Source organism: Coffea arabica, chromosome 7c (genome assembly GCF_036785885.1).
Source record: "Coffea arabica cultivar ET-39 chromosome 7c, Coffea Arabica ET-39 HiFi, whole genome shotgun sequence".
In the NCBI taxonomy this organism is placed as follows: domain Eukaryota; kingdom Viridiplantae; phylum Streptophyta; class Magnoliopsida; order Gentianales; family Rubiaceae; genus Coffea; species Coffea arabica.
Genome location: NC_092322.1, coordinates 16,924,523 through 16,995,580, shown reverse-complemented (window position 1 = coordinate 16,995,580; position 71,058 = coordinate 16,924,523). Strand labels below are relative to the sequence as shown.

Here is a 71,058-nt window from a genome sequence, read left to right as displayed (position 1 = left end):
AACTCTATTGTTCTCCATATTTTAGCAGAAGCAATCTCAGGGCAGGCAACATCAGGTCAGTGTGAAAGTTGATGATACAAGTAGCACAAACTTTAGCACTCATTATGGGCTACATGAATTTAGATTCATGATATTTGGACTGACATATGCCTCAGCAGCACTTCAGTGTTATGAATAAGACATCTAAAGATCAATTGAGAAGGTTTACTGTGGCATTTTATGATGATATATTAGGGTACAGTTGCTCTCTTGAAGTTCATAAGAAGCATATTGAAGAGGTATTAAGTAGTATGAGGCAGCACCAGCTGTGTGCAAAGAGAAGAAAGTGCCCAAACTTAGGTGAATATCTCAGCACATACATAATCTCTAAAATAGGAATTAAAATTGAAATTGATTCCAAAAAGATTGAAAACAGGTTGCATTGGCCTAGACATGAAAAGATACTTCGAGTTTTCAAAATTATACTTACCTCCTTTAGTTTGAGGTTATCATAACACACAGTTAATTTAATTCAGCACTTAAACTTAATTGGTTTAAGACGTTTATGAGTTCGGCTGTGTCTGATAACAAAAAATAGAATATCTTAATTAATTAAGTGGTTATGAATTATTTAGGCAAAACATACTCAAAACAATAAGTGATACGCTGTTCCTTTTTCACTCAATGCAGAATACTGTCAAATGTTAAAATTTCAATACTTTAACAATTTAGTGACTTAACAGATTCAAATTTCAAATTTCAGATTGCATCCTTAATTACTTCAATAATCCCATGTAGAAATGACTTTTATGGAGTAGTTACACACCACAAGAAGGCAAATGTAAGCATAATGACCAAGTCCTCACACCATTAATCTCCCTAAGGTTGCCTGCGCAGTCTCTTAACTATTGCATTTTGTGTGTTCAATTACACTTCTTTGAGGTGCAATTGAAAATTGACTGGAGCATTCATTTTCTGCAAAAATTCCATTGTTGAATGGTAGCCAAGTAAAACTTTATGTATTTATAAAGTATAAAATTTGAGATAATTGAAGAGTAACTAATGTCTACATTCAATTGATATCTCCAACTAGGCACCAAAGAGAAAAAAGGAGAATAAAGAAATTTACTTGTTTCCAGAGAAAGCCGAAAAGAAAATAATCTCACGAGAAATTTTCTTTGGACAAAGAGATGCCAGAAATGGAGAGACATACTTTTCTTCTTTAATGTGACAAGTAAAATACCCTTTCTGACTTTCTCTTCTCCCTGGTGAAATTTCTTCGACTATTGCAAACTCAATTAATCAGGGAAGATTACCTGTTTCATTGACCAGATCAAACCAAATTATTCAGTTCGTTCAACGTGCAATATATGCATTTTGATTTAGGTCTTTTAGATTTGTACTCAAGTATCACAACATAACCAATAGGGTGAAAAGAATATCACGCAAGAAACATGAAATTAGCAGCAGAAATTACATGGAAAATGCAATTCCCATCATTCAACTACTAGGTTGGTCAAAATGAAACCAGCCAAGTACTCGGTCCATATTGTAGCAACAACCAGCTTATTCCCCTTTCATTCCTTTTATAAGGCCTAAAATTCAACTCACCTCCATCAAATACCAACATTCAACACTAATTTACCAAAAAGTTTCGGTTCCTGGTATAGTTTACCTCAACACAAATGGCTTCAGGCTCACTGGCAATCTTGTTTTTCTGCACTCTTTCTCCCCTTTTAGTCCTATCCTCTGCTCAAACATGTTCAAGCTTCAGTTTCACATCTAAGAGAAGCTACACGTCTTGCATTGACCTTCCATACCTGGAAGCTCATCTCCACTGGAATTACACCCCATCAACAGGAAAGATTTCATTAGCATACAGGGCTAAACAAAGTTCACAGGGGTGGATTGCATGGGCAATTAACCCTTCTAGGGCAGGCATGGTTGGATCACAAGCACTTGTCGCTTTCCGCAACACAAATGGCAGCATGACAGCTTATCCGACATCAATAACCAGTTACAGTCCTTCACTGCTGCCAGGCAGCCTCAACTTCCAGGTTTCAAACATCTCCGCAGAATATTTAGATAATGAGATGACCATATTTGCGGTTTTGGGGCCACTAGAAGATGCAACTACTGTGTATCATGTCTGGCAAGCTGGAAGTACAGTTCTAAACAACATTCCTCAGGGCCATCCATTATCACCCCCAAATCTCCAATCAACTGGGACACTTAGTTTTCTATCGAAAAAGTAGGATTAAGCTGTGTCATGATGTATGACTGCCGTCAAATAGAGGTTGCAAGTATCAAAGTAGTTACCCCTTTGAAGTTGTATTAATTTAAAGTCATAACTATCTGTATCACAGTTCATGCAATTACTCTATATCTAGCCATGATTGATCTGCAGTGAATGAATAAAACCTTCATTGTCAAAAATAGTCTATCATACATATGCAATATTGCATTTTTTTTCTACCATAGCAACATTTTCAACCCCCCCCCCCCCCCCCCCCCAAAAAAAACCCAAAAAATAGGGAATGCAAAGAAAAAGGAAAAAGAACTCATGAAAACCTGAGAGTTGTTCTGGAGCCACTTCAAACAACATGATCCTATAACTCAGTTGTAATGGGATAACTAATCCTCAGGCACACTAGCGCAGAGGGGAATAGAAGAGTTTTTTCTATTACAATAAGAATCACAACAGAAAGAGGTGCTGGAAGGCTACAAATGTGTAATCATATTACCAGTTAACTGATGAAGCTCCTCACACTTTGACTCTGTTATTGGTAGCTCCAAGGTTACCTGTAAATTATAACAAGAAGGCCAGAACATGATATATAAAATAAAGGAAAGATAAATTTCAACTCAGCTCTCTCTCTCTCTCTCTCTCTCCCTCCCTCCCCCCCCCCCCAACACACAAAAGCACAGTGGTTCTGCCAAATCATCTAATAAAGTCTAAAGTTATCCAAGGAACACAAAAGTTATTTTGAATAATTGACTTCAGACAGTCTCTACTGCATCAATATTAAGCCTGCCAGTTTATGATGCAAGCAATTACATTTGAGTACAGAAGGGTCATATACAAAGGCATTATGGTAAGGGCAAATGAGCAATTGCTTATGCAGCACTAAGTTGTATTATGCTTCACTTACGCATTAAAGTCTACCCTGTTCACCAAGGTGCAATTTTGAATCTGGGAGTGTTATAACTAGGTCACAATTTTGGATAATGCATTAAAGTCTAGCCTGTTCTCTAAGTTGCATTTTTGAATGGACACATAACAGCTATGAACAAAGGATAAACAGTCTTGCCAGAAAAATTCAATCTGACTCACCTCTTGGAAGATTTCACTATGAGAAGTCTTCTCAAAGCCCTGCATGAAAATCACAGTACTTGGTCAACTTTCTAATTAGCAAACTAGATGTCTAAGAAAAATTAAATTGTATGTATATGGTAAATAAGCCTTTTACACTGTAAAGGGAGGGAGAAAGAAAAGCATTGCAGGCAGGAAAGCTTCCTCATTTCAACCTGAAGTTTAAACTGATGATTTCTATTTCTTTGCATTTAACATTACCAAAATAATAGTTTGCCATTAAGTGGATGTTACACTAGTATATGCTGTAATTGTTTTGGTAACTTGTTATTGTTTTCCTTTCAGGGAAAGAAAGCTAATGGATTCTGCCCCCTCTTCTTTTGCTCTGAGTAAAGGATTCACCCCTCTTTGGCACACAGGATATACCTTCTAGATAAGGAAAGGCAAACCCGTGTCTTGGCCCTGCGTCCTTGGGCACATCCACTTTAAACTTTAGATTGCATAAAGCCCCTAGCTTTATATGCACATAGATGTACCTTGTGGGACACAAAATTTTTTTTTGGGGGGGGGGGGGGGGGGGAAGAGAGAGAGAGAGAGAGACCAGTTTCTGGAATAGACTTATAGAAGCTCTATTTGATTCCCCAATTTTAGCACGAAATAAATGGATGCCGAAATTCTCAACTGCAAATGCCATCATCATGAGAACTGATTCTTTCCCAAGCCCTTTGCCACGACTGCCTTTTGCAAGACACGAAAAAGAGAGACAACGCATTGTGTTAACAAGACTTGATATGGCAAAGAATTATGCACACAAGAATGACAATATCATAGGCCTTGCCACTTTACCCTGTCATGCTGTTAGTGGGAATTCACTCCTGGTGATGCAAGTAGGATGCTCAAAGAAATTGCCAAGTGAAAACTTTATGTTCACAAACAGAGATGCAGATATCATTTCAGAAGACTAAATAAAACTTTATAAAGATTAGGAAGAAAGAGCATTCTAAGAACGTTGCCCTCTCAGCTTAAAGCACGAATGGGAAAGATAAATTATTAGCTAATGGCAAACGAGATACATAAGAGAACAACAAAATTGACCAGCACAAGACACAAATAACAATAAGAAGCTTCACAGATTATGAGTCATTACAAACTGCAAAGCTCCTCACCCTCAGTGTGATGTTTACCTTCCAGCATTAAAGTTTGATAAAGAAAGGTGATTTAAAAAAAATAAAAAGAAAATCTTTTCATTCCAGAAATAAACAAATCCATGTAAGAATCCGACAGATTGGAATGATTTAATTCCTAAATGCAAGGAGCAAATAAATATTGCAAGTTTCTATATTAGGTTCTGCAATGCCATCACTGAGCAGGGCCAGAGCCAAAGCAGCTTATTTCATCTTGAGGTCGTGAATAAGCCCGATAAAACAAACTGAGCCAATCTGTTAAGTCTGTTTACAAGGGTAGAAAGATAGATGAAATACCATAGAGAGTTCTCACAATTGTGCAATTAATCACCATGATCTGGTGTTCCACAACCATTACAACCGTGAGTACAAAAGTCTCCAAAAACCTTTCTTCTCTTTCAGAAATCAGAAGTTGTCAATCCCTGAGTATTGTCCAGAAAACCATTACCTTGGATTATATTAATGTTAGAAGAATATCAGTATTCTTGTAGATAATAAATGAGTAAGGGTATTCTTGTAAATAGTTGGTTAGGTTTGTACTCCTATAAATACTAGTTAGTCACTCATAATATGGTGACTAGATATTTTCCTCCCAAGATACCTGTTAACATGGTATCAAAACTAAAGTCCTAGAGTTAGGGTTAAACATCTAGCAAAAGACTGTTCACGCGCACTGTTCATCGCGGCACTGTTCACAGAGTACTGTTCACGCGTACTGTTTACGGCATACTGTTCATGCTGTTACTGTTCACGCGTATTGTTCATGCCGTCCTGTTCACGCCGTTACTGTTCACGCGGCACTGTTCGTCTCGAGTTTTGACCCTTTTTTGGGTTTGAAGTGCTATTCACTATAACTGAAAGTTTATCAAAAAATATTGTGACGTCCACTAATATTATGCCAATGGTGATGCCTCAAATCACAAATTGGAAGTTGAATGACACCAATTATCAACAGTGGTCAAAAGCTGTTAAGATTTATCTCACAGGCTTAGGAAAGCAACGTTATCTCACAGATGATTCTCCTACGAAGGACAACAAGAAACTAACGTGGATTCAAGAGGATGCCCAAATTCTTGGAGCAATATGGAATTCTATGGAGCCACGAATTGCTTACATGTGTTCTCATTGTGAGACAACAAGAGAAGTTTGGGATTATGTCCGGTTATTATATTGCAGTAATCTCTCACGGATGTATGATATTTCTTTGGAGTATTTTCAGTTGCAACAACATGACAAGACAGTAACTGAATACTTTGCTGATCTTAAGCGAGTCTCAAAAGAATTAAATGCTGTAATGCCTCTCTCAAGTGATATTACGGTTATGCAGAGGCAAAGAGAACAAATGCTTGTGCTCAAATTCTTGGCTGGTCTCAAGCCAGAATTTGAACCAATCAAATCTCAAATTCTAGCAGGTGAACAATTACCATCCTTTGCAGAGGCGTATGCTCGGGTCTTACGTTCTGCATCTAAGGACAATGCACAGGGTGACGGTGCTCTAATTAATGACAAATCTGCTTTAATTGCTAACAACAATCGGATAGAGCAACTTAATTTTGGACGTGGCTCTCGTGGAGGAAGAAGTAGAGGAGGTCGTGGGGGTCGTGAAGGTCGAGACACCCGTGAGTGCAATCATTGTGGTTTAAAGAATCACACTCGTGATACTTGTTGGGATTTAAACGGAAAACTACCTCGGTTTGTTAATACAGTTACCACTGACCAAGCTGAATCAAATTCTTTAGCACAAGGGTCCCAGAAGACTTTTACCATATCTGAGGAAGATTATGTCAAATTTCTGCAGTACCAAACTGCAAATCATGCATCTCTTCCCTCTACTTCTTTAGAACAAAAAGGTAATGCTATGGCTTGTCTCTCCACATCATCTAATTTTGACTCATGGATCATTGATTCCGGAGCTACTGATCATATGTCAGGTACCTCTAGAAATTTTTCTAATTTTCAAGAGTCTACTTCCTTCCCTCATGTTACTTTAGCTGATGGATCTACAACTAAAGTTAAAAGACTAGGCACTGTAGAAATTAACTCATCTCTTCCGCTGCCTTCTGTTCTTTACGTTCCCAGTTTGCCTTTTAATCTAATGTCCGTTAGTAAGTTTACTAAATCTCTACAGTGTTCAGTTATTTTTTCTCCTAATTTTGTTGTCATTTAGGATTTGAAGACAAAGAGGACGATTGGTGGAGGACATGAGCATAATGATCTTTATTTTCTCAACTCTAATGGTCCGATTGCGACCCTGCTACTGTTTCTCCTCTTGAAATTCACTGTCGTTTGGGTCATCCGTCTCTACAAAATTTGAAGAAGTTGGTCCCTACCTTGAGTCAGTTGTCTTCATTAGAATGTGAGTCTTGTCAATTAGGAAAGCATCATCGTGTTTCTTTTGACCCTAGGGTCAATAAACGGGTTTCAGAACCCTTTTTGTTAGTTTATTCTGATGTTTGGGGTCCTAGTCGAGTCACTTCAAAGTTAGGTTTTAAATATTTTGTAATTTTTGTTGATGATTTTTCCAGAGTTACATGGTTTTATTTAATGAAAGATCGTTCAGAACTATATTCCATTTTTTGTGCATTTATTACAGAAATAAAGAATCAATTTGGTGTGCCTGTACGTATACTTCGCAGTGATAATGCGAAAGAATATTTTTTCACTCCTTTTGATACCTTTATGACTAAGTCCGGGATTCTTCATCAGTCCTCTTGTCCTCACACTCCACAACAGAATGGAGTTACTGAAAGAAAAATTGGACATTTAATCGCAGTTGCTCGGACACTTTTGTTGCACATGAATGTGCCCAAACAATTTTGGAGTAATGCAGTTTTAACTGCATGTTATTTAATTAATCGCATGCCATTCAATATTCTTGCAGGCCAACTACCTCACTCCATTCTTTTTCCTCATGACCCTATATTTAAATTATCTCCTCGTATTTTTGGGTGTGTGTGTTTTGTTCATCAGCTTGCTCCCGGGGTGGATAAATTAGATTCTCGTGCCATTAAGTATATTTTCTTAGGATACGCATGAGCGCAAAAGGGGTATAGATGTTACAGTCCAGTTTTAAATCGTTTTTTCACTTGTGCTGATGTTACTTTCTTTGAATCCACTTCGTATTTTATGAAGCAAGGTATGTCTTGTGAGTTGGACCAGTGTTCCTCTTTTCCTTCTCCTGTTTTACCAGTCTCTTCATCTTTATTACCTGAGTTATCGAGTTCACCAGATTCCACCACTCGATTATCTCGCCCTAATCTTCAAGTTTATTCTCGTCGTTCCATGGTTGAGAAAGCTCCTGATATGCTACGCACTTCACCAATTAACTCTCAATCTTCAGATCCAGGTGTGACGCCCTCCTGTGAGTCAGATCTTCCTATTGCTTTACGTAAAGTTAAAAGACATTGTACTTCTCATCCTATTTCTAATTTTGTCTCTTATTCTCATCTCTCTCTGTCATATTCTTCTTTTGTTGCATCTCTTGATTCGGTATCCATTCCTAAGTCTATTACCCATGCTCTCAATAATCCTGGTTGGAGGTTAGCTATGCAGGAAGAGATGCTTGCTTTGGAGAAAAATGGTACTTGGAATCTTGTTCCTCTTCCTTCTGGTAAGCCAGTTGTTGGTTGTCAATGGGTGTACACTATAAAAGTACAACTTAATGGTTCTATTGATAGATTGAAGGCTCGTCTGGCAGCTAAAGGATTTGCTCAGGTGTATGGAATCGACTACTTCGAAACATTTTCTCCTGTTGCAAAGATTACCTCTGTTCGTCTTTTTATCTCTTTGGCAGCAACTTATAATTGGTCATTGCATTAGTCGGATGTGAAAAATACATTTCTGCATGGAGATTTGGAAGAAGAGATATATATGGAACAACCTCCTGAATTTGTTGTTCAGGGGGAGAATCCGCGGTTGGTTTGTCGTTTAAAAAAATCCTTATATGGATTGAAACAATCTCCGAGGGCTTGGTTTGGCCGATTTAGTAGTGTTGTCATGGAGTTCGGTCTGACAAGATGTGGAGTAGATCACTCTGTATTTTATCAGCATTCTAATACTGATAAAATTTTATTAGTTGTTTATGTGGATGATATTGTGATTACAGGTTATGATATTGTGGGGATCCAGAAACTTAAATCCAATCTGCAGGCAAATTTTCAGATAAAGGATTTAGGCCATCTACAGTATTTTCTGGGTATTGAGATAGTTCGGTCTAAATATGAAATTTATTTATGTCAAAGAAAATATGTACTCGATATGTTGAGTGAAGTTGAGATGTTAGGTTGCCGACCTGTAGATACTCCTATGGATCCCAATGTGAAATTAGCACGAGATCAAGGTGCATTACTTGATGATCCTAAGCAATATCGAAGACTTATGGATAAATTAAATTATCTCACTGTAACGAGACCTGACATTTCGTTTGCAGTAAGTGTTGTGAGTCAATTTCTTGATACCCCTCGTACTAGTCATTGGGATGCTGTTATACGGATTCTCAAGTAACTTAAGAGTGCTCCTGGAAAAGGGTTGCTGTATCAAAATCATGGACACACTGATATTGAAGGATATAGTGATGCAGATTAGGCTGGTTCTGCCTCAGATCGAAGATCGACCACAGGATATTGTGTGTTTGTTGGTGGTAATTTAGTGTTGTGAAAGAGTAAGAAGCAAACAGTTGTCTCCAGATTAAGTGCAGAATCTAAATACCGCGCTATGACTCACACTGTTTGTGAGTTGGTTTGGTTGAAGAGTATGTTACTTGAAATTGATTTTGAGCATAAACAGCCTATGAATTTAGTATGTGATAATCAGGCTGCTGTCCATATTGCGTCTAATCCAGTGTTTCATGAAAGGACAAAACATATTGAAGTTGATTGTCACTTCATTCGAGAGAAATTGTTTGACGGAGTCATCAAGACATCTCATGTACCGTCTGTAGATCAATTGGCTGATTTGTTTACCAAGAGTTTAGGGGGTTCTAGGGTGAAATGCATTTGTAACAAGATGGGTGCTTATGATATATATGCTCCAACTTGAAGGGGAGTGTTAGAAGAATATCAGTATTCTTGTAGATAATAAATTAGTAAGGGTATTCTTGTAAATAGTTGGTTAGGTTTGTACTCCTATAAATACTAGTTAGTCACTCATAATATGGTGACTAGATGTTTCCCTCCCAAGACACCTGTTAACAATTACTTAAACCAACAGCTACATTTCTGGGGTTTTTAAGTTGTTCATCTTAAGCAAATAGATTTTGGATAAAATTTAAAGAAGGATTACTGACTCAAACATAATGACAAGAAGTCACAGACTTACCAACTTATGCAAACTGGAGTTGTTAATTACTTTGAACCAAAATTTGAAGTTTTCCTTAAATAAATTTGACATCTATCTTGACCTGCAGCAAGTACAGTGCTAAACTATTGCACCTCTTGTTAAGTTAAGTTGACATGGAATGTTAAAAAAAAAAAGGTTAATGTGGAATCCGAAGATTACGGAGCAATGTCAACAACTGATGCAGAGTCATCTGATGGGAAATCCTTGAAGATTCAATTTATGTGCAATAGAAATACAACTCACTATTTTGGTTTGATTCTTGATTCATAAGTTTCCCCGATTCCCAGTTGGTAAATTGGTTTACCTCATATTCAAGTGAGACAGACAACTCCTTTGAGGAAATCAACACGGACAGAAAACTTCAACGCTAGTTCTTACTTGTTCAAAGTGTTTCATGAATATTGAATAGGCATATGAGAAGAAAAAAGTGAAAGACAAAGACTTGTAAAATTTTCAGTTTTTAAAAAAGATCATAGTAGGTTTAAGTAGATGGCAGACGAAACCCTACAAAGTCATTACTGCCTAGACAGTAATGTATAAAAGGGTGATTTGGTAAGTAAAAATCTGCAGTAATAATACACAAAAATAGCGTCAGAAAGTTGGTTCCTACAGAAGGAGGCCAGTCAGATATTATCAACCGATATGGAGGAGATATCAGTGCCACTGTACAGCCCATCTTGTTTGGACTAAGCCTTGTAATCTTCTTCCACAAGAGTAACAACAAAAGCAGTGTTCCCAGTATGGAAAATAATTTCTAGTTTTAAAAAGATTTCATAGCAGTCATGTTGACGATAGGAGCATGGACCAGACTCTGATTGGCCTTTTAGGACCAAAATTCAACTTGCTCCTGTGGGTTGGTAAAAGTATTTTATATGTTTTCTTGACATTAGTTCTATATCCTTAACATCAAACATCACTTTGGATGGAACAGAATAGAGGAGGAGGATTCATCTGAGGTTGAGATGATTAAGCTCTAGTTTCTAGAGGATATTATGTCCAAATTTGGGGTATGAAAGCATTAAAGCTCTCTTGTCTTAGTTCACTGATGAGTTTGAGGTGTTGGTATTGATTCATCCCCTGTCTAACCACAAAGATGTAAAGACACAGTACAATCTTAATAATTTAATCACATTAAGTTAGACAATGGCATACTAGAATGATTCATTTAGTTACCATAAACAATCTGCACATCCATTGTGAAAGAATTATTAGTTGAGTAAAATGTATTAAGAAGAATATGTGCATCAAAAGGTTATCAAATTAAAAAACACAGAATCCCTCCCAAATTTCCAATAGAGACAACTTGGCCACTGTAATTGCCAAACGATAAGCTCTAGAGTTGGACAAAAACTAGCCATTTCTGGCGTGTAACATACTACTAAATAAGTCAAATCAGTCAGAGTTTGCCCATGCACATGTAATTTATTAGTTGTAAAAATTGCACTGTAAAGGACATTTTGGAGGACACAAAGATGAGAATTCCGACTTCCCCCCAACCCCCCCCCCCCTTCCCAAGTTACTAGCTTATGTTATTACTCAAGGCATGATATTAATCAAAATTAAGACCTCCGTTTATTACAAGATTAAGTTTATGCTACAAAAAACCTCAAAGACTGGAAATTTTCATTATAAACTTTGAGAACAACATTAGAATTTACAGAAATTTTAATCTCTTTTATAAAAATTAAAAACATGTCCATGTCTTTGGCAGTGCATAAAAAGAGTAAAGAGAAATGCTGCAAACTTCCCATAATGGTGACAATTAACCCATAGATTAGTGGCCAACACACTGCTTTGTCCAACTTGATAAACACTCTCTCACATGTATGGTAACAAGAAGAGGATTTGGAACATCTAAGGTGCAAAAATGACAATTTAGCTTGTAAAATAGAATTTGCAGAACATGAAAGATAAGGAACCTTTTTGTCTCAGCTATCATTATCTCAATCTCAGCCATTTCAGCATCATCCAAGTCATTCATGTATATGTTGACATCACCAACCATGGCTGAAGAAAAAAAAAAGCATTACATCAAAGATTTAAAAAAAAAAAAGAAAAAGAAAAGGCATTCCCATAAACGAGAAGAAAACAGATCTTCAAGGATTTCTCCCCAACTCTTCTAGAATTTTCCTACAAACAAACTAAAACTAGAACAACTCAAAGCTACTTGCCCATTATGCATATGTCAAACATTTATACTAAATTGTCATCCAGTGCCAAAAATTGCTTTTTACTCTCCAAGAAGAAGTTAGCAAGCAAAGACATAAGTCTGCAAGTGTCTTTCAAATCCAACATCAAAAGGCAATTCAGAAGATTCTCAATACCATCCAAAGTATAGCCTTTATGCATATTTTCTTGAACAGCAGGAAATGCCAACAATCTTCCAAACAACAAAATGGCCAGTGATGGATTCAAAATGGTATCAATTGGGGCAATTGCGACCACAAACTCTCATGGCATTTTCCCCAACTAGTTAAAGAATACTTTTTAGACATTCCTAGCTCCTTTTTTTCTTCCCCCAAACTATCCTAGCTTAGATTTTCTTATACAGAATAGTCATGCTCATATAACAAGTGATTCTCCCCTTTCTAACACAAATAAGTTTATCAGCCAAAAAGCCCTGAAACAAATTCAAATACTAACAATCAAATAGCCAACCTTCAACATGGGGATCTCCATGAACAAACTCTCCAACAACCAATTCCTTGTCCAGGACTATAAAAGTTTGTTCTGCAAATTCCAAAGTCCCATTTTTTTCAAAGCCAGAATAAAACTTTACCATTCCAAAAAAAAAAAGAAAAAAAAAGAACCCAAAAAAGTTAAAAAGATAGGAAGAAAGAAAGAAGTACTGAAGGGATCCTGGGTCCAAGACAGCTGCATATCATATTCTTCATCAAGAGTGAGGGGCTCAGAAGCTGTGGCTTCAAGAAGGGCTGGGTCTTGCATCCATTCATGGTACTTTTCTACGTGCTCTTTCATGTATGGTACTAAGATTACCTTCTTCCCTTCAAGGCTCACCTTCATTTTCACACAGCAAACACCCTCTGCTGTCTTCTCTGAAACCCAGAGGATCTTGATGTTTTACAGAGGAGGAGGAGGAGCAGGCTCTGAAAACGCTGCCGTTTCTATCCTTTTTGTCGCCATAAAATTTTGAGAAAAATTCGGTTTTGGTCCCCAAATTTTCCCCACAGTTTGGGCCAAAGCAAATCTGATCCCTAATGTTTCCATATTAAAGCACAGGACAATTGACTGATTTTTTTCAATTTTTATTAGGATGGAATCATGTGACCCTTGTCAGCAGAAATTGTGGTCTTGCATTTTCTTTTAGAGGAGAATGGAGATAGAAACAAAGTTGGGATCGAGATTAACTTTGGGATGCCCAAATGTATATCTTTGTATTTTTAATAATTTCCCTTTTTTAAGTTACACATGTGTGATTATCCAAGTGATTTTAATCCTTAGCATCCTAATTTATTTGTTTTAATTTTAGGCAAAGGTCACATGACTCCATGCTAATAAAAATTGAAAAAATTGATCACTTGTCCTAAATGTATTTCAAATTTCAAAGATTAAGGACTAGATTTGCTTTAACCCAAATTTTAGGGACTAAGATCTCTCCTATCGCAAACTTTAGGGACCAAAAGTATGTATTTTCCTTTAATTTTTGGAAAAAAAGTGCTATAATGGTCCTTATGCTTAATTACAGTAAAGTCCTATTTGATTAGGGTCAATTACACTTTGGCCCACTAAAAGATTATTTTATCGATATTTTGTCCCCACTCTAAGTCTAGCTACTTTTTTTTTTCTGGAATTTCTATACACCTCACCATTAAATATACGACATAAAATCTAAATTTAAATTTGAAATCCAAAATTTATATATATGTCCTGCATTCAACCGTAATAGTATATACACTATCAGTATATACTTTCTTTTTTTTGGTTAAAAAGTCTAACTTCCATTTACAAGGGTCGTATAAAGAGAGATTTGCATCCAAAAGTTTGTCTGAATTGATCTATATTCAACCCGGTCCATTTGAATGTCCAATTTATCGAAAGCTTGCAGGGGTGGTGGAATGCTACTCAAGAGAAGTATATGCAAATATATTAGTATTCTAGGATGAGTTTACATTATTCATATGCAAAAATCTGGTTAAGATACCATACAAGAACCACAAAGCAGATGATCTGGGTTACATAAGGTTAGGATCCCCTCCATTGGATGTCTCTCCATTAATCTCTTTATTTATTTATATCTAAATTACTATAATTTTTTTAAATCATCCGATTGTATCATTACTTTTCTTTTGATCTCTAGATTAACATGTTAAAAAACAATATTCAATTGAGAATATTTTGGCATTCAATTTATATGAAACATTTGAACTATAAAAAATAGACCAAAATTGTGGTAAATTTTGTAATGATTAATCGGACAGCAAACTCAATCAAATTCATACCAAATTTTATGTATAATTAATACTAGTAATGAAATATATTATGAATGATGTTGATTTCTAAAAATAATTTTCAAATTAATTTTATTAGAGCATAATGGAGAGAAATTCTCTCTAATGCAATGGAAAGGAGTTTCGTCCCGCTATAATTCAAGTAAGGAAAAAGGTTTAGTCCTTGGATGCTAGTGAATAAAAGGTATACGCGTGGAGATGGATAAGAGATTATTTAAAATATTATTTGCAATAATTATTGTAGCATTTTTTTGTGATGTGATGAATGTGAGATAAAAAAATAATTGAAAAGATACAAAGATGCGTTAGAAATTATGTTTGTGATGCAAGCAAATAATTTTCTTCTTATTTAACTTAAAGAGGGATTTATTTATATAATATAGCTAATTATTACTTAAATTGTGAAAGTGTCTTTTTACGCGAGAATCGACATTTTTAAATGAAAATCATCGGCTACTCAACACTTCACATACTCAAGTTGTCTTGCGTACTCTTAATTCAAATATCATTTTACGCGAAAGTCGATATTTGTAGATGAAAACTCACAGTTACTAAGTACAAGAATCATTGGAGTAGAACAGCTCTTATTCTATTTTTGTCTTTTTCTTTTTTTTTTCTTTTTTTCAAAGCAAAGATAATAACATTCCCTCAAAAGAATAAACATGAGAAGAGTATTGCAATTATTGGCTATATTTATTACTTAACTTATAAAATCAAATAACGAGAAGAAATTTCATTAAATATGCAAAAAAATAGGCATAATTTTCTCCACTTTACAAGATATACTTTCCTACAAATGCACAAATTATAATCACATAATAGTTATTTCCAAATTAAATGAGAAAAGAAGTTTCCAAATCACATATATTTATCTCAAATGTAGACGGAATATGAACTACTAATGATATGAAACTTGTTATCTCTTTGGATAAAATTGAAAAAAAAAAATTGAAACTTTTTGGGGTAAATTCACAAATTTGGACAAGATTTTAAAAAAAAATTTGAATTTAAACACAAGTCCAATATTTGCAACCAATAAGTCAATCACATACAATGTATATAATTTCAATTTTTCCCCCCACACTTAACATGCACATCGTCCTCAATGTGTAAAAAGAAAAATTAAGATAAATAAAAGTAATACTCCCCTATTGTTATGATTGAAGTGCCCGAAGATGAAGTTTCAAGATCCGTTGTTTGTGTATCTCCAACGCTACATAATTTCCATTGAATAACCATTAGTGATATAAATCTAAAAATGGAAAATGAGAAACAAAGGTGATAACAAAGGCTTAATAAACAAAACGACGATCCGTAATTTCAAGCCTTTGTTTTGGTGATGTACCTATATAAAATACACAATAAGCAACTCACAGTACAAGAAAATAAATGAGGAAAAGAAGAAGGATAAAAATAAACCATGTCTTGTGTTCTTAGCATACGGACAAGAAGGAAAACGTGACTTGTGTAAAACGTGGCTTGATGGAGCGTTTTGAAAAAATGGCTTGATGGAGCGTTTTCAAGCCGCGTTTTCTGTCCAAAAATTGCAGAATTGAAAACGTGGCCCTTGTAAAATGTGGCTCAATGGAGCGTTTTCAAGTCATCCACGTTTTTTGCTGCAAATTTTTGCAGAAATGCCAACTTTAAAAAATTATACATGTTATCCCAATTATTCAAAATGTATCATAGATCATTATTTAACCAAAATTATCAATGCACGCACATGTAAAATGATCAAAATATGTATTTTACTCCTTTTGAACGGATCAAATACACCTTTAACGCAAATCAAGGGATTGACTTCCTTGATTAAACTTCGCCTTTTTCATCTCATTTTGTCACTTTTGCTTCTATTTTCAATACCTACAAAGGAAAAATAACAAAATAACTCAAACACATACTTTAAACATAAAGTCACACCAAAGTAACATAAAGTACTAAAACATTAGGTTGCCTCCCAACAAGCGCTTTTGTTTATAGTCGTTGGCTCGACTATTAAATCTCATTTTTCAAGAAGGTTTGGTTAAAGAATAATCCACCATTTTAGGTTGTGGTGGATCATTAAATGGTGACTTTATAGTAAAAGTCACATGTTCTAATGATATGAGGGATGAAGTGACTTACCTATTCCAAATGTTTCATAAATATTACCTTGAATATGCACCATTTGAGAACTCACTAAAGGAAATGCCGTGAGAGTATCTTGGGCAGCAATACCCTTAGAACATATACCTTCAATGCACTCCTCAAGAGGGGTGAAAAATGAATCATTAAAACTCACATCTTGAGGTTCAAAGTTAGTTCCAGAAATATTATTATGTGAAATGGATAATTGCTCATTGAGACATAATTGAGATTCATCATTTCATCAAAATGCAATCTATTTTCACATATAGCATTCCTATCATTCATGCTAAGATCATTTTACAAATTATTAAAAGAAATAACTTCACACTATACATTCAATTGCTTCTGTATTCTACTAAAGTGTGAAATTAATTCTTCTATTCTTTCCTCAATCCTATCAAAACGGTCGGACGTCACATTAGCTAATTTTTCTATAGCTAACTCTCAAGATGGCTTAGAATCATATTGGACACATTCAGGTTGGTAATCGTAAAAATATGAATAATTGCTATAAATACATTGATTATCCCAACCATAAGCAAGAGAATTGCTCCAATTAGCACTATATTAATAAAAACAAGGATTGTAATGTTCTAATTCATCATAGTAATCCAAATTTATGCTTGCATACATGTATTAGTAGTATGATAACCCCCACACAAGTCACAAATCACAAATCACATGATAAGAGTTAAAAGCATTAGCATTCCTCTTTTACTCAATTTCATGCATAATTGTGTCCATTTGAACTTGTAACATAATAACATCAAATTTTGCCTTTAAGCACTTCAAACCATTTTCAAAAGACATACCTTCAGTAATTTCTTGATTACCTCTATTGAAGGAGTTTTGCACTTGATAACCATTCATTGTCAATCTTCCATTTCTCAAGCATTGTCCTCCAAATTGACCTACCCTCCTCATTACCTATAATTACTTTTAAACAACTTAAGAGCAAAATTAGTAAGAAGAATAGATGATAAAATACATACATACATAAAATACTAAAATAACAAAAAATAACATTCACACTAAAACTAATAAAATGTCTAAACTAATGAATTTACTCTTCACACCGATATTGCCAAATCTTCCCCGGCAACGGCGCCAAAAACTTGACAAATTTTTGATATACGTACAAGTTAAAAAATTTGAAATACACCCGTTTCACTGCAAGTATACAGGTTAACTAGTAGTTTAGGGTATATATCGGGTCGATCCTACAATGAAGATTGAACAATTAGCGGCACTACTAAAGTTTCTCTATTATTTAGACTATCAATGAATTATAACAAGTAAAACCTACTGAACTTATACAAGAAAATAACAAATGAAAACTCCTTAAGTTATGATATCCCTAACTACTCATGCAAGTGCTATATTTGGATCATTGAGTACTACTATCTAGGCTAGTTATGGTGTAATTTCCTTATGCATATGAATCCTACTTTCGTAGTGAATCAATTATACTCATAACTAATCTATAGCTATTCTCATGGTTATGAAATTAGCTACAAGTTCATTTTTTCAATGAAATTATATGAAATAAATCACTAAAACCGTATAGGCACACCTCTACTCTCGTGAGTGTACTCCCTATGTTTAGCACTTCTTGAACCAGTGTTACATCTCAATTTTCTTTGTAGAAATAACACCTTAAATAATCACAATTAATGGTACTAGATTAATTATGATTTAAAGAGGTATAGTGCTAAATAACTTGCTCAAATAATAGCATCAAATGACCAAATAATAAACACTAACAATCATAGAAAGTTCAACCAAATCCAAGGCATAAACTTTAAAATACATAAATAACATAAAATCCAGAACTTATATATTAACTAAACTTGGAATCAAGTACAAATGATAAAGAATTCGAAATGAATGTAACCCTTGTCACATTAGTTCATCTCTTTACCTTCTTCATCCTCCAACATCTTCTTCATCTAACTAATAAACAAGAAGGATTAACTAACTAACTAACTATCCTATACTATACTAACCTCACATTAAGAAAATGGAAGAGCTACATTTCTGCAGACTCCAAGTTTCTTCCCTCTTGATAAGTCATAATTTGTGCTAAATTTATAATTATTTTTCCTTTTGATTTTAGCCAAATATTATCTTAATTGATATATTCTACTAATATTTGGTATTTGAGATTAATTGTAGGAAGTGATGAAAAAAAAGTACTGAAAATCGTCATTCCAGCAGATTCCCTGATAGTTTGGCGTGCCCACGCCTAACTCCAACTTTCAAGGACGGATTTTCGGGATGATTTGCACACGTGAAAGCTTCCAAAACTAAATAAAGCAGCGGACTACAATACTGAAAAGCAGTAGGGCCATTTCAAAAACTGAAGAAAGCTATCTATAATAGGATTCCTATTGTTTAGGAAAATTGGTACTCGGGTACCAATTTTGAAGGAGAGAAATCAGGATGGGAATCTGTTTGTTCTCTCGGTGGGCCTGGCCTAAAAGGAAATAGATTTCCTTCATCCCTTTGAGTGGCTAAAAACGTAGAGGATTAGGAGACTTGGGGAGGCTTGTCTTTAAATTTGTTTTTACTTGGAAAAGCTGGGGGGAGGGTACGGAGGTCGGGGACTTTTCCTCCGTAGCCGACTTTTACTTTTCTTCCTTAGCCGATTTGGCCAGGAACAATTTGGTAAGATTCAGATAGCTTTTTCGCATGGTTGTTCTCCATTAATGGAGAACTAACCTTTTAATTCTAGTCAAGGGACAACTGAAGGTTTGGTTCTGCAATTACTGTGAGATCGAATTTATTTTAATCGCTTTCTCATTTATTGGTATTTATATGATTCCTGCTTTTAATTGTTATAGCTCTTGTGTATGATTGATTAGTGCGCAATAATTAATTATTCATATAGACTATTTTGCTAAATAGGGGTAATTGAATCCGTAATTGTTCGTTACCTCTATCCCAGTAGCAACTAGCGTAATTGAATTTATGTCAGGGAAACATATGATCTAATTTAAACAAACCCTCTTAGCGTGTTTGTTAGTTAGGATTGGGCCTTTCTAATTTTTAATGCAATCTAGAAATTAAATCCTACGGTCGTACTTAGGATTGTTTTTTGGTTAAAAAAATAGTTAACGGTCGTACCTTGACTATCGATAAATTAAGGAAGGGTTGGTTGTTTATCGCGTGTATGACAACTATAACCAATCTATTAATAAATGTGAAATTATCTGTGAATCGATGATCAGTGCATGAACCATTTCTGAAGTGTACCCTTGGCTAGAGTTTCTCTTAGTTATTTCTCTTAATCAATTATTTTCTGCAATTAATTTATTTAGTTAGTATTTGATCCAAAAACCCCCCATACTTTGGACTCTAGAAGAAACGAATTATCCCCAATCCCTGTGGATTCGACCCTACTCACCGCTATATACAAAATCTGTATTTTTCTCGAGTAGGTTTTTATTATTGCACAGGTTCGACACCTGTCAATTTTTGGCGCTGTTGCCGGGGACTGGTGCCAGATTAATTTATTTCTTTTTGAGTTCATCTTGTTTTTATTTTTATTTATTTATTTTTCTCTTATTTTTTTTATTATATAGTTTATGGCTTCTAACACTCCGTATTTTGGTGATTTACTGGATTTTGTTTCCGAGGAAGGCAATGAGACTGATTTTTTTTCTAAGTTTGCATATTTAGAGGCACTAAACTCTATTAGAGAAAGAATGGCTGCTGCAACCTGTGAAATTTATTGTGCCAGGGATCATTCGACCGGTATGTGCCCCGAATATCAAGATAATCTGAGTGTCCCACTCAATAATTATGGAGATTTTTCACCATGGTCTCAAACGTGGTATAACCCTAATCCAAACGGGTATGATCAAGTATGGTGGGTTAACTCCAGTTATAATTATACAACAGGGCCAATGAATTTTCAGCAGTATGAGTCTCAAGAATCATCATCTATGTTAGGTATGTCTCTTGAAGAAATAGTTGAATTAATAGCTACTAACACATATCAAATTCAACAGGAGACACATCAATTTCGACAGGAGATAATAGATTTTCATCAGGAGACACAAGTGAGCAGGCGTAACCTAGCAGATCAAATGGATCAATTGACATTTAGGATAACGCCATTGACTTCTCGAATGAATGAAGAATTGCCCTCATAAACTATTATCGATCATGAGGAAGATGAGAGTGCAATTATCCTGACGAATGACATGGTACTGCAAGAGTCTTAAGAAAAAGAATCTAAAGATGCAGATGAAAAGAAAGTTGAAGCACAAGAATTGAGACCCCAACATCAAATGGTTCAAGTGAATGAATCCAGTGAACAATCTCCAAATGCGGTGACATCTCCTCCATTCCTTGATCAATATTTTCCTGACTCTTATTCTTTAATTTCTGTTAGTGAGATTGATTTAATTATACCAGAAAATTTTGAGTTTTATGACAGGAACAAGTTAAGAGTCACGATGGCAAAATATCTCAAACCAGTGAGTGCTTGTGATGGAGGAGTGAATGAAGATTTAAGGTCATTACTTGATTGTTTGGCGCAATCTACTGGTCCATGGAATACCGTAACTCGTGTGCTCAAGAATTACTCTATTTACGAGGGCTATCAGGATTACATAGAAGATGAAGCACTGAAGTGAGTTACGCGATTTTATCCTCCATGAATAAACAGGACAATGTCTAGCCAAATACATTAAAGAAAGGCGCTGCTTGGGAGGCAACCCAAGGCTTTCGTTTTAATTTTTTTATGTTTTTGGAGTTTTTGTTAAGTGTTAATTGCATTTAGTGATATGTTGCTTGGTGGCAGGAAATTGGCAGTTAGACGTGACCACGCTAAGTGGTCACGTATGCGAAAAAGAGTTGGAAGGCGACGGTCAGAAGACTTTGCAGCAGTTAGGCGTGCCCACGCTAGGTGGTCACGCTAAAGGATCAAAAATTTTCAACGGATGCTCAAAATACTAGGGGCAGTTAGGCGTGCCCAGGCCTAAGACTGGGTTCTTTGTTTACCAAAAAAAAAAAAAAATATCCAAAGGACCTGGAGCCTACTCTTTTTCTTCTTCTTTCTTTTTTTTTTTCTTTCTTCTTCTTCCTTCTTTTCTCTTTGTCTGCCGCAGCACCTCACCTCACTCACACGCCCACCACCACCATAGCTTCTCCGTCCGCCGCCGCCAACTCCTTTTTCCTCTTCTTCCTTTGCCTTCCTGTCGTCGCCGCGCGCCGTCCGCCACTGCCAGGCGATCCCGCAGCAGCACCAGCAGCGGCGGCCCTCCAGCTGAACCAGTCGTGCAGCATAGCGCGCGACACCTCCACACCAGCGGTCATCTGCACAACAGCAGACAGCGCGAGCCCAGCGGCAAGCCTCGCGCGCTTTGAACCAGCGACGACTAGGTGCGACCTGCGCAATCCCAGCAGGAGCAGCTCGCCCCCATTGCCGCGACTAAGCCCAGCAGTCCGCCGCCACACCCAAAGTAGCTGTGCACTCGCTGCGCACCTGATCCAGTCTCGCGCGTCCATCGTGCTCGCGAGTCGTTTGACCAGCACCAGGTGGAGCTCAGAACACCAGCAGGCGCACGACCTCCGCTGCGCGCAGCACCTCCAGCGCACGTTCCAGTCTCTTTCAGTCGCAGCGAAGCCACAGCGCGCCTGTCCAAGCACGTGAAACGCACGCGCGGTGCCTTCATCCTCTTCCGTTGCTGCCTCCGCTCTTTCACCACCCCCTCTGCTTGCCCAAACACCTCTGGTGATTTCGTTCTTTAATTTTCTGTCAATAAGTAGTTGAGGCCAGATTACTAGTTTTTTACTAACTGATGCCAGAATTTTACTTTCTTAGCTGAGGCCAGATTTTTTTATTTGCTAGCTAAGGACAGAAAATTTGTGCTTGTTTGGGTGTTGTGACATATATGTGGATTGATTGTTGATTATTTGGTTAACGTTGTGCCCAACCAGTGATATTTGGGGAAAGTTTTTACTCTAGTTGCCTGTTTAATTAGTTTTGGGGGAAATTTTGTTATGTTTATCTAATTAATTGATTTTTGGGTTGAATTGGTAGTATTTGGCAAAAATTTTGTCGTTCACAGGTTTAATTAGTTTTTGGGGTGAGTTTATTATCCGTTTCTGCACTTGTTTGTGATTGGGAGCTGTGACTGGGGGTTATTTGCCTTGTTGGTTGTTTGTTGACATATTTTGAACACCATTACTTTGCCTTTGTCTTGTCCACTGATATCCAATGACCAAACCCAAGAACAAAGGCAAGAGCAAACCTTCCACCTCTACCCCACTGCCCATAGTCCCCTTGAGTAGATCTGCCCCCTCGATTTGACCGAGAGGACCCCGGACTGTCCTCTGCGGCACCTCCACCGTCTTCCTCCGCCGATAGCCAGCTTGCAGCCCTTCAGCTCCAGATGCAGCACATGGACACTCGTATGGAGCGGATGGAGCGTCAAATGGGCGGGATGGTCCAGAATTTAACACAGTATCTCTATCACGTGGGTTTCCGCCCGCCTTTCCCTCCCCAGCCGTAGTTCAGTTCTGTCCTCCTCCGTTTTAAGGGAAGTGTCGTTGCCCCAATATCTCTGTTTTGCTCTTTCTTTGCTTACATTGAGGGCAATGCAAGATTTAGGTGTGGGGGGTAGCATATTGGCATTTTATTGAAAAAGTGCAAGTGTAAGCATTTATGTTGGAATTTTTTGTTTGACTTTGTCGAATTTTGTCCAATTTTTGCCTATCTTTGTGCTTATTTGTGATTATTCCTGATAAACGATGGTTAGATGTTTCAAATTTTTCTATTGCTAAGATTTTACACTTTAAGATGTTGAGTATGACATGGTTGATTTTAAGGGTATCTTTTGGGTGAATATTTGAGATTTTGTGACTTTTGCACTTTTTGGTTAACTTTTCTAAGTATTGTAAATATTTGTCTAGCATTTTTTTTGTGCAAATTGGTTCAGCTATTAATCTTAGTTCTCCATGTTTAAGAAATGAAGCGGGTTTGTGTGGTATTTAATTTTATTTTTGGTGCTTATTTATGAATAGTATTCAACTATACTCCGCTAGTATTGTTGTCTAGCAACCGGAGGTCTTCACCACAAGTGTCGACTTTCGCATCAAAAAGCGACGATAACTATGAGTATGTGGTTTTTAAGCGATGATGGCTGAGTAACCGGGCTCCTTCATGTGGCCAATGTCGGAGTTCGCATCAAAACGCTTGAATGGCTGAAAACTAAACATTCCCCCGAGAAAAAAAAAATCAATCAAGTGGAGATTTAAAAAAAAAAAGTGCTAATAGTGAAAAATATGAATGAATTGCTAGCCCGCTGACCCATGAATTTTATTGTTGAGATTTTGCTTAATAGTCGAACCATTTGCTTTTGGATGCGGGTTGAATATTTTATATTCTTAGATTAGTTAGTCATAAATTGAAAGAGTTCTTAATCTTCAAAACTAACTGGAGAGATATTTCTTGAAAAGTGCCACTAATACTTGACATAAGTTTTAATTATATCATGGCAATAGAAGATTTGAGCAATAGCCATTGTTTGAATTTGATTAATTGATTTATGTTCTCATGCTTGAGGACAAGCATGGTTTAGGTGTGGGGGAAATTGATAAGTCATAATTTGTGCTAAATTTATAATTATTTTTCCCTTTGATTTTAGCCAAATATTATCTTAATTGATATATTCTACTAATATTTGGTATTTGGGATTAATTGCAGAAAGTGGTGAAAAAAAAGTACTGAAAATCGTCATTCCAGCAGATTCCCTGATAGTTTGGCGTGCCCACGCCTAACTCCAGCTTTCAAGGACGGATTTTCGGGATGATTTGCACACGTGAAAGCTTCCAAAACTAAATAAAGCAGCGGACTACAATGCTGAAAAGCAGTGGGGCCATTTCAAAAGCTGAAGAAAGCTATCTATAATAGGATTCCTATTGTTTAGGAAAATTGGTACTCGGATACCAATTTTGAAGGAGAGAAATCAGGATGGGAATCTGTTTGTTCTCTCGGTGGGCCTGGCCTAAAAGGAAATGGATTTCCTTCATCCCTTTGAGTGGCTAAAAACGTAGAGGATTAGGAGACTTGGGGAGGCTTGTCTTTAAATTTGTTTTTACTTGGAAAAGCTGGGGGGAGGGTACGGAGGTCGGGGACTTTTCCTCCGTAGCCGACTTTTACTTTTCTTCCTTGGCCGATTTGGCCAGGAACAATTTGGTAAGATTCAGATAGCTTTTTCGCATGGTTGTTCTCCATTAATGGAGAACTAACCTTCTAATTCTAGTCAAGGGACAACTGAAGGTTTGGTTCTGCAATTACTGTGAGATCGAATTTATTTTAATCGCTTTCTCATTTATTGGTATTTATATGATTCCTGCTTTTAATTGTTATAACTCTTGTGTATGATTGATTAGTGCGTAATAATTAATTATTCATATAGGCTATTTTGCTAAATAGGGGTAATTGAATCCGTAATTATTCGTTACTTCTATCCCAATAGCAACTGGCGTAATTGGGTTTATGTCAGGGAAACATACGATCTAATTTAAACAAACCCTCTTAGCGTGTTTGTTAGTTAGGATTGGGCCTTTCTAATTTTTAATGCAATCTAGAAATTAAATCCTACGGTCGTACCTAGGATTGTTTTTGGGTTAAGGAAATAATTAACGGTCGTACCTTGACTATCGATAAATTAAGGAAGGGTTGGTTGTTTATCGCGTGTATGACAACTATAACCAATCTATTAATAAATGTGGAATTATCTGTGAATTGATGATTAGTGCATGAACCATTTCTGAAGTGTACCCTTGGCTAGAGTTTCTCTTAGTTATTTCTCTTAATCAATTATTTTCTGCAGTTAATTTATTTAGTTAGTATTTGATCCAAAAACCCCTCATACTTTGGACTCTAAAAGAAACGAATTATCCCCAGTCCCTGTGGATTCGACCCTACTCACCGCTATATACAAAATCTGTATTTTTCTCGAGTAGGTTTTTATTATTGCACAGGTTCGGCACCTGTCACCTTTGTCTCTCTTCTCTGGTTGCTTTGTATATAGACTTCTGAAAAGTTCCTCCTCTCCACCGTTTTTTTCCTCCACCTTGATTCTCAAATCTTCAATTTGTTAGGAAAGTAAAAAACAATGGCTTTTTGACTTGGAACTTTGGCTATACCTCTTCCTTATGTCTTCTAAAGCATGTGTAGTCGAATTCCCTTACCAAGAATAGCTGGAAAGTGGTGTGAACATAAGAGAAATGGTTGAGCAATTTGTAGAATTTCGGCTACAAAACGCGACTTGACAAAACGCGGCTTTAAGCCACGTTTTCAACTCTGTGTTTTTTGCCTTACTTCAGCTGCAATTTTCTTCTCTATGATGAAGGCCGAACTAACTTTTGTGCAAAACACAAAAGTTATAACCCTTTGAATTAGCTTTACAATGCTTCAAAAATCATCTAAATCGGAGCTTTTTAAACTGAGATATGATTGAAATACAATCACCTGGTCAAACCCCTGTTTCAATTTCGTCCATAGAATGCAGCTTCTGTATTTCGACTTTTTATCCATGAAAACAGCAGAATTGGATTTCGATGTCTTCATACCAAATATAGATCTATTTCTTAGCTTCAAAATGGTATAAAGATGACCTCATGTCAGAGTTGTTTTCACTTGCATTTCTTCAATTCACTTCATTTCTTCTTTGTCACTTAAATTCATCACCAATTATCCACTTTTCACCTCAGTTGACATCCTTTGGTGATTGAATCATTAATCTTACATGAAAATGAAGTTTTTACCATTAAAATCAATAGAAATGCAATGTTAGCCACTTTAATTTAAAATGTAGATTTTTACCAAAACCTTAGTTATTTTAATTATAAAACTAAATAATCAAAACAAAAATTAACTAATAAAATGTACTTAAAAATACGTAAAATAAACCCTTATCAATCTCTCTACTGATTTTTTCCTTTCCTAGCTAGATAGAGAATGGTGTTTTGTTCAATATTATAGTAAGTGATTTTTCCAGCATTTCATTTCAAAGTCACAAACCAAATCAAAAATTCATTTCAAAAATTGAAATTTTGAAAAACCCTTTTGGCTCTAACAGAGTCTGTTAGAGTAAAAAATCCCTTTTTTTTTTGTTTATTAGCTTAACCAATTGAAACGAGGTCGTTTTGGCTTTACTTATTCCTTAGCGACGTAGTCGTCGCTGGACCTCTTGTTTGGCAATATGATAAGACTGCTCCTGAATGGTTCTTCTGATGACCATTTTGCCCCATATATGAGTTTTGGCTATTTGAATTATTAATATCACATACATGGCTACCACTAACACCAAACAAGAGGATAACAAGCAATTCAAAATTCTTTGTCTTTATATTGTTCCAGTTCAACCACTGATCTTCCATTTTTTGTTTCCAACGCATTCATGATCCTCAAAAGTCTTGAGATGACTTTAGTTGCCTTACTTTAAATTTTCCCATCCATTGTACCACTCGAAGTAATTGCAAGTTCCTGTCATTCGAAACTTAAGTGCTGCATTCAATTACATTTCCATCATAAACTACACACTGAACTACCTCCATATTTAGGAAATCTTCTTCAGCAACCATAAAGTAGGTGAAATTATTAACCCCCACTATATAGGGCAGCTATAAAATCTCCACTAAGGATTTGTAGGCTTCCACGAGGTTATTAAATGAGCTACCTCACTGCAATGGCAATATTTCACTTCGTTGGTCCTCCAATTTTGAGAAGATCCATTCATCACTTTGTTTGGCATCAAATCCCTACTATCTTGCTCTATTCTGAAATTTTTTTGTCCAAGTGAGATTGATAGCACAACAATGTTCTTCAAGTTTTAGAGTTAAATCATGGAATTACCAACTTCTTTCACCATAAAAAATTGATATTGTGCTTATAATAGCAAGGCAACAAATATTAGAATTTTCTTAAATAAATTGCGTCTCCATGGGTGGTGATAAGTATATATTTTACGTGTTTTAAATGTATTTTATTATTTAGTTTTGGTATGTTTTAGTTATGTTTTTAACTAATTAACTAAGTTTCAAAATATGCATTTTGTTGTTTAAAGTGTAAAAATTGCATTTCTATGGTTTTTTGTAGGATTGATGATTCAATCATCAAATGGAGTGATTGAAGAAGATAATTGGATAATTGATGATGGTTTGAAGTGATAAAAAGAGAATATGAACTGCAAATTAGGAAATGCAATCAAGAATAAAAGGAAGTTTCACAACTTTGACACCTTGTGGTATTTAGGCAATATCTTGAGCTACCATGATCAGATTGAAGTGATTCTTGAACCATTTTGAAATAAGAGATAGATCTACATTTGGTATGAAGATATTGAAGTCCAGTTCAATGGTTTTTCTAGTCAAAAAGTCAAAATACAAAAGTACATGTTCATGGTCAAAAGATGAAACAGAGCTTTGACCAATTGAGGGTATTTTGGTCATTTCACAGTTTACAGAGCTCCAAATTGGATGATTTTTAATACATTGGAAAGATAACTCAAAGACACAAGAGCTAGTTCAGTCTCTAACATCAAGAAAATATTAGTTGAACTTGGACAAAAAACAGAGTAAGGATGAATTCTGCCCAGAAAGTGCAAACCTGCAAAAGATTTACGTGGATAGGCAATACGCGATCTAAGGTCACGTTTTCAAGTCGCGTATTCTTCATTTTCTGCTGCCACTTTCTCTGCAACTTGTTTTGCATTCACACAACCTTTCCAATTCATCTACAACTCAGAATTTCGGCCATATTTAACCAAGAAGAGTATGGAAACTTGGACAACAATTCTTGGTAAGTTCAAAAGCCAACTTTGTCAATGAAAAAACAATTCACCTTGAACTTGAATCTCTCTATAAATAGTAGCCTTTGAAGGACATTTTGACAACTTTGGAAGGCTAGAGAAACTCCACAAAAATATAGTTTTCACTAGAATTTCTTTAGTTCATTAGTTAGAGTAGTATAGTATAGTTAGTGTAGTTTTTCCTTCTTGTATTTATAGTTAGATTTGGATGAAGATTTGAAGAGCAAAGATGGAGAGTTAGAGCTCATGTGACAATGGTGACTTCTCTCCTATCACTTTTTCTTTCGTATTTGATTTCATGTTTAACTATAATACAAATTTGCTATTTGTTTTTATATTTAGTTAAAGTTTATGCATAGAATTATGGTTGAACTTGTTATATCTTGTTAGTGATATTTATTTGGTTATTTGATGATGTTATTTTGAGCAAGTTATTTATTATTTTTGCTTTCTAATCATGATTAACCGGCCATTAATTGTGATAACATTAAGGTATTAAGTTTGTAATGAAAATTGGAATTTAACACTAATTCAAGGAAGTGATAAATCAAGGGAGTTCACTCACGAAAGTAGAGGAGCATCTTTGTGGCTTTAGTGACTTGTTTCATATAATTTCATAGAAGAAATGAATTTGTAGTTAATTTCATAATCACAAGAGTAGGTATGGTTTAGTTACAAGATAGTTGATTCGCTACGAGAGTAAGTTTCACATGCATTAGGAAATTACGCCATAACTAACTAAGATAATAGTTTCACTTAACCGGTAATCTCATTTACAAGAGTAGTAAGGAATTCCATATCTCTAGGAGCTTTCTAGTGTTATTTTCATTACTTTTATGTTTATGGTAGTTTAGATAATAAAGGAGTTCGAAAAACACAGGTAATTGAAAATCTTCCCTATAGGTTTGACCCTTAATATACTATACTTGCTTTCGACTCGTATACTTGTGAAAAATCGTGTATGAGGTATTTAGAATTTATAAATGTAAAACTTGATTGTGAATGAGATAATTGTATATTTATACCCCGCGCACGTCAGGTGGCATCTAAACACAAATGAGCCTTGGGTATTCCTCCTCTTGTGGCATCAAGGATTTTATGTGAAATGCCAAATATGCCCTTTTGTTAATTGAAGGGCAACTCCAAAATTTTACTCATTGAAACTTGGCCATTAGGATAGAATAGAGTCTGTTGCAAGAATATAAGGATATTGAGAAATGGATAATGCCTTCGCCATCAAGATGATCTGAGCATGATATGGAAACTTGGTCAATACCTTTGATGCTGGCAGATGCTATACCATTAGCGAAAATACAGATAGTACATAACTCAGGCAGTGACGAAGAATCTTGCGAAAAATTGCATATGTGGATGATAGGCAGTGTTTTGAAACTCAGGTTGAATCGACCTGGTCAACCAGTTGTATCGTGAATCGGTCATAACTCTAAGTCAGTTCATACTTTGGGTTGATTGGACTAAGAACCGATGAAAATCGTGTGAACCATGCAACCCGTTCGAACTGGAATGAGCTGTTAAACTCACTCATTTTCTTATCATCTTTGGTCTCTTATCAAGTTTACATCTCTACTTTTGACTTTCCTAATTTCATCCAGGCTTCAAGCTTCTTTTTTTTTTTTTAAAACAAAATTGAAATCTTTAATTCCAAAAAACATGGTTTGAAGTTTAAACTCACAATGTCTAATTTCTAAAGACATGAATTTTGTTTAATTTCAGAATATTGTGGTATTCTTGGGTAGGATTTAAGATTATTTTTTGGTAGATATAATTGAGATGAAATTTATTTGTTTGAACTTATAATTTAAAAAATTTATTTGTGAAAGTCCATGTTCTTTAAAAATATTAAACTTTTTATTAGATAAAATCTTAAATTAGTTCATTGGATATTTTATTTTGTGCACATATATTCATATAATTTATTTTTTTAAAAACATTCATTGAATAAGATTGAATCAATCGACTGATTGAATCGTAATTCAAACACCTCACTAGTTCAATTAACGGCCCAAGTTTCAAAACATTGATGATAGGTGTAGCTATTAGTTTGAAATGCCAACATAACGGGCCAAATTTTAACACCAATTCTTCCTTACACAGGCTTCATAGACCACCGGCAGAATTCTACCTTTTTTTCCAGCGCAAACACACTCACCCCACTGGAGTTAATTTTCCATTGGATAATTGTGTGGTTGAAATGGTCTTCTACCACGGACAAACTCAAGGAGAAATGCCCAAAATGCAAAGATGTGAGTTTGCAGATGCCCGGCAATTACACAATGCCTATGTGGTTTGAGGATAGGTTCCATGGTCATAAAGACTTTGTTGTTTAATTCACCTGTAGGATGATAATATGCCAATTATGTATATCAAAACTCTGTCTTATATTAAACATTTGTTCAAATATACTAACTCAATTAACATATTTTAAATTGTTCCCGTGAAGTCTTCTTCTCTATTGTCTTATTAATTAAAAAAATTAAAAGACATGAATCATGATCTTTCTTAATCAAAATTAACCTTTAGAATGATGCTAACAATCTAAAAGTAGTTGTACAAAGTAAATTATTTTTGAATCTTATTAACATACAAATACTTTTTTCTTCTCACCAAAAAGAAGATAATTTTTTTAACCCTTTCTCCCTCCCCTACCTTCCTACCCAAACCTGGCTATCCAAGTTCGATCCCCAACCGGCCAACTGGCCAAGCAGGAGCAATACCCCCCTAGCTATCAACTGAAATTTTCTTTATTTTGTTACTAGTAGTAATTCAAGGTAACTCCTCAAGTTATTTTGTGTTAACTCATGGCTTGTTTTGAAAAATCTACATTATACGACAGAATAATTTCTTCGCATCAAGGAGACACTGGTGTTTGTATCAAGTTCATCAAGTTTAACCACAAATTTCCAAAAGTTATGCTGGCAGAAGAATCTCCTGAAGTGAACACAACATTATACAGCATAAAAACTCGTACCTCTCATCATAAATTTCACCTTCTACAACTTCGTCTATGCAGACTTAACTTTCAATTCATCTCCCACGATTTGGACAGACGTTTGCAAAATGTGATGGATCACCACAGTTAAAACACCTGCCAGATATTGGTTCACCGGTAGCTGACACAAATGCAGCACCACTCGCACGCCCTCCCGTTCGACTGCCTCGACCACCTCTCCTGCTAGGGTTAGATGCAAAGCTTCTTGCATTTGCCCGAGAAACACTACTGGCTCCATTCATGCTATCTTCCCATCTGCATCACATCTTGACAATGTAAAGAACGAAACAATGGAAATCGAATTTATGTCCTATGTTGTCAAAAAAAAAAAAAGAATTATTTGTACACCTACGAAACAACCAATGAAAGCAAGACCTCATAAAAGAAGCATACATGGTTTCTTTTCTAAATATTTCAAATAATCAACTTATATAGGTACTTATTTATTGACAAATAAAATCTCAAATCATACATCCAGGCATTTCATGCCACCTAATACTAGCTTATCTAACCCCTTTATTGTGGTTTTTGTAATTTCTTCAGCACTTGGGCACCTTTTCAAGTGAACAGACCTTGTGAAAGACCACGACTATTAAATAACGCAAGAGAAAGCCAAACATATCAGCAATGCTGCCAAAAACGTGGGTTCAGATGTTTCTGACTGTGGAGTGACATGCTAGGGTTGCTCTCTGGTAAATACAGTTTTACTCATAAAATGGATAGGCTAAAGGATTGTACACAGACTAACAGCAGAATATGGTCATGGTAATTCAAGTCACACCCAAAGAATTTAATTAAATCTAACTTGACATACATAAAAAAGTTGCACCCCTGAGATTGACAAGAAAAGAACTTCCTCCCACGATTAGTTGCAGTATTAGCAGTCCGCAGAACACAAGGCTCCCCACATGAGTTACAATGTATTGAAGATTCTCCTGCATCATTAGTTGATGTATCAGTAGTAACCAAATATCTGAATGAGGCTCTAGATAGTGGTGAGTTCTTCAGAAACAAATTTTAGCTGTTCAATGGCAGGAACAAATAAAATCCCATGAGGAAGAAGCACAGCTCATGATCTGTTCTTTTATTTATTTTTTTTTGGAGTTTAATGGATTGAAGTGCAACTTCTGCAAGAGACTCAAGATGACATAGATATTACAGATCCTTCAAAATTTAATAACCAGTTCCCTTTCCAAGGACAGTTATTACAGATGCTTGGAAATTACCAAAGTTCCCCAGCTAAGACAGTTGGGGTACCCATTTGCAGGTTAACTAGCATGATGTGATGGCATTGCTACTTGAAAGGTACCAAAGAAATATGAACAGATAAATACATGAGGTTAATTAGAGAAAGTAGTAAATTATCAAACCATTTGGTGGATTAGTTTCCTGGTTTCTAGCAGTATGACTACGAGAAGGTTGTGAAGGACAAAAATCTGAAGAATGTCCTGTTTGCCTACAATATACACAAGCCATCCGCCCTCTGGAACTACTTCGCTGAGCACTGTTAGATGATGTAGCACCCTGTCCCCTACCTGGCAAAAGATGTATAAATAGTCAATTAGTAAAATCATACCAAACCAACCACAAAATGAAGTCCAATATATAATTGCCATCTTTTACACAAATTCTTAGCAGTCCTTGAAATTTATAGATGTTCCAGACAAAATAAAAAAATCAGTAGCATGGTGAAACCACATTCAACTTCAGAGTTCATAGGACGTTTCACGCTTCAATAGAATTGTGAAACGAAGACAATGGACTCATTTAAAACAAGAATGGTTTGAGGCTAGGGTTCCAATGAAATGGAGGCAACCAACAAAGTTTCTCGAAACAGAATACACATAGATACTAGTAAGTACATGTTGAATACAACTTTGTTGACATGGCACAATTTGCAAAGCATCACCTTGAGGTTAATGTAGGAGATTAAACTTGATTTGACATATCAAGTGACACATGCCAGCTGGGTTGCAGACTCAGCTCATCACTGTCATCTTACCACAACTGGCTCCTTTTGCCGGCTAACAAAACCATAAAGTGTAATTCCGGTTTTGAGATGTTCGGCCCAATTGCCATTATTATTACATATTGCACAGCAGAAACTGGCCCAATCAAGACCAATGGTATTCCTTTACTATCTTTGGTCGTGAGAATCATGTCCAGGCCAGATTTGCAAAGCCAAAACTTTTTCACTCTTTGGTATAAGCACAAACTGTGGACTAGATTACAGGCTAAATAGACTCAACTTCTAACATAAACATTCTTAACGGAAGTAAAATTAGAAAATTTATTGATAAATATTCCAAATATTTGTGACTGACTAAAAATAAGCTATTCTCATGTATTTAATAGGAAGCATTTACTGAATTTGTCTGGGTAAGAACAACATCCTGTCACCTTTAGAATATGCATTATGAGATACTGAAAATCAAGATTTAGATCAATTTGCTTTACTTCAATAATTCTTTCATTCTTGTTAAGCCAGATATATTAAACATAGTCTATGTGACATTAAATGTTTTATTTTTATTAATTTCAACAAAAAACCATGAAATTAAATCCATATTGACGAATATGAAGTACCAAAAACGTTGCTAAAAAACTAGCAGTCAAATAGTCTTCTTCTGTCCTAAGTAGGTTGATATGCAACTATTGAACTGCCATAACTTGTTTACTTTTGAAAGAAGACTTCTGAATCAATTCAAGTAAAAGATACAAAATTTCATGGTTATATGCTTATTCAACTCTAAAAGTCACGTTGTTGAAATATGTATGTTAGATCCAAAAGCTCAGTAAGTTTGATTGTCACGAATTCAATATCTAGACCAAGGTTGACGGGGATCTCCATGTCTCTGAATCTCTGAACTGTTTCAGCATTTTCCAATTCTAAAATGCTCTCAACATGTCAGACACAGTAAAACACACTCAATGCCATGACACTATAAACTAGCAGGGATGCTTTTGTGTGCAATAAAAGATTTACTAATTGCCGTGTTCAAAACCTCATGCTTCCAAAGAGGCTGGGCCAGTTCTAACCTCATGATAGCTATCATATCAACTAATCCATGCACAATTACATTTAGCCGCATAAAATCACCACCGAAAACATACCAGAAACGCTGGAAGCAGTGCGAGCCCCAGTTCCACAAATTTCCACCAGTTGCCTTAGAGTATCATCACAACCCCCAATGCAACCTGAAAAATGAGATCCAATCATCAAAATTTTTCCTCATTCCAAAATCTTCAAATGCAGAATGACTCGTTCAGTAATTCCAGTAATCAATTACATCAATGCATGTGCAAATGTAAGCATAGCTGTGGATATATCATATAAGCATAGCATGCGTTACATTGAGCATGATGAGCACTACAACATAAGCAGGCTGTGTGTATGACCAGCCTATATGGTAATGAAAACAAATAAGAAATCAGCTTTATCTATTAAGTTCAGTTGCATCCTTACTTTGCAGTCCAAAGCTTCCAACAAAACCATGCTAACTAGAGACTCCAAGTTGGACAAAAGAACCAAAAAAAAAGCAAGCAGGATGGAGAAACTTCCATTCTCAAATGCTTCAGCATTGATTGATCTAAAATTATTAATCTCATGTGTCCCGTCTCTGATGACTAATTTTCAACTATTTAGCATTATTAAGCTGGAGAGTTCTGCAACCTATTTCATGCCAATATGTCGTTTGCAAAATGAAGACTAAGTTGAGGTCTTAAAGTTTACAAGCCTTGGGAGTATGAACTCACTGGGCAATAACTTACTTGAACAAGTATGTCATCAGTATGCATCTCTCATATATTGAGGCACTTTATACATCTATAATAACGGGAAGCTAGACAAAGAGTGGAAACCTAGTAGGTTAAGAAATGGATACATGCTCATGCCAAATTTGCAAGAAGATATTCCCAGTATCCAAGATGGCATGACAGATTAGAAACAGAATAACTCAACCTGAACCATACATTTGCCTCTAAAAATGGTCTGCGTTAAAGTGGAGATCCACACAAAGCATTAATTGACCGCCATATCATGAAAACCAAACTTCAAGACTATGTAAGCACTACAAAAACAAATGAAGCGACAAAAATATAAGATGGTTGGTGTAAATTGAAGTTTTCTTCAAGTCTAAGGCTACCTAAATGATCAACATTGTAATTTGGAGGTATTTCTAGCCGACGAAATTTGAACTGAATCTTGAAAACTGGTCCTGCAAATAGTGATTAAATGTCAGTTTACATGTGGAATATTCACTATGAAATGTGAATCTACAGCCAGTTTTCAATGAACAGAATCTGACAAAAAAACTAGTTACATACTAGAAGGAACATAATAACTACAAAAATAAATGACAACTGACCTGGAGTGCAGATACCACAAATATCGTGGGTAACAGCTGCTTGGGATATTGACCCTGGAAGCCAAACGACATTCCTACACTGAGCATTCAAACAGACAAATTACTCGAGAGTACAAAAACCATATCATGAAGCTCTTTGGTGGAACTATCAACTATCTATAGACATAGACCTGTCTTCATGCTACAATGATGAAAAGAAAGAAATAATATATTATGGTAATCATCAAATGGTGAGAAGATGATCCTTCTGTTTGCTTTTCATATGAAGTCTGAGTACCATCTATGGTCTAACATGTTTTTTCTTTTCCAAGTACCTCCATGTCAGTAAAAAACCATCAGCTCACAGACACTGTGACTAGAAAATAGCTTCACTTAGCCCACCTTTTGTGTCCATTTTCTTATCCTACGTACAAGTCAACCTAAATCTGCTTTCACTTAGCCCACCTTTTCTGTCCATTTTCTTGTCCTACGAACAAGTCAACCTAAATCTGCCCATACATAGAGTATGCCTTACCTACAAGTTTAGATAAAGTAGCAATTCCTTTCATATTAGCTGAGACTTGCCAATTAAGAAACTAGAATTCTAGTGTAATTAATATGCCAAAATCCATCTCTATCTTTAATGGGAAAACCATACATTTACTATAGTAAGTTGTCAGCTTCTGTCATATACAGATAACTCTGCTCTACAATTGCAGTTTATGACCATTTCTGTTAACCAATAAAATGTAATATATGGCAAATATTACAGGCATGAAAGGAGCAAGACAGTTCTGGTGGGAGATGGAGGTACTATCTTCTTAACCACTCATACAAGTTTGAAGACTTGGGCCACTTAAGGGGGAAAAAAATGAAAATCCTTCTCCTTCCAATTATTCCATTCTATATTTGCTTTTCCTTGATTCTGGGGTTGAATGATGTTAAGGCCGTCAGATGCCAAATCAACCAGCAGATATCTGTAGTGCATAGCTCTAGAGAGAATCTCTGAAAACTGAAGTACAAGGTCCAAGTTATTCGACAGATCATATGATCACCAAAAACTACTTAGCAAAAAAAATCAACCCAACTACCAATAATGTATTGGCCTGTTGTCCACCTAGTCTCCTAATCTTACATGGATTCATACTCAAATATTTTCATCTTTCAGCTTCTGTCCAATACCTGCCATATATCTCCAAAGCAGTCTACTTATCAACCCGCTCCCAAGCTATGACAAGCAACTTCATTTTTTCCTTCCCCTCTCTTTTACAATTTTCCCTACGTCCTTCCATACTTGGCTGCCTCTCTACTTTCATTTCTGTTTATTTTTCCTAATCTAACTGCCTTTGAGTTCCTCAATATTCCTTCCTGCAGGGAAGCCTTTCCCACCATTTCCCAACCACCTTTAGTCATTACCAGCCATACTCAAGCAAGCAAGACTCACAAACACAATTAGCCAAGCCTTTAACCATCATGAAGACAAAGCTGCATAAACATGCACATGTCCAACAGGGGATAGTAGTGACATAACCAAGGGATAGCAGTGGCATGGAGAGATCCTGCGCAGATGTCCATCCCAGGGAGTTCAAAATGGATGTTAGCAGCTTCAAAAGAGTGACATTGTTTTCTGGAGGAGGCTTGATGTAGGATATGGTAAAGGTAGACTAACACTAGGAGGCGAAACAGCTGCTTCAGAGGACTGTTTCAATCTGGAAAAGGAAATAAGTGATGGGTTGGGGATTCTTATATTTTAGGGTTTATTTTTGGCATCTAAAAGAATCTAAATATGCTAACACTTATGAAAGGAAACATCAGGCATCAATTAAATCTGACAAATTTTATCAACAACCCTAATTACCAGACATGAATTTATCTAGTCTCTCTGGGTTTTTCTCCACCTAACTGTTTAAATAACTAAAATGACTGCTAGAAAGAAAATTTGTAAAGTAATATCACCAGCATCTAAGACAAGAAGCCCTCACCTGTGGGAATCCCAAGCATCCAACCATGAAATGTCCATCCTGCAAAGAAAGAAAACAGAGATTCCTTTAACGTAACACAAAAGATACTAATTCTGAAAATTTATCAAGCATAACCAGTAATAGGAAAAGTCAAAATGTTATAGCCATTTTATTGAAAATTAGTTTTTAAAGAAGGAAAACAGAGATTCCAGTAGTGTAATGTGGAAGATATTAATTCTGAAAATTTATTAAGTATAACCAGTAATAGGGAAAGTCAAAATGTTATAGCCATACTATTGAAAATTAGTTTTACAAAAAAAATAGTTGCCATGGGATAAAGGGGGGCTTAAATGTGATAGAAGTTGGTTTCATAAATTAAAGGAGAAAATTTTGCTTTGTAATGGTGGTAATATATCTTACTATTTTAGATAATATACTTTTAATTGAGGGCCAATCAAACACCAAATGTAAGGTCAAGGGGATGAAATGATGGCATTATTACTTCAGAATAACATAAAATGAGATGACAAAGAAAACTGCTGAAAACAAGAAACATCTTATTAGTCATCAGATGGACAGCATCATGCAACAGATACAAGAAATTACCGGTTTTTGCTTAAGCACCATATCTGATTCATGGCAAATACTGCATTTGCGAACAACATCTCCACCTGTATTGTGCTGATTGTCATTGGATCTATTTGACCTGCATAATAAAGCACAGATTGCTCAGCTGGTGAAGCACACTGTCCAACCTATCAAATGAATTTATCATTTGACCTCTCAAAGAATATTGCCATGGCTTCAAAGAGCTTTCCTTTGTTTGCTCGGGCCTGTAAAGATTTTGAGTAAATAAGTTACATGTTTCAAATAGCTTTCAATATTTTTAGAGAGAGAGAGAGAGAGAAAAGTAACATCTTCAAATATGTACACAGACCAATATTTCTGATATATTTCTAATATTACGATTGAAAAATGCTTCTTATGTCCAGTGTCCGTTGTAATTTTTTAATTCAGAGACAGATTGGCTGATTTCTTAATCAGAGACCTTGATCACACAGTCCAGATAGCCAAAATCGATGTTTCATTGGAAACTTACAGATAATGAAAAATGGACCATCTCTTTGATGCAGAATAAACAATAGAATTATAGAATCCAAATTATATACATAATGAAAACAATTGATAAGTCCATCATAGGCGAAAAAAGAATACAGCACAGCAAACTATATAAACATTGTGACTTGTCAAAGTTTGCAAAAAGAAGGATGCTGTAGGTACAAACATACATCTATAAAGCATGCTTTCATCTGCTGCAAGCAAGTTTCCAAAACCTCAGTTTTTCTCTTGGTCCCAATGCTAACTGCTTTCATATCAGACTCCATCATAGCACGCAGGTATGGTTTCCATAATTCATAACTGCCAAGTACAATACATTTCATCATTACTTTTCATTATAACTTAAAATTTGTCTGTATATCTTAGACATCAACATTTTCATCTGTACAACAGAGACATGCATGCCCAAGTCTAAAGCCAAAGCATTCACATGCCTTTCTATAATAGTGCCAGAAAAAATGTCCACTCGCCTTTCTATAATAGTGCCAGAATTATGTCCATTTTCCATAAATAATGGTTTGTGATGTGACTTGTAAGTACTTGTGTATCCCCACATTTTGTCCACTTTCTAGAAGAAGTAATGTAGTGGGCCTAAAGTTTGCATATTTCACTTTTTAAGTATATACATCATTTCAAGACTTCCATGATTAAGAATCTAGAATTGAAACCAAGAGAGTAGCATGTAAAATGAAAATTAGAGAAAATATCTTGATATTCCTTACTTCATTCTCAATAGTACAACAAAGACATATATACAAGTATAGAATAACCTAAATCCTAAAATCAAACTTATTATTTACAACCTAAAATCAAGCTATCCCACAAATCAAATTTTGCACTTCAATTAACAAATCTACTTACTATATTACAACATAAAGGTTTAAGAAGTCTGATGCAGGAGCATCATTTCACTAAAGGCACATTTTATCCTAACAGCAGATCCTAATTACCCGTTCTCAGTGGGCATGGCCATAGCTGGCATCTATTTTCTCATGCTACAATTTGACTGCAAGAATATACAACCTCATAGAGCCTTGTCAATGTAGAAAGGAAACTCAAAAAAATTGCTTCTCAGGAAAAGCAAGTTAAAGGTGGAAGAAAGAGGTTAAAAAAAAGGTGGATAAATGGTTGGTTCTAGAGCTTAATTTTTGTTGTGAGAACTTAAAGTTTTTATTAGAGTTTGATACATGTGCAGGAAAAATGAAGGAAATCAATTCCCGAGTGTCCTAAATGATTAAGAAAGTCTCCTTTCCTTTTCATCATTCAAACACACTCAATAAAAGTTGAAATCCCACAATTTCTGGTTTCAACAGTCAGGTTAAACATATAAAATTGATTCTATGAAAAGTGAATCAAGTGCAAATAATAGAAATCTTTTAACTAGATTCTAAGTTAAAAAAGTTTCAGTTGCATACTTGTAGCACAAATTTTATAGCCCTTTGGCAGAAATCTTTTAAGAAAAAGTTTCAGTAGCATACTTGTAGCACAAATTGTATAGCCCTTTGGTATAAAACTATTAATTCTAATCTTGCAAGTACAATGAGGCAGCTACCAAGGAAAAGCCATATGTACTACAGAACCTACGAAAGAGCTAACATGTCCAATCCAGGAAAGAGGGGTACAACTTTCAGCCAATACTCAAGTAGCAACACAGATAAGATACATAAGAAAATGAAAATTCACTGTCAGTTTTTATCCTTTCACCTCTCTTTTTCACAATTTGGCTTTGACAAAAAAATGTCCAACAAAACAAAATAGACTAAACTAAAACAAAATAAAGTTCAGAGAGAGAGAGAGAGAGAAGAGATGATCTCATGAGTACGAAAAATCAGTTGCAGAAGTCATGTTTCTACAAATAAATTATTAGAGTCATGGAAAGTTTACATTCATGTATGTTGTAACTTTACAGAGTCAAAACAACAATCCACAAATTTGTTGTAAGATATAAGATATATGAACATAATTCTTAGTGCGATACTTGCAGTGGAGATGACTCAAAGGCTGCTCCCTTTTATACACTTCAGGTGTTACTTAATAACGACAAGAATTACTATTGGTGATTGTAAACCTGCAATCAACAAAGCTTTAGAAAGGATCAAGTGATGGTCAATGAGAAGGATGAGCTGTGGAGGTAGTTTGCAACGAGCAAAATTAGTCTTGCATGTCCAGGTAAATAGCAGCAGAATTTCCGAAGGCTGCTCTTAAGAGAATGGAAGGATTGTACAAAATTTCATTATGATCTGGAGAAGAATATAATAACTTTGGTGGCCAAAGAAAACTCGGAAGATGTGCAAAGTGCATGGGCTAATAATCATGGTTGTGGGACACATCTGTGATCCTAAAATATGTTTCCCATATCTGTAGTAGAACAGATCAAATGATAGATAAACTATTCGCAAGAGGCAGTAGTTTTTGTTCAATCAAGATAAGAGCTTATAATTCTCAAACCTTGAGGCAGGTGCTACAGCTAAGTGACTCAATTGGACTGATCTGTGTTGATGTGGGGAAGGGGTAGAGCTGCAAACAAGTTGAGTCGAGTCAAGCTTTGGCCTAAACGAGCCGAGTCTCGACTTAATTTTATCAAGTTCGAGCTCTCAATATAAAGCTCAAGCTCGACAGAGCTTAAAAAAATAAATAAAACAATTATTTTATTTTTTAAAAAATGAAAAAAATAATAATTTTTCTTAACAAATAATAAAATATTAGGAATATATATGTAATTTCACTATTAAAATAAAAATAAAAAATATAAATATATAAAATTGAGCCGGCTCGCGAGCTAACGAGCTAAGTATCTTTGAACTCGAGTTCAAGCTCGAGCTCGATGTTGACCAAGATCGACTCGAGTTGCTCACGAGCGGCTCGACTCATGTACAGCCCTAGGAAGGGGAATATGCTGTTTTCTGATATATTAACTGTTTCCTTCCCATCCTCTGTTGCACCTATATTCCAAAATTCACATGACAGCCTTTGGAGTGCTAAGCAAAGATCAGGTTAAGGTTGCTGCAGTCATTGATCAAGAAACCATGAACTCGTCTTCTAGAAGAAGGAAAACTGATGAAGTCCAGCAACTCAAGGACAGCACTCCTTTAAACTCTCTCCTTAAACCTGGAATAAACGATGATCTTGGACAGTTCAGATCAGAAGGGGTTCATTTAGCAGTTTAATCAGCTATTAAGGTTTTTAGACATCAGTGGGGTTTTATGTGGCTTCAAATAAGCCTGTATGCAAAACGAAGCACACAATCATTTGATTACTCTGCAGGAGGCAAGATAGATTGAGGAGCTTCAAGTATCAAGTTTCCACTTCAATCTATCATGTAAAAGGGATAATTAATCCATTAATCATGTATTCTCTGCTTGTCCTGTTTCTGCACTTGTTTGGCAGACAATTTGAAGATAATGCTTCATCTATAAAGGAGAAGATTAGGGAAGAATGAAACTGCAACATGTGACCCAACACTTCACAAACCAATACCCACACTCTACCATGTTCTGAGGTTACTGAAAACATCCTTTCCAGTAGTGGCTATTCTGCACATTATCATCCATGATGTAAACAGACAGCTGCAAGCTGCAAAGGAGTTCAGAGAACAAAAGAAATATGGGAGTTTCACTGGCTGGGGATTTGAATCTAAATACCCATAAAGAATTTTTTCTACATTTAGTAGGAACTGCAGTTTGGTATGGGTATAGGAGTTGGTGTCTTTTCTCAAAGTGATATCCTTTCTTGTGTGTACTTCAGTGCAGATACCAATAAGTTGAACACTCAACCAAGGACTCTTTGTGATTACTCCTTATTCTTATGCCAAAAATAAATTATAATTATGGTTTCTAAAGATTGGATGATGCAAAGTGTAAAATAACAAAATAAAGTCAATAACTTTTCTCATGTCCAAGAAATAAATCATAAGATTCAGATATATCATACAATCTTTCATACATCTAACCTGCTTGATATTAGTGGGGTAAAATTCATCGCTGTGTCTAAGTAATTTAATAATACAGTAGATCAGTAATTACTCACCCCATGTCATCGTACCCCATGACTAGTGCCTCCCCCTGAAAAAGAGGACAGGAACATCTGGTTAGACACTAATCCAAACAAAATGCGGTGCTTTTTATTTCCACATAAATTCGTGAAACATTCAGAAGTCTAACAGAAATGTGGGAGTTAGAAAATCCACAGTTTATTTCAGAGAGAAAGGAAATGGAAGGATAAGTTGTTTTTTCTTTTGGCTTGACTTTTGAGGAGGGAAAGGGAGGGATTAGGTGTAGTTGTTTTGTGCCAGTTACTTTCCATCTATAGAATCCTTTGTTTCCTTGTCAACAGCTAATGTAACTTTTCTTCAACACAATCTTCAGACCACCCTAAACCTAGTTTCTTCATTGCACATCTGCAAATTTTGAGTGATAGCAGTTTTAATTATTTAACCAATCTCCACCCCCCTCCCCCTCAAAACATATTAAAAAAAATGCTAGATGAAAAGTATTGAATTCATTTTGGTACATTATCACTTTACTTGACACTGAAACAATGAGTACCAAAACAAACAAACAACAAACCAAGGATAGGTTAAAGTTCAACACAGATGCTCACAAATTAGACTTGTTATGGGCAAGAATGTAACTAAAATACAGTCATTTCCTTTCCTTTCCTAATTCAAAAAATATATCCGTATTTCCTCTCTTCCTTCCATATTTAATCCAAACAAAAATTGATGGAAACTGCTTTCCCATACTCCCCATTCTTTCTCTTTCACTAGAGTCCCTTCCTTTCCTTTCCTTTAATTGAAAATGTGCCTTAACGGGATCGAAGTCATAATATTCAAGACTCTGCTACACGAGCCTTATGTATTCCAAACTATATAGATGAAATATCCATTTTAGATTAACATTGTGGAACAAATTAAGGATTTAAGGAACTTAATCAGATTCAAGTTTCACTTTGAAGATGCGTCATTTTTTATTCTTCAATTTTCCTATTGAAGGAAGGTGCACGAGTTCAATGCTACAAATGCAAAATGAAGGAGAGAAGCTAGGCGTTGGCATCTAAACAATTTGCGTTTTGTGGGGGCAAAGATTTTCATATACAAAATTCATGAGGGATCTCAAATTCCTAAGAAATTTGGGGATTGGGAGGTGTGGATTGGCCCTTATTATTCTTATGCACCTATATCGAGGGACACTTTGATCTTCTAGAAGGGAGGAAAAAATTTTGTACAAAATCTTGAGTGGACGCCCCTGTGTGCAGCCCACCCAAAATCTACCAGCAAACTTTGGACTCCTCATTTAATTCAGTACGTCTCCTCACTAAGACCTTGTATTATCATCACTACTAGGTAAAGTCATTAAGCACCTACCTTACTAATTAAAAAAGCAGGTGGCACATCTCTTCATTCATATGTCTCATGCAGTTAACTCCATGACTAACAACTGTAAAATAATTTGTTACCCCTACACCTGATTTTAAATCATCACGCTATATGTAGGACAATGGAAAGAAATTAACAAGAATAATCTTAAATATCTAATCACAACACCCAAAAGAAACAATTACAGATACATTTTCCATCTACACTCCATTCCATGATTGTGAAGCAATCACTCTCATCAAGCAAGAATAATCTTGTAAATAAAAGGTTTTACTCTATCAGCGGTTGATGTCCTAAAAAAAAGTTCAAAACACCCAGCAGCAAATATCCCCAACTCCACGTGGACGGAGTATGGCAAAGGATGATGATCCAACTATAGTATTCCATGATGGTACAGAAAATTCATTGCCATGAAATGATTATGCATATATCTGACCCAAAAACCCAAAGAACATCCAAGATTTCAGTGACAGAATTCAGTCCAGTAAGGATGCTAAAAGCAAAGGTGCATACATTCCTAGAGTCCCTGCCGTTTTCTTTCTCTTTTCTCCTCTCCTTCCTTAATTTGATATTGTCCTAAGCCTTGGTTAGAATTTTACAACAGGGAGGGGATTGAGATGAGGATGCTGGGGGGGGGGGGTGAGGAATGCCGGGGTATTTGGCAAATTGAAAGGGAAGCAGGAGTTGGCATATAGAAAATCCCTCTGCATTACAAGGGAATCCACAATGTCGACTATATGCATCCTACAGAAAATATATTCAAAAGCTTATAGATCACAGAGACCTGAGTTTACCAGAACAACATCTAGAGCTATATTCCGCATATCCAAAGCTCTATGTGTCCATGCTATTTTTTACTTGAAGTTGACTGCTACTCATTTCCTTTTTTTCAACCTAATGGTCAATTGCTTTTATTCTGTGTTTACTACCCCTTCTCTGGGGTTTCAGGGAGCACCTGGAGGCTTGAAAGTTAATCTCAAGACTCATCTGAATGTTATTATATTACTTTGATCTTTGCATGGTTTACTTTGTTTCCTTTCTGGGTACTAACAGTAATGCTTTCAGCTGGGATGGGAAAGATTGGAACCAACAGTTTTGTTGGTGGCTAAAGCCTATGCTGTGTCATTCACACTGAAGGCAAGCTTTTTTCACTTTCTCATTTGAAAAGTCTAAGCAAAATAAATGAGAGCTTATACCCAAAAAAGACCAAAAAAAAAAGTGACCAAGTGTATAAACTGAACAAATAGATAAACAGGCTACTAGATTCGTTGGGGAGAAACGAATATCTGGAGTTTTTATTGCATAATGTCGATCAAGCAACTTCTGTATGTGCTCATGCATCGTTGCATCTGTCCCAATGCCTGCCTAGAAAAGTAAAAGAATAAACACATCATCAAAATTCTATAGGCATGTTAAACTCTATATGACAGAAACTCAAAGATAAAACAAAGGACTGAGTATCCAATAAATCTAAATACACAGAGCCCACACCTTGTCCATACAGGTCAATAGATCTGCCTCACTTAAAAGAGGTGGTGGCCTAGTAACACCAGAATCAAGAGTCAATGTTGTTGGCATGAACTGCATTACATACAGACCAATTTAGAAAAAAGTCATTCATCCATTACATTTTTCCAAAATCAGTACTAACAGCAAACTGAAAATAAAGCATAAAGAATGAAATTGCATCTAACTTTTTTTTTCAGTATTATTTGCAAGTTTAGCCAAGATGTAAAACTACTGAATCAAACAGCCAACGTCTCAAACTTGGAAAATTAAACTTTCTCCTATACTATGGTTCATACTTTCTTTTCTTAATATCATGATATGATACTAGATTTCATCACATCAAAATTAACAATGATGGCATGAGTGAAAATTCCCTGTTCTTGGAAGATGGCACTCATAGGGTCAGAATTGATGTTTAACCCTCAATATTTCTTAGCCTTACATATTTTGTAGAGGAAGGAATCAGTTCTTGTTCTTTCCAATCACTTCTTTAGGCAAAAACTTTAAAATATGATTCTGGGGAGGGAGAGGGGGAGAGAGAGAGAGAGAGACTACATCCTTTTAAATGTATGTTAAAGTGATATATTCTAGCCCTGACCTCATTCATCTGCAAAAGCCAGAAACATATTGAACAAATTGCAAAAGATATCCTACTCAGTCAACAACCATGTAAAAAATTAATGTCACACATTTCTATATCCTAAAAAATTAAGCAAGAAAGATCCTATAAAACTTTGGATCACTTAATACTTCAACTCCCGCAATTCATATTATTAGCTATTTCTAAAGTCTTGCATTGACAAGTCCTACCTTAACTTCATGAAACAATATCAAGGTTAAAGCATCCACATGCAATGGCATAAGAACTCAAGACACCAAATTTGGTCCAACAGTATATTGACAATAGTATTATATGGAACCAAAGGTGGAGTGAGAAGTAACATGCTTGTGCATGTGCCAACAAAAGACCTTGAAAAGCCCCTTTTGTCCCTAGTTACTGTATTCCAAACTATCAGCATCTTTTCTGCAGTTATTGCATATTAATCAATCACAATATAATAAGTTCTCTTTCACTATTATAAAAGTTGTCACAAGGGTGAATAGCTACCAAATATAGCATAAGTAACAAATTATGAAAATAAACCTGGTTGATGCGCTGTACACGGGATGTGAACCAGATCGTTATGTAGAATGGAAACTTTATGATTGAAATGATTTCTCTTCTTCAGATACAATCAAAGATATAAATTAGCAATCAAAAGATCAGTAGCATACCTGTTGCCCCAAAGTGTATGTAGGGATCATTGAACCACCCCATGATTCAAATGTATATACATCCAAGTAATTTTTCTGGCAAACATGAAATACATTACCACAATTAACAAAGCAAAAATATACTGACAACACATGCACAAAAAGCAGCAGCAATTTAGAATGCATCTTTTATTTAGAATTGAATATACAAATGAATAGAAAGTGACAAATGCAAAAATATGCCAAAGAAGCTGGAGATACAAATTTTAATCAAAAGACTTGCACTTTGGTGTCATGTAGTAACAAAGAAAACATCTAGTAGGTTAATAGGGAGCTTAGAAATTTACAGCAAATCGGTAACATAATGCGATAACCCAAGAATTGACCAATAGCATTGAATTTTGTCTCAAGTAAAAGGAATGAATTGTAGGAGTAGAGATTGGCAACTTGAAATCTGTTCAAAAGTGCTCTAGTATATTATAATATTTTTCAGGGAGGAAACCAACTATCAAAAATTCTTCAAATGTCCATTATCTTCAAAAAGCTTCTCAACTTTCCTCATAAGATGAGTGCTTGGGGTAGAGACGATACAAAGCGGTGAATAGATTCAGCTTCTTATTAAATAATTGTCATCGCAGAAGTACCAAATCCACTATCAAGTATGGGTTTGAATCAACTAAAAATTCAAAAACCATAAAGGATCAAAAAGGTTCACATCCTTGAATGACTTCTCAAAACTTGAAATCACTGTCCTTCACCTTACTTCCTTGTTTCTTACCTCCCAGATCCAAAAATTCAGATAAAATGCATAATATTGACTGGTAAGACAGATTTAAACCCTTTGTGTCCAAGAACACAAGAAACGCTTCATGTGTCTTGACATAAAACCCCAAATACTAAGAGCAGACACCATAAACTTTTCTAGAACAGGATACTTCATCAACAAAGTAACCTTCTTTTCACCAACCACATCGGAGTTAATTTAGTCCCTTAAAACATATGATGCTCCTAGGTTTTAGCAGAGGAATCTCCAAAGGATAGAATTTTAACTCTGCAATAAAAAGAGAAGAAAAGGAGAACTGATTTCACTTTAATTACTTTATAGATAGAGGAACATGATTTATGATTAAAGTCTTAATCACAAGAGTATTTCCCCTAGTTCTTCTCTCCAGAATATCTTCATTTGAGTGCTCAATGCTTGTCTTAATTATGAACATTAAACCCCAAATAAAAAAAATACACTAGCTTGATCGGCAAAAATAGTTAATTTGACATCTCCAATTCTTGATCTTTAATTTTTCCAGCCTAGTCACAAACACAAGATTTTATGTTGAATTTTTGAGTTTGAAACTGAGGGACTTTAAAGAGAGAGCTCTTGAGCCCTTCTACACAGACTCAGATGTGGGGTGGAATATGGGTACACGTCTGGATATTCAATTTCTCAATCTTCATATAATTTGGGAATAGGGATACCGCCAATGAGCCAAATAAGGATACTGATGTTACACTATGCAAGACATACTTCCAAGTAGTCTACAACAGAAGTCATGTACATCTTATGGACAAGAAGTTAATGCCTGCTAATTGGCATTCAAGGAAGGAAAATCCACTCTTTTCAAGTAAATTTGGTATCTCAATAACTTTCTTGATGTATTAGGATACTATAGAGGCACAACTTCTAGATGAATGTCAAATAAGAAAGGCATATTAAAAGGCCCATTAAGAAGTGGCTATGATGCTATAAATCACCAGTTCGCAACCTAATCAGATCAGATTACAACGAGCTTTCTAATCCCAATCTCTCACGTGGTACATTTATCCTCTCATGTCAGCTGAAATTCTGAATTTTATGATCTTTGTCCACCTGACCTAAATTTGTCTTTTTTTTAATTCTCTATATTCATCTAGTCTGATTTCCTACCCAACAGTCAGAATCAAACACCATAAACAACCTAGGATCATATTTATCACTCCCATCATAAAATTTGTAGCATAGCCAAGCTTGCTAGTTATCTTGACACCCATGGCCTTCTCTGGGAGTGAAGTCAACACACCCAATGTAAATTGACCAAGTCAGGTACATATGCCAAACCTACATGTGTGTTTACAAAGGTCTGGTGGGGTAGGAGAGTCCTTGTAACATAGCTCTAGTCTTCTGTTCTCCATTGAAGCACAAATAGAAGAGCCCTTAAAATTAAATTGGCAGTTTACTGGATACTCTTCAAGCATCAAAATTTTTGACTGGTTAAACGTTTTGAAGCACATGGTTTTAAACATGCAAGGGAATGTGACAGTATCTTAGTGTGCAATTCATACAGTAATTCTGCAACATGCATTTTACTTTTTATCCATCAAAACAAGCTGAAATCCGCAAATCCTTAAATAAATATAAGTTTGATTTGTTATTACACAAGTAAGCAAACAAGCAGCACAGATGGTTAAGCTATATAATGCCAGACGGTACAAGCACCATGCGAATGCATCAAGAAACTCACCGCATGTATCACCCTTCCGGATGAAGAGAACGCTTCACCAGCAATGTCAATTTCAACAGAAGTTTCAGCCGCTTTGGCTGGCTGAGAAACACAGGCTAGAAAATGCCGAACAACCAGTTCATACAATCTCTGTCAGAAAAGCATGTATATGAACTTAATATCCTCAAATGTGAAACAAAAATACCAGTTTATATGTTATTTATCTGCTAATTAGGAAGATTAACCGGTTAGCAGGAAGCAGTATTAATTACTAACATGGTGATCCCGACTCCATCCAGATTCACCAGGTGAAAATCTGGTAGGGTGAATGGGAGGATGGGCTTTGTCATCGTGTCTGCCACTACTAGGATTTCTCCAAAGCCCTGCTTCAGGGTTCAACAAAAGCTGAGCATATGAGCCCCATAGCGGATGCCCTTGTTGTTCAAAAACAATTGCCTGGAAATCACCAAAAAGGATTGTCAAAAGCCACTTGGATTGTAGAAGCCTTCTCAAAGTAGCAATGAAATATATCACTGGGGTTCGGCCCGGTGGCCAAGGTTCCAATCATGGGCCTGGCTGGTGGGGGTGGAGAACAGTTTTTTTTTGGGGTGGGGGGGGGGACAGAATAATGCAAGTAAAAGCAGCATTAGCATTAGTTAATCAACAAAAGCAAGATGAAACGGTATAATCTTCCAGAAAGGTTTATTCTAGCACATACCAGTGGTAGACTTGAACAATGTACAATATTTCATTTAACTTTTCAAAGTGAGGTGGTCTAACCTGCTAGCCATACCCTGACAGCTACATTATTTACATGACATGGTTTGAACTGCAGACATAAATAAACAATTACACTGCAATGCAAGCACCACAGACGGCAGAGGTTTAGAAGAAAATGTCTACTTGTAGGTTACCCACACAATTCACAAAGGTGAATTTCTCTTAAGAGTGTACTTTGCTCCTCACCTGATCCACCATCTAAATGCTTAAAAATATCAGAGTTCAAATCCTTTGTTTTTCTCCCCCTACTATAAAATTCTACATTACTGACCATGCTCAGGAGCTAATTGATAAGTGCTCCTCAATCAATTGCCTAGGGATCAGATAAAAGGCATCTTTTTCAGCTGGTGAGGAAGCTTGCAATGGGTAAAGCTGGAGAATCGATGTCACATCCAGTTACCTTTTATGTTACATGGAATTCTTAAGAGAGCTGCCAATCTTTTGCATTGGGCAGTCAGTACTTTGATTCCCCCAAAGGGGTTAAGAGGAGGCAACCAGTCTTGTAAACGTCATTTCCAATTTCACTTCTGCAGTTTTCTTCAGTTCTAAAATGAATATTTGCTGTGAAAAGCTAATGAAGTATGGATAGTTTTTTTTTTTTTTTGGGTTCTGTATGTACACAAAACATTTCATTTATTGGTATGAACTTGAGGTTTACATGCATATAACAAGTATCCAACTAAAATAACAAAATGAATCTGTAGTTAAACTACTACAAAGGAGAAAAATAACAAGTTCCAATGATCTGCCAAAATGAAGCTCAAACATATCTCGACGTAGCAATCACTAAGGGAGACAAGCTTACGAATCTTGCTTGAAGCAAAATGGAGCCTAGAGAAAATCAGTTGAACTTGATCACATACAGCTCATCTCAACTTTTAAACATCCCTGAACACCCTATGCACATTCTGATATCAAGTTTTGTATCATATCTACTGAAAATACTTTGAAGAGTCTTTGTACTTTGGACAACTATCGAGTGCCTTGACAAGAGACGTTTATTTAATACATGCAAATCAGGGAAAATCAATAGCTCTTGACATGAAGAAAATTTAAGAGCTCTATAATCCTTTGGACCAATATGCAAATAGACTGTAAAAATAGTGGATCTGAAATGAACATGGACCTAGGAAAAAGATGAAGAAACTTACGATGCTCCTTTTTCCAGCTATTAGTGACAAAAAGTGTGTAAGTTTATTCAACAAATGCTACCAAAAAAGTTAGCAATCTGCAATGAGAGTTTTATCATCTACACCACTGTAGTGGAAAAGAATGGTTTTAGTGCTAAAACAGGTATTATAATTCTCTCGCCAAATTCAAAATAGAGATGCACCCTAATTTCTTGTTTTCAAGCATTTGGGTAGCCTCATCCCACAAATATGGCTTTGAATGCAAATCAACACAAATATTGACCATGGGATCCTACTGGTTAAACTTCCAAAGCCTCTTTAATTATTGTTCCTCCTTTCAGCTGCAGTATCAGTAACAGTAGCAGCATCTTTTCCCACATTAACAGCTTCTCTCTCTCTCTCTCTCTCTCTCTCTCTCTCTCTCTTGCAGACATCCCTGCAAGCTTGCCTTGGCTTAGAAAACACTAGACAGACCTTAGTGACTTTCATCAATCAGAACACCGATGAAAGCTCACTAGCAAAGCATATATGCTGAATCCTGCATTGAGCAGTTTTGCTTATCGATTAGGCTACACATAAAATTTAACTATGTCACATCCCAATGCTAAGCAAATTACTTTGAGTTATCGTAAAGGAACAAATACCCACTCGCAAGTCAGTCTTCTCTGAGAAGCGGTCAGTCTCAGTACGAGGATAACTGATAAATCCAGCTTGGTACAGATCTTCTGCTACCTACAAAGTCAAGAAGATTACAAATAGAAGGACACCAAAAAAACAAAAAAAAAAAAAAGAGAAAAGAAAAATCAGGTTATTTTACATGAAATTTACTGTTTGAAAATCGAAAAAATTTCTAAAACAATCATGGTATGGGCAAATATCAGAATGAAATGATGGCTAAGTACTTTTGATCTATGATAGATGGTACACCATAATTTCAAGATGCCATTATGGCATTTCGACATCAAGAAATTTCAAGTGGAAAAAAATGCATAACCATGTTACTAAAAATGTAAAAACACTTAGCCCTAAGGTCGCCAATATTACAATGGACAAGAAGGAGATAGCATAACAAAAAGCTGAAGCATGATCACACTTATAAGACCCTACAGCAGAAAGGACTTTGACATTTCCATTTTCAATCTTTTGGAGATCATGGGTTGTGACAGTGTCAGTCTCAAAAAGGGACAGCTTCCACAGGATAGCATTGCATGATAAGACGAGACTGCATAAGAAAGCAGCTCTCCTATCATTTCTAGGATACATGGACACATAAAACATGAGCTAGAACTTTTAAAGAGCATCATGAAGGATGGAGAATTAACATTGTATATCAAATATGAAATATCACCTTCATGGTATGTGCAGGACTCATGTGAAAGAAACGAGATGCGCGCTTTTCAAGCTCAAGGGTACTCAAAGGAAGAGGAGGATATTTAAGTTTTTCTTGTTCCTTGATCTCTGTGACCTGCACAGAGAGAAAGTTGGTAAATGCCAAAGCCCATAATGCACGTCTGTTTCCAAACCAGCAGTGGTCTCACACAGTTAAATAATACTCACAGTGACAGTAGGTTCTTGGATGCACATTTCATAAACTATTGCTGCACATGTATAATCAAAGAAATGTCCCCGCCTGCAAAGCCACAACTTATGAAATTTGATAATTTCAAGCATACATCTCAACATAAAAATGTTAATAATGTAAGAAGATTTTAGAAGAGTACATCCACTTAAAGTTAGCAGTGCCTTCATCTGTGTTGTGCGTACAATTAATAGTCCAGAACTCTTCAGCCTCGTGTGACTGATTTTCCCAGTAGCGCTCCACGACAAAGCCCAATGTTGGAAACTGCAGTAAAGTAATGGCACATTGTAACTAACATACTCCAAAATTCTGTTTCATATCATGGACAGTGTGATCTGCTCACATTCACCAATTTATCTTCAACTATATCTACCAGTGCATAATAAAGGCATCATCTTGCGAGTACCTGACAGGGTCCATAGCTTATAACAAGATTCCTGTCATCTGTAGCAAGATTAATCATAAATGCATCTCTTAAAAACATGGTCTGAAAGCGAGTAAAAGAGGCACCAATCCGAAGGTCTATCTCCTGCAGAAAAGTTCCAGTTTAGCTCGCCTTTATAGTATCAGAACATAAACATGTGTCCAGCAAATTGTTAAATATGAAAATCCGTGCTAATAATCAAGCCAGAGAAAAAGATATAAAGTTTACATTAAAATGCTGAGGTGAACAGAACATAAGAAGGTAAAGGAACTCAAGAAAAAAGTTCAATATACTTGTAAAAGGTACATATATAAGTTGTTGACAGTAACAGCAGGAAAAAAAATAGAAAAGAAAAAAGGCCAGATCCTTAGTATTGAAAGGTATTAGCATGACATAGAGTTAAAGATCAACTAAGTTTTGAAACGATACACACTTGTCTTAGATCCACTGCATCAGCAAACAATTGATTGGGTCTGACAAGATTCTGCACTGAATTCTGAATTTCCCTGACCATCAAAAGGTTTTCAGCAAATAATCAAAACGGCCTTAAAGTCAGAAACCTGAGAAACTATTATCAGAGCAAGCAATCAGATACCTTTCAATTAATGCAGAGAAACGAGCCCTCCAGACATTAAGATTGCGATTTGCTTGTGTACAGACTTCAATCACCTCAAATGCAATATTTTCTCCTTCTCTATCACAATCAAGCCACAGGATAAGCCACTGGCACTTTCTAGCTTCTTCCTCCAGCGTCCTTCTTATATCTGATTTGTCCTACAATCATCCATGAAAGATACAACACATTTCACTATATGTACCCAGTGCATAATAATCTACATTCTTGCCCAGTTCTATCAACTAAGCTGCAGCAGATTACAAAAAAATCGGTACTTAACCGTAAAGATAAAAGAAAAAAAATTATATATCATACCATAGAAATCTATCATCGATCGTGCTAAACAAACATACAAGTCATTGATTATCAACTAGACCTCAACCCAATGCTCAAAACCAAGCAACTAACTATAACGTCCAACCAAAACAACACAATGTACTACACTCATCTGAATTGCTTGGAGCCTCCAAAACAAAGTTTCAAAAGACAAAATCAAGCAAAATACTTCATCGTTGACAAAAAAAAATAGCTAGAAAGTAGCCAACAAACAGAGCTAATGGAATACCTCAGGGACGAATTTACGAACAGGAGCACGGTAAAGATCGACGGGGTCACAAGAATGCCATCTTCTGAAGCGATCGTCGAAATCGAGCTCCATGAGATGACCTGTGACGGAGGTGAAGGACATATGGCAAGGCTGTCCATTGACGGTGTGATTGAACTCGAATATCTTATTGTATCTGGACCGTCCATCTCTTACCCTCAATCCTCCTTGCTGGTTCTTCGATAGGAATCCCGAAACTGCTTTGGCCACTGACGGTTTCTCCGCCACGTTCAGCACTCTTATTGCCCGCCCTCCGCTGCCGCCGCCGCCTCCGCCGCCGCCATAGGCCATTTCTGAGAGTGGTGAAGTGGAAAATCCGTCGGAGTTTTTTCCCGCCCCGCAGTTGACGTGGAGTGTCGAGGGAAAAAGCAAATTTTCTTTTTTTTTTTTTTCGACAGTCTGAATTGACTTTTACCGAAATTATAAACCTAATCCCAGAATTCTAGTTTTGAATAAATCGCGGCTGTGGGGTTAATTCCCCTTGGCACCCTTCAACTATACCTAAACTCTTATTTTAGTCCCTAAGTTCTAATGAGACATTTTAGTCCTCAAATGGTGTTGTCTCACTTAAGCAGAGGCTTAGTTTGAGAGTTTATGAAGGAAGAGAAAAGAAAAGAAAAGATAGCTTAGGAAAGAAAGGAAGAGAAGGGAAAAGATGCATATTTCGTTTGGGAGTTTAATGAAAGAAAAGAAAAGAAATATCTTTCTCTTATTTGAGAGTTGGAGAGATATGGAAAGAAAGGATTTTATGAGAATACAACTTTACATATTTGCCCTTTCTATTTGTAAATCAAAGTTCAAAAATTAGCTTTCTTGTTCTCATAAATAGAATATTTGGACAAGACAAATTTCTAAAACAATTGCATATGCATTCCCACAAGGTGAATAATACAACAAATTTGTTGCTGGACTTCGATTCTCTTGCATGCATGTAAATCGCCTCAAGTCCTTGTAATATCTTTTAGGTATTCTTGACATATGATTTTGATATTGACCGGAAATTATTGTATGCTATTGACCGGATTTTGATTTTGATCTTGACAAGCATGACGTTTGGCATTTAATATTGAAAGTTTTCATCATTTAATCTTTTTTTGTTTTTTTTAAAGAAAAATCATTCCAATACCAGCTCAACTCCAGAGTAACCACATCCCACAATAGCCACACGTATTTGAGAGTCCTTACCAAGGTTCTGGTGCTCTAATGCTCTAAGTTTTTCATCAACCATCTGAATTTCAAGAAGACCAAGACAATTCCAATTATTGTAATTTACATGCTGCATTACTGTTTGAAGTAATTACTGAATAACTAATGCCCAATAGTACATATACTAACGCAAGCATCTTCAAGAGTAGAAAATGGCAATGCATACTCTGCAGCACCAGGCACAAATTCAAGCTTTGCCTGAGCACCTAGTGCAAGTACCAACCTGGCTGCCCAAGCACAAAAAAACTAACAATTTAGGACAGTCCAATTCATTCATCCACACCGCTACCTCTGCCAAGAACATATAAACATAGATAAAATATTTTACTCAAAAAAGAAAGAGACAACGGGTTTGTTTGGATTGTGAATTATTAGAGATATTTTTACTGTAGCACTTTTTGTAATGTGATATATGTGAGATGAAAAGGTAATTGGAAAGATAAAAAGGTGCGTTGGAAATTGTAATGATGATGTAAGCAAATATATTTTGACAAATAAACAGCAATCCAAACAAACCTGTTGTTAGCAAGAACCAATAAGTGTGTTTATTGGTTGAAAGACAATATTACTAAGTGTGTTTACTCTGGAGTTGAGCTGGTACCATAAAATACATAAACAAGATATACGTGGAATGCAACCCAAGTAAATAAAATGCCATGCAACCAAGTGAACTCAAAATATACATAAACCAGGTTTACATGGAATGCAACTAGGTTTCCTGTAGCATTCAGATTCCCAAATTTACATGAGCATTTACTCCTGATACAAAATAATTCTATCAATTTCTAAACAAAAATACACCCAATGATCTACATATTTTCAAAACATGAAATGTCCAATGGGTACTTGGAATCATCCCAATTTCCAAAACTAGCTTATATCTTCAAAAGTATTTCGAACATCTGATAACACACTCATATAGACAAAAGTGGCTAAAATCCATTTCAAAATATTCCTACGCCTTTCCGATGGGCATCCAAAGAAGCTTCTTACTTTCTCAGTGTTTTGACAAAGGAACACATAATAATCATCAATCAGGTCTGTCTCAACTCCAATATTAACAAGTTCATCATAAATCTCTTTCTCTGGATATACCCATGGCCTAGATTTTTCAAGAATAGTATTACCTTCTCTTAGTGCATCAGCAACATTGTGAAGTGCACCCTTCAAACTTTCAAATTCTTCATCACATGTGACTTTTCTTTTCTTACCTTGTGTTGCTGCTGTACCTTGAGATTGTTTGTTGTTACATGCCTTTGATCGTTGTGCATCCAACTCCTTACTTGAATTATTGAAGGTCTCTAGACTGATCTCATTTTGAGATAGCATGTTGTCAATCTCAATGATACTTTCAAACTGCACTCCATTTGGTTCATTTATCCAACGCATGCGTTTCTCTTTCGCTGTTTCAGCACCTTGTCCCGTTGCTCTATCTTTAGCAAAAAGTTCTTCTAAACTGTCATAATGGTTGATAACTTTAGTCTTCCACCTTATAGTTTCAGGTTTTTCCTAAGAACATGAAAAGAAAAATGAAAAACAAGCATCATTTCAATGATAAAATAAATAAAAGCAATAAAGACAATAAAACAGTCTAGCTAACATATACCTGTAGAAGTTGTTCCCAAACTTTAGGTTCAGCACACCAAGTTTTTGTGAATGGGTTCCAAGAAAAACCACTTAATTTTCCATTTCTAAAGAAATCATAGGACTCTTTGAAGTGTTCCTTGAGTGTCTTCAGTCGATTCTTCAAATGACTTTTGGTAAATTCCATTCCAAGTTTCTCCTTCAACTCATTGATAATATTATTGTATGCAGTTGGTGTAAAAGTTCCATCCACGCGAAATCCTTTATAATGCTGATCTAAAAGGGCCTGAATGAAGACTTCATCCATTGCTAGAGTCCATTTCATGTTTTCCTTCATGATGCTTGGATCTTTCTTCATGCTTTTCCAATTACACAAACTATATTTGTAGAAAAACACATAACAAGAACAGAATTTACATCAAAATAAAAGTTTTATATTAATTCTATTATGAATACATGGTTTTATAGATTCAAAAACATACAGAATCTATTAGACAAAAGAAGATTCATGTGGCAACTTGTATTTATAAACTCATACTACTAATATAAGAGTACAAGTTAACAAAATAAGGATCACATTTCAACTTAAACAAAAGAAATCAGCATCAAGTCAAGTTGTCATAGTATGTAATCATTCCACATTTGCATTGCTATTTCATTCCTTAAACTCTCTCCTTGAGCATGATCTTTTTCAGCACTTATATCTCCACTTTCCTCCTCCGATGGAGATTGACTTGCCAATTCTCCATCCACTTCATTAATGTACTCCAAGTCAGGGTCAAACTCCATGAGAAAATTATGTAATATACAACAAGCAAGCACAATTTGTGATTGTATTTCAACACTATAAGTTGGTTGAGTATCTCCAATGATTGGAAACCGTTTTTTCAAGACACCAAATGCTCTCTCAATTGCATTACGCAATGATGAATGTCGCAAATTGAATAGTTCTCGAAAGTTTTGCGGTTGTTGACTTGAGTATTCCTTCAAGTGATACCTTACATTTCTATAAGGTGTAAGAAGTCCCCTTCTCAACATGAATCCAGCATCAACAAGATAATATTTACCTATACAAATATCAAATAGTTACTACTTAATTAAATGCACTAAGAATAATTAACTAAGCATTACCATTAGGAATGATTAATTTATCTTCTCTAGTGAGCGCATTTTTTATGATCATTGAATCTGATGCAGTTCCCTCCCAACCAGGTAGAACATATGTGAATCTCATATTCAAAGAACATGCAGCAAGCACATTTTGTGTTGGATGCTCTTTTCTACCATGATATTTTGCCGCATCAATATTTGGCACCTTAACGCGAACATGGCTTCCATCAATTGCACCCACACAATCCTGACAGTTATACACTATGTTAAAATATAATTTCTATATGAATTTACAATTTTTAAAATAAGGTGTCGAAACGTTTATATCACCTTAAAATATGGATAAAATCTTGCACTATTAAGTATTTCCGGAGGAAGTTGTTCTCCCGTAGGCTGCTGAAGAAATTGATCCTCTAATGCTATAACTGCTCGTAAAACTCTATGAAAATGACGACTAACAGTTTCTCCAGAACGCCGATAAAAGTATGACATTGTGATATTTTTTGAGGGAATTGTTAATATATGGAGAAATTTAACAACTTGCTCTTGCACCGTGGCTCTTTGAGTAGGTTGTAGACCACCATGTGTTTGCAATAAGTCACATAAGCGCCTAAAAGTTTCTGGTCCCATACGGATAACCTTACTCAAATATCCATTTGTACTAAGTTGCATCAATAATTCCTCTCGTACTAAATGACATTGTGCAGACCAATATCCAATGGGTCGATCCACATAATTTGCATGGCTTAGTTTTCGAGCAATTATCATGTTTACTACATGACAAACAATTTCAGTAGCAACCAATTGTCGCTTCCTTTGTTGAATGTCATATTCTCCATCGACTTCATTTTGTTCCTTATCCATTTAAAAATGTTTGTATTAGAACACTAAATTTACGAATGAATAGATAATTAAAAAGCAAATTTTATTTATTTACAAAGGTTATGGAGTCATTATCAAATACAATGTTAAAATTCTAAATATCAATATAAAAAGAAGTATTTTTCTAATAGTAATGTTTTTAAAGTGCTGACATAATTTACAGTAAATAATAAAAATAATGCAACATCCTAATAAATAAAGATGTTTTTAAATGAAGATACTGAGATATAAATATCATTTTGTCTACCCAAACTTTACTGAAAAATTCTTCATGCTTTAAATCAAGTTGATCAAGCATTTGATTTTTTATGTCTTCATTTTGGCCTCAGCCAGGAACACCTCTATGAATATAAATAGAACTGCTATAGCCTAGGAGATTTACTGATATCAACTAACGTAACCAAATATGATTTATTCTATTGTCATATGACCACCATCTTGTTAGATCTCATTTTGGTTTTGACGATCAGCCACCATTCAAAATAATACTTCTAGTATCATCATCTTGTTAATCATTTCAAAGAAAGATGCATTATTATAATAAAAAGAGGCTAACATATTGTTTATGAACTCTAGATGGATTATTTTACAATTTGAATCTACATAGGCAAATAAACAAACAGATTGTATGCATTCAAATTTCATATCCATTTATCACCACTAAAGCTGTCATGTACCATAACCATGCAAGATATAATCACAAATCAATAATATAAAATCAAGAGTTTATTAACAAGAATTTTATGACAGAAAACGAACAAAAAATTTAGAGTATAAACAATAAGAATCTACACAAAAAAAAAATACTTTTTTCACAATGCTCTAGTGAAGACTGAGCAAAGAAAGAAAGAGAGATTGAGTTAAAGAAATACCTTTTGTTTGGTGAATTATGGGTGAAGAACGAAAGAAAGAAAGCCAAGTTTTCTGATTTCTCAACCTGCTCGAAGTATTGAAAGTACATGAAGACCACCGAGAAAGCTTTGTAGTGCTTTTAGAAATCAATTTAGGATATATTGGGAATAATAAATTTTTGTATCAGCTTTTAAAGGACAAACTTGTCATATTAAAAATGTCTTTGGCGCCCCATCATCTTTCCATCCTTTTCTTCCCACTTTTGGGCGGAAAAATTTTCAACAATTGGAGGGAGATTTTATCCGTTCATTTCACTTCTCTTCTGTAGTTGTTAAACTCCCAAAGGAAAGAAATGGCTGTCCTTCTCTCTGAATACTTTCTTTTCTGTCCATTTCACCCTATTCAAATGAAGCCTTAAGCAGCGTTTTAAAAATCCGACCGGACCGGCCGGCTCGATCGATTGAACCGTGAACCGGCCATGATACCGGTTTGATTGTATGCCAAAGCCGAAGACTTCAATTAAATCGAAAAAAACCGTTTAACCACTAAAAATCGATTGAACCATTGAACCTCGGTTTTTTATTTTTTTCACAATGTCTTTTTTCTTTTTCTTTGAAAGCTTTGGAAAAGTGGGGATATTTTTTGTTGCTAGTCAGGTTCGATCTTGGGACTTCATGTGAGGAGGCAAAAGGTTTCACCATTACACCAAGCATCCTTTTTTGCATTTTTAGTGCATAAAATTTTATTTGTATATTTTTTATACTAATTAACTTCCATGCCCTACGCCTCAGACATTCACCCTAAGCTTAAGACATAAAAGTAACTTTTCAGCCGCCAGACTTCACCCTACGCCTCATCTCTTTGCATCACCATCTTCAATCTTTATGCTCCCAATTTCATTTTTTTTCTCATCTAATCACAGGTATTTATAGTCTATGAATTTATTCCCTTTACAAACTCTTATTCTCTTTCCATTCCTCTTTCTAATATGGACTCTCCTCTCTTCTTTTTTCTACTTCCAACCCTTTCTAAATCTCCATCTATTTAGTTCGATCTCTTGAAGTTTTTCCATATCTTTAGTTCAATCATTTGGAGTTTTCTTTTCTTTATATTCTGTATGTAACGATTTTTCTTTTCTTTTTTTTTTTTGAAATTTTTGCTTCTTTTTTCTTGGTATATTGTGTTGTTCTAATTTTTGTTGGTTTGAAATTTCTTTTTTTCAATTGCGATTTTTTAGGTTTTTCTTTTCATTTTTTGTATGATTGAGAGAAACTACGGCCTTGTTTGGATTGCTGTTTTCCGTAAAAAAAAATTACGTCATTTTTCGTGATCACATTTCTCTATTACCTTTTTCCCTCACATACATCAAATCGCTACAGTAATTTTTCCATGAAAAATCATGAAAAATGCAATCCAAACACAACCTACATTCATCAAGTTTTAGAAAATTTATGTTTTTGACTTTTCAAGTTATGAAAAAATTTGTTCTTGGGTGCATAGTTTTTTAATTTTTTAATTTTTGGAAAAGGAATACTTCAAGTTAATATGTTGAAAATCTTTGGATGAGTTCTCTTTCTCTTTTTTAAGATTTGAAACTTATTTCTTTGTGATAAAGATGAAACTGATGTTTGAAGGGATGAAAAGTTTGAATCTGGGCTTATTTTGCGTAGGAATATCACCAGGCAAGAGAGATAATGAATTTTAATTTTTTTTATTTTTAAAAGTAATGAACCGGTGACTGGGCCGGTTGAACCGATTAAACCGAAAATCGGTGGGTTAACCGGATCGATCACCGGTTCGAGTTTCAAAACATTGCACTTAAAAAAGATGGTTCATGAAGTATGACAGATTTTATACTTAAGCGGGCATATTCTATGAACTAAAGTGGGATAAATTTTATACTTTAGAAATTAAAATGTGAAAAATTTTATATTTTAAGGATTAAAGTGAGATGAATTTTATATTTTACAGACTGAAGCGTAACAAATTTTATTTTTTAAGGACAAAAATGGGCTACAATTTTTAGGTTAAAAATTATAGTGTCTCATTTTGAAATTCAGGACTAAAGTGAAAATTCACGTACATTTGAAGAGTATAAAGTAGAATTGATCCTATGTTAATTTTTTTTCTACAAGTTTTTTAACAACTTAATTACAACAATCTTATAAAACTTGTAATGATCGAAAACAACCTAAGAGGGAGTGAATTAGGTAAATTAAAAAACTAATTAAGTTAAAGATATTTTTTGCTCGATATGAAATTTATCCTCTTTTCTAAGTGATTATACAATGAATCAATCAATGAATGAACAATATTACTAGAGAGAAGTAGAAGAGATAAACAATTTAATGATCACAACATAATAATAAGTAAATGAGAAAAAAAGAATTGCAAATCAATTGACTACCAAGCTCCTCTTGAGTTTGAAGATCAATTCAAACAAACTTCTTCAAGTTGATGAAGTACAACCAATCTTGTGTACAAAAGAAAGCTCACTTTCTCCTTGCCCCAAGGTTCACTCGGTTAAATTAGAAAATTTTTCTATTTCTCAGGACAATCCTCACAGAGCTACACTATTGAAATATTCACTCACAAATGAAAAGTTTACAATAAATTTCACACCACCAAAACTACAAATCTTCTTTGGAGAGTGTTTTCTCACTAAAACTACTCTATATCTTTTGTATTTTCAGTGTGCAAAAGTTATTTGAAGATTCAAACCATACTCTATTTATATGAGATCAAGAAAATGCTTCATTAATGCTTCCAACGGATAGAACGTATGTAAAAAGTCAACTAGCCGTTGGGAGTATCGGACGTTTGGTGCTACCGTTGTTTGCGTCTGATAGCAGATAGAGAGTTTGAAAGATTCTATTGGACGTCCGATACTTGCGTCCGATAGCAGACAGAGAGTTTGAAGAATTATCTCAATTCTATCGGACGTCCGGTATTGTCTTTATGAGCGTCCGACAGCTTTCGTCTTTCTTTTTCTTCTTTCAAATGCTCTTGTTCTTTGAATCAAATTGCTTTAAGACTGAAAGAATTTCTTAGAAAAGATATTAGTACTATCTATTTGTTTTGTAAATATCAAAAAATAGGAATCAAGATCAACATTCTTCCCCTTTTTGATGATGACAGAACAATGGATGGAAGGAAGAAAAATGAGCAGAAACTCCCCTTTAGTCATAGCATCCAAAACCGTTAAGTACCATCATATAATACTATCAAATAAACTTTCCATTACCCATAACATTCCAAACTAGCATCCATTTTGTAACTTCTACCCCTTTTTTGTCATTATAAAAGTAGAGAGCAACTGCCATAAAAAATAATAGTAGTGGCAACCATCATCAACCAATAACAAAAGAACTAGGAGGCATCGCGCGGTGTAATTTTCAAGGTTGCCCAGAAATGCCCAATGATTCAAATTCAAATATTAAGTATGAAAAGTTACAAAAAGATACACCAAAAACTTTGCATTCTATTTTTGTAGTTCTATTAAGCAGTGAACATGAATAACCTGTTAAGAAAATGCAAGACAATACAATGAGTAGACTACTAAGATCATTAAGATGCTCCTTGCTTTTGCATAGAATGAAAATAGAAATAAAAAAAGACACATGTAATGGTGGAGAAGGGGAAAAAATATAGCTTGAAGAAATGCACAAAGCGAGTTGTCAGTTCCTAAAAAAGGCATTTAATAGCTATAAGTTTGTTTTTTGTTGATAAAAACCGCAAATCAAGTTGTCAGTTCCTAGAAAAGGATATTTAACAGCAATAAGTTTCTTTTACAATATATTCAAACGAATAATAAAATGCATATACATGCAGTATAAAGAGAAAATCTACTTAGTGAGACTAAACCTATACCAGTGCCAATTGAACAAATTGACAAAGAAAAGAAAAAGTATTTCTAATTGGCCACAAGCAAAATGATTCTAGACTTTCAATGACTAATAGCATCAAAGAGCTCCAGCTTCATTCAGGCTCTCATCTCGTTCCCGTGAAAGGCCGAAAGCAAATACCTATCCAGCAGTGAACGATGGGTTTAGAAAAACTCTCTATAGACGAAACTCCAAGTTAAAAGCTACAGACAAGAAGCAATGTCATAAACCAGATTACCAAACATGTGAACAAAAAAATCCTAAAGAAAATATCATAGGAATTTGAATATCTATGGAACACTTAATTCTGATCAGAAACATCAAATTTTGGAAAAAAAAAAGAAGCAATTTATACCAACCTATAATAATAGCCCGAAAGTCAAAATAAGCAAATAAATAAGTAAAAGGACAAGACAGTACCTCAGGAGAAACCAAAAGCAATGAGATTTGACAAAATTTCTTGATGATATTAATGCAAATAACCCATGAGCATCTTCACACTTCAAGTGCACGAGAGGTAATTTAATGTTTCTAAACAAAAGAAAAGGAATATCTCAAGAACCGAAAAAGCAACAAAGACAATCTTAACCAAAGGCAGCAAGAATAATTAAACCCAACAGGATAATGCATCATCAGTGGAACAGTTCAATCAAATAAAACTTAGATCTTCAGACATATTCAAAGTGTAATACATTTGAAATTATTCTACCTAAAGCAATAGTAGAAATCCAATTTTACTTTCAAGCTCTTACCATCTAAAATGAGTCAATCAAAATCCAATTTTTCAATCATTCTAATAACTAATTCTACAACCATAAATGCTACTCACACAAAAACTTTTCCAAAAAAAAAAAAAATCGCTTAGGACTATGTAATTTTATTATTTCTTCTTTCTTTTTTGCTTCAAAATCAATAATAGAAAGTCAGAAATAAAAAAAAGGCAAATAAGAAAGAAACTCAGAAAACTGCTCAAGTTACAAAGAAAAAGTAACAGAAAAAACTTACAGCATTGAATCAAACCAAAGATCTGTTCTTTCCCTTCATCTGCTTCACCTCATTTTCATTTCAAAAACTCGGATAAAATTGTATTTTGAACTAAAATAAAACCTTACAAAAACTGCTTAAATTAAAATAAAAAAGAAACTCATAGACCTGATTACGCTGAAGATCCATACTTTTCTCTTCATCTGCTTATGCTTCTTCTCATCTTCTCCTTCTAATCAGGGGAAAAATTAAACAAAAAAATACTTACAGAACCAGCCTAAATTTCACAAAAAAAGTGAAAACAAAAGCATACATGTTCTGATGAAGATCCATTTCTCCCCTCCCTACTTCTTTTCATGGCTTCCTTTTTTTTTTTGTCCCATTTCTCCTGCTGTTTAAAATGGGAACCTGAACATAATCAAAGCAAGGCCATTAGAAATTTGTTGCAATTGTGAGAAGCTAATACAAAGGAAAATCAAAGATTCCTTAATCTTGCCTTCAAACCAAATTGTTCCATTTTCACCAAAATTATGCACGAATCTAGTTTCTTGTTTTCATGAAGTTCTATTTGTACTCTCAAAAGATTCCATTTAACCATTTAATGGTGAGATGAGGAATAAATCCTCTAAAGTAAATTTCACAAATTTAAATATGTAAACAAATCGTTATAATTTACAAAATAAGCAATATTGGCAATGGTGATTCGATGCACACCACAAATGTCCACTACCTAAGGCATGACAATGTGTATGTCAGACAATATCCATATGCTATCTTACCCAAACAATATAGACAGTCTAAATGTGCAAGAAATATAGAGTAAACCTCTTGAATGCTCTTGGGTGGCAATAATTCTTAAAAGTTTTCTTACAATAACAGCATAATGGTCAACAACAAATTCAGTAAGTATTAAGTTTCGCGTAGTCGTATACCACCCTAATGCTTAAAAGTAAGAATTAACCACCATTTTTTCTTTGTTCCCTCTCTTGACAAAAAGTTGAGCAGAAAACCATAGTGCAAATCAATACATATATGAAGAATAAAGCCTACAAAAAATTGCCTACTTAAACATTTTTTTCACCAGTAAATTTTGAATAATTCTTCACGTTTCTTGATGTAATAAAAGATAATTAAATAAAATAAGAGACCTAAAAAGACCTTCTGTCGCAAACAAAGTAGTATTTATGATTCCAATACAATGAATTAATGGTATGCAAATAGTGAAGGACTGAAAGGCTGAAATTAAGAATAAACTATCTAATAATGACCATGCTCAACACAAAAACAAAATAAAAAAAATAAGAAAGGACTGCATTTTTAACTTACAAAGTTTGTTATTCCATGAACTGGTTTCAGAGTGACTGCATCTTCAATCATTTGCACCTTTAACATAAACAAAGTAAATTAATAACATAAAAGAATAAAAAAATTAATAACATAACCAAAAGTAAAATAAAAAGAAGATGACCGTAGAAAATAGGATCTAAATGCAAAGTAATCCTAACATCTTCTTGTTATTTTAGCTGCAAAAAATTCTCGTTACCTTTCCAAGGAATATAAAGAATCTGGAAAGACCAACATATTACCACACCAAACTTTTAATTGCCATAAACATTGAAATCATTTTCACGAAAGGTAAAGTCTAAATAAGCAAGAAACATGTAGTAAACCACTTAAATGGTAGTAGATGGTAAGAAAATTCTCTGCAATAACAGACTAATACTCAATCTGCCATATTTACTCTATATTCACTTTATATTCTCAAAATGTTATCCCCATGAACTCAAACCAATATTCTAGGAACAAAATAAACAAAAATTTAACCAAAAATGGTATTCTTGTAAAACTAAAATAAAAGGTACTCGTGTAAAAGAAGAAGGGCAGGCAAAATTCATGCATATACAAATATATAGGGAACATGTACTTAAAACGACTATCTCAACTAATGGCTCCTTGATCAGTTTCAGTGCTTTTATCAGCAACTAAGAAAACACAATGTTTGTTAAAAAAAAAACTAAGAAAACACAAAAGTATTTTTTTTCTTTTGTTTTAAAGAATCCATATACACTCTTCGGAAAATGAGAACCAAAATTTCACAAGGGCAAAAATAAGAAAAATAGTTTTCTCAAAAATAAAGACACAAAAAAAAATAACTAAAGTTTTTAACAGTCATTGACATGAAATTTGTCATCCGCAAATGGACACTTTGGGTTGGTTACCATATGGATCGTCTTTTTTGAGTCAATAATTGAACGTACTCCTGCACATAACAAACCCAAAAAAAAAAAAGCCATCAAATGAGCCATGAAAACTTCATTTTTCAGAGTTTCAGAGCCATAAAAAAATAGTTAAGATGGATGGTTGTTGTGCTGATGTGGCTGTATTTTATTGGCTGGAGGGATTATTAACATGGAGTTTCAGAGCCATGAAAAAATAGTTAACATTTTGGTCAAATGAAATTTATTAATTAAGGAGGAGGATTATTAATATAGGCCATAATTCTATCCTCTCAATACATCAGTAGCAAAAGGGATGGTCAAACTCTTGGCACAAAATAACTCATCAAGTTACAAAAGATTTTAAACCAAACAAAAATATTATGATAACACCATCCACGTGAGATATAATGCATCAAGAGCTGATATACATATATAGCAGGTAGCTCAATCTGATTTGTATTAAAACATAACCTTTTTCAGGTTCTCGTTTCAAATTATCACCATTGACATCTCACATATAAATAAGCAATTTATAAATCCAAAAAAAAAAACCCAGATCTTAAGTAAACTAAAAGCAATAAGAATCGCATCTGTTTCTCACTATTCGTTAATTTTAACAACCAATCAGCTATAGTACAGAAACAAGAATCCCAAATTTTACCATTTTTACAACCCATGTACTTACAAGCGAGTAATCAATTCAAAAAACCCACCATAACCTAGAAATAAAATCCACCAAAAATCATAAATATCTAAGGATCAATAAAATTCATATAATAAAGGTACAACCTTGGTCCTTGACATACTCAGCAAAGGTGTTGCAGTCTGAGCAGAGATCCAGACCAGTTAATCCCAGATTCTCACACTCTTTGGTGCTAAGTTGCATTTGCACATGAGCAGACCCACCAGTAACAAAACCCAAAGAATGGTCATTTCCTGCTACAGAAGTAGGATCAGGATTAGATGTACCCCAATAATAACATATTCATATAAAGAAAAGAACCTTTAAAGTTGCCTAGAAGAAAGAAGAATTCACAAAAAAAATGGAGATAACAGAAATAAGAGAAGAATCTACTGAGAGAGTATAAAAGCGAGTCTTACCAACAGAAATCAATCAATAAAAATAATGTCACTGATGAAATTTCCCCATAGGGAACAAAACACTATACATATATGTGGAAGCAAATTCTAAAGAAGTTCCTATGTATTATTTTCCAATTTTTCTTTTTTCTAAAAATGCAAAATTGGGTCCAACATCAAAGGTCAATGGTGTGAAGCACAGGGATACTACTATTTCCTGAACATATTTTTTCCAGTCAAAGATTGAGCTAGGTTTTTTTAGTAATATAAAAGGGGAAAGATGGTATCTTCATAATAGATTACATGGATTTTGCTTTTGAAACTCCATTTACCTAATTCATATAACTATGTATCTCATGAATCATGAACTGATCAAAACATCTTCAAGGAAGTTAGGCATAATAATGATTTCACTTTGCACATTAAAACCACAAAACCAGAAAAATCAACTATGAAATAAAGATTTCATCATACAGCTTCCCAAATCTTGACATTACGAAGAATACCATGTTGTTTAATAACAGATTCATTATGTTTTGGATGATTATTTGGAACATGGGCCAAAAGACCAACCTGGAAATGGCAGTCAAAGTCCCCTTGCAATGGCAGAGACATGAACAAGAACCAAGAAAATTGACAATTTCAGTTATTTTGAAAAACCCAAACAACAACTAAACAAGAGTTGGGAAATTTGAACATAGAACATCAGCTGCTCTATCCGCTAAATTTAAGACATTTCAACTGCTAAGAAATAATAACTGCAATCAATAGAGATAGATAGAACCCCGCTAAATTTCAAGGCAGTAAAGATAGGTAGTATAGCAAATACACGAGTACCCAGAATCATAACTGGAGAACACCCTCAAACTGAATTAACTCTTGCAATGCCCCTCCCAATTTCGTCATATTCCGAAGCAACCAATTTAACAAGCACCATTCATTTTTATTTAACTCTAAAAGTGCCTTTACTTTTTAAACCCCTATAGGCACACACAAAAGCCTATTTCTACTTTTTTGGGTTAAAAGAAAACATTTAGACAAAAAATTCTGAAACATAAGAGACAAAAAAATTGGGGGAATGAAGAAAAAAAAATGTAAAAGTAGGTGCATTCTAGTCCAGTGAAAGCAAAAAAATTTCTCATTCGTAAAAGGTTTATGGTCAAATGTATCACCATTTCCAATGTGATTTCTAACATCAAAACTTCAACTTTCTCACCCATTCACTTATCATATCTCAAGTGATAAGTCTTGCTTCAGAAAACTTCCTGTATCACCAAAAAATACACTACCTCATTTTTCAAATCAAACAAAAGAACTGGAGTAATTTTCTACATGCATACAATTGATTGTTCAAAGCATATTTCCAAAGCCATTCCCTATTAATCCTTTGGCAAAATGTTGTGAAATATAACATATTTCAATCCAAAAAAGTACAATTATAATGTTCTTGATTATTTAGAAAAGGGTATGAAAAAAAGCAAACATTTTTTGACTTGCTAAACCGTCCAGAACATTATCATCCCCTCCTTCACTGCTCTCCATTAAAAAAATCCCTAAATTACAGCAACAGCAAAAAACCCAAAATGAAAACAAAAAAATTATTTCATCAAAACATCATAAAGAGCACAATACATTATAGGGAAGTCAAATTATTCCTTCTTAAAGCAATACGAAAAAATAGAAAAAAAAACCTTAGAGATGAGAGTAAAAGCATATGAGAAAAAGAATTTGCTTGAATCTGGGTTTTAAAGATAAGGAAAAGTCATGGAAGACACTTACCTTGAATTTGTAGTCCATGTAAATATTCAACCTTTCCACCTACAACACCATAGAAAGTACAATCGAGTATTAGGGAAAAAAACCCACAAAATCACCGATAAAGATGACAACTTCTGAGAAGGAGATGAAGAAGAGTTTAAAAGGGAAAAATGATCTCCATATATATATATATATATTGCTTTTATAATGGTGGATGATCCAGCGTACTCATGATTCAGCTGATGAGAGGAAGAAAGATTTGGGTAGATGGCGGTGTAGAAAAAGACTGGAGAGATGAAGAGAAACTAAGAGGAGGAAAAACATTTTGACATCTCTAGGAGAGAAAATCCCGAATCTTATTTTCTTCCCAAAGAAAGGAACAAAGAAAAGAAAAATGGAAGGGGAGAGAAGCTCTGGAGATACCCTTTAACTTGTAAGAAGAAGCCCAACGTGTGACCTTTGTTTTGTCTTGCACTGTTATTTAATGTTCAATTAAAGAAGAAAGAGAAGAAGTGAAAGACAAAGAAAAGAGAAAGGGAGAAAGAATCGGAGAAGAACGGAAGAAAGACGGAGCAAAAGCAAGAAACACAATGAGTGGCGCAAGTGAAGACTCTCAGGAACCCTACCTATTCATCAAGGCGTGAAATCTCGATTTTGTCCTCAATTCAATTCATCAGCTAAATCAACGGAGGACTACCATCAATCGGCCAATCACAGCGTGCCACGTCAGCAATTGGGTTCAATTGGGGCAATTGCATTCGCACATTGAACTATATATGTTAATAACATCAAAAGATACCAAAAATAACAATGAACATCAATAAGACCAACACTCATATCAATCAACATTCATTAGTCATTCAAAAACCATCAAATGAAACTTAGTTCAGAACATCGGAAATATCAAAAGTATTACAAAATATTTGTAATAATCGTACCTCTATATATTTTTTCATCAATTTTCGAACCTTCTTGGGTTTGAACCACTTGGACCCCAAGAAAAAAAATTCAACTCTCCCATCATACTGATCTCAAACTCATTTTACATAATAGTGAAAAAATTCTTGCACAAACACTCA

At 35.1% G+C, this 71,058-nt stretch overlaps 5 protein-coding genes across 19 annotated transcripts; all 5 read right to left on the bottom strand.

Annotated features, from left to right (window-relative positions):
• Positions 1 to 968: 968 nt before the first annotated feature.
• Positions 969 to 12,930, bottom strand: LOC113700086 (GCN5-related N-acetyltransferase 9). 6 transcript variants are annotated; one of them, XR_011817933.1, is made up of 8 exons: positions 12,663 to 12,929; positions 12,472 to 12,543; positions 11,733 to 11,820; positions 3,894 to 4,026; positions 3,314 to 3,352; positions 2,724 to 2,781; positions 1,655 to 2,219; positions 969 to 1,295 (listed from the first exon to the last, which is right to left on the bottom strand). XR_011817933.1 is itself a non-coding variant. In XM_072058314.1 (7 exons), exons 1-7 carry the CDS (start codon positions 12,835 to 12,837, stop codon positions 1,282 to 1,284), a joined length of 498 nt encoding a protein of 165 aa, XP_071914415.1. In that variant the 5' UTR covers positions 12,838 to 12,930; the 3' UTR covers positions 969 to 1,281. The 6 variants fall into 6 exon arrangements, 5 of the variants coding, with proteins under 5 accessions (XP_071914415.1, XP_027076336.1, XP_071914413.1 ...); XM_072058314.1 differs by lacking the exon at positions 1,655 to 2,219 and having other exon boundaries at positions 3,975 to 4,026; positions 12,663 to 12,930; XM_027220535.2 differs by lacking the exon at positions 1,655 to 2,219.
• An 18,196-nt stretch (positions 12,931 to 31,126) lies between these two features.
• LOC113698759 (DNA topoisomerase 3-alpha) lies at positions 31,127 to 54,970 on the bottom strand. Of its 3 annotated transcripts, XM_027218694.2 has the most exons (24): positions 54,382 to 54,965; positions 53,796 to 53,974; positions 53,634 to 53,706; positions 53,183 to 53,305; positions 52,919 to 53,040; positions 52,755 to 52,827; positions 52,546 to 52,662; positions 51,846 to 51,929; positions 49,564 to 49,743; positions 49,309 to 49,437; positions 46,835 to 46,909; positions 45,542 to 45,631; positions 45,311 to 45,415; positions 42,703 to 42,737; positions 38,847 to 38,976; positions 38,338 to 38,390; positions 38,164 to 38,263; positions 37,579 to 37,617; positions 35,618 to 35,696; positions 35,396 to 35,467; positions 34,365 to 34,448; positions 32,621 to 32,785; positions 32,065 to 32,185; positions 31,127 to 31,505 (listed from the first exon to the last, which is right to left on the bottom strand). In XM_027218694.2, exons 1-24 carry the CDS (start codon positions 54,709 to 54,711, stop codon positions 31,286 to 31,288), a joined length of 2,778 nt encoding a protein of 925 aa, XP_027074495.2. In that variant the 5' UTR covers positions 54,712 to 54,965; the 3' UTR covers positions 31,127 to 31,285. The 3 variants fall into 3 exon arrangements, with proteins under 3 accessions (XP_027074495.2, XP_071914411.1, XP_071914410.1); XM_072058310.1 differs by lacking the exon at positions 38,847 to 38,976 and having other exon boundaries at positions 35,618 to 35,691; positions 54,382 to 54,970; XM_072058309.1 differs by lacking the exon at positions 53,183 to 53,305 and having other exon boundaries at positions 54,382 to 54,967.
• Positions 54,971 to 56,255: 1,285 nt separating this feature from the next.
• Positions 56,256 to 60,429, bottom strand: LOC113699665 (uncharacterized). Its single transcript, XM_027220031.2, has 3 exons — positions 60,075 to 60,429; positions 57,233 to 57,587; positions 56,256 to 57,135 (listed from the first exon to the last, which is right to left on the bottom strand). The coding sequence occupies exons 1-3, from the start codon at positions 60,161 to 60,163 to the stop codon at positions 56,497 to 56,499; spliced, it is 1,083 nt and encodes a 360-aa protein (XP_027075832.2). The 5' UTR covers positions 60,164 to 60,429; the 3' UTR covers positions 56,256 to 56,496.
• On the bottom strand, positions 57,701 to 60,048 carry LOC140010230 (uncharacterized). Of its 2 annotated transcripts, XM_072056787.1 has the most exons (3): positions 58,651 to 60,048; positions 58,495 to 58,567; positions 57,701 to 58,277 (listed from the first exon to the last, which is right to left on the bottom strand). In XM_072056787.1, the coding sequence occupies exons 1-3, from the start codon at positions 59,182 to 59,184 to the stop codon at positions 57,829 to 57,831; spliced, it is 1,056 nt and encodes a 351-aa protein (XP_071912888.1). In that variant the 5' UTR covers positions 59,185 to 60,048; the 3' UTR covers positions 57,701 to 57,828. The 2 variants fall into 2 exon arrangements, 1 of the variants encoding a protein (XP_071912888.1); XR_011817527.1 differs by lacking the exons at positions 58,495 to 58,567; positions 58,651 to 60,048 and adding an exon at positions 58,342 to 58,488.
• A 3,392-nt stretch (positions 60,430 to 63,821) lies between the features above and the next one.
• LOC113700223 (uncharacterized) lies at positions 63,822 to 70,596 on the bottom strand. Of its 7 annotated transcripts, XM_072058303.1 has the most exons (10): positions 70,208 to 70,396; positions 70,001 to 70,039; positions 67,931 to 68,080; positions 67,142 to 67,182; positions 66,249 to 66,305; positions 65,236 to 65,330; positions 65,091 to 65,154; positions 64,944 to 64,982; positions 64,359 to 64,469; positions 63,822 to 64,079 (listed from the first exon to the last, which is right to left on the bottom strand). In XM_072058303.1, exons 1-6 carry the CDS (start codon positions 70,209 to 70,211, stop codon positions 65,277 to 65,279), a joined length of 345 nt encoding a protein of 114 aa, XP_071914404.1. In that variant the 5' UTR covers positions 70,212 to 70,396; the 3' UTR covers positions 63,822 to 64,079; positions 64,359 to 64,469; positions 64,944 to 64,982; positions 65,091 to 65,154; positions 65,236 to 65,276. The 7 variants fall into 7 exon arrangements, 6 of the variants coding, with proteins under 6 accessions (XP_071914404.1, XP_071914403.1, XP_071914407.1 ...); XM_072058302.1 differs by having other exon boundaries at positions 64,944 to 65,154; XM_072058306.1 differs by lacking the exon at positions 64,359 to 64,469.
• Positions 70,597 to 71,058: the final 462 nt, after the last annotated feature.

Bases quoted from the DNA above. Each gene is read 5' to 3' on its own strand.
- LOC113700086 (XM_027220534.2), bottom strand. From the start codon at position 12,837: ATGAAGGTGAGCCTTGAAGGGAAGAAGGTAATCTTAGTACCATACATG. The intron at 4,027-11,732 runs GTTCCTTATCTT...TGCAAAAGGCAG, and splicing joins ATGATAGCTGAGACAAAAAG to TCGTGGCAAAGGGCTTGGGA. The intron at 2,782-3,313 runs GTGAGTCAGATT...TATAATTTACAG, and splicing joins ATAGTGAAATCTTCCAAGAG to GTAACCTTGGAGCTACCAAT.
- LOC113698759 (XM_027218694.2), bottom strand. From the start codon at position 54,711: ATGGCCTATGGCGGCGGCGGAGGCGGCGGCGGCAGCGGAGGGCGGGCA. The intron at 53,306-53,633 runs GTGTGTATCGTT...ACTTTTCTGCAG, and splicing joins ATGCAGTGGATCTAAGACAA to GAGATAGACCTTCGGATTGG. The intron at 46,910-49,308 runs GTGAGTTTCTTG...CATGTTTGCCAG, and splicing joins CCGGAAGGGTGATACATGCG to AAAAATTACTTGGATGTATA.
- LOC140010230 (XM_072056787.1), bottom strand. From the start codon at position 59,184: ATGGATAAGGAACAAAATGAAGTCGATGGAGAATATGACATTCAACAA. The intron at 58,568-58,650 runs GTGATATAAACG...TATAACTGTCAG, and splicing joins GATTTTATCCATATTTTAAG to GATTGTGTGGGTGCAATTGA. The intron at 58,278-58,494 runs GTAGAAAAGAGC...ATATTTGTATAG, and splicing joins TGATGCGGCAAAATATCATG to GTAAATATTATCTTGTTGAT.
- LOC113699665 (XM_027220031.2), bottom strand. From the start codon at position 60,163: ATGTACTTTCAATACTTCGAGCAGGTTGAGAAATCAGAAAACTTGGCT. The intron at 57,588-60,074 runs GTATTTCTTTAA...CTACAAATATAG, and splicing joins CATAATTCACCAAACAAAAG to TTTGTGTAATTGGAAAAGCA. The intron at 57,136-57,232 runs GTATATGTTAGC...TCATGTTCTTAG, and splicing joins TTTGGGAACAACTTCTACAG to GAAAAACCTGAAACTATAAG.
- LOC113700223 (XM_072058302.1), bottom strand. The intron at 68,081-70,000 runs GTAAGTGTCTTC...CTACTTCTGTAG, and splicing joins ACATGGACTACAAATTCAAG to CAGGAAATGACCATTCTTTG. The intron at 66,306-67,141 runs GTAACCAACCCA...TTTATGTTAAAG, and splicing joins CAAAAAAGACGATCCATATG to GTGCAAATGATTGAAGATGC.